Source organism: Ovis aries, chromosome 21 (assembly GCF_016772045.2).
Source record: "Ovis aries strain OAR_USU_Benz2616 breed Rambouillet chromosome 21, ARS-UI_Ramb_v3.0, whole genome shotgun sequence".
Classification (NCBI taxonomy): domain Eukaryota; kingdom Metazoa; phylum Chordata; class Mammalia; order Artiodactyla; family Bovidae; genus Ovis; species Ovis aries.
Window position 1 is genome coordinate 40,947,485 of NC_056074.1, and position 57,015 is coordinate 41,004,499.

A 57,015-nucleotide genomic window follows, 5' to 3' on the forward strand; every position below is an offset into this window, starting at 1 on the left:
ACCGCTGCTCTGGGCCTAGACACAGGTGTGGCAAAAACTGACAAGGAGGGTGTGTGGATTTCAGGGTAGACCCTCTCCTCCACACTTCTCTGCACAGCACTAGGGGGCGTCAACACTGTCAACACTTCCCTCAAGTTAACAACTTCCCTCCAGTAAAGACCGGGATTTTTAGCCGGGTTTTCTGACTGAGGAAGTCAAGACTCACAGAGGTAAAGAGACTCATCGAAGGACACACAGCTACCAGGCAGTGGAGGCCCGCCTCAACCTTAGATGGCCTGGCTCTGCTCCATTTCTGATTTGGGACCCTGAAAATGTTCCCCACTTGGCCCAGGACAAGTGCTAGGCGCTTCCACGTGCCATTCCCCGACCCATCCCATCCTCTGGTGAGTTTCTCCAGACATGCAGGCTCGGCTCTGCCCTGGGCAGCCTTTTGGGGTTGCGGTCGGCTTTCTCATCCATCCGGCACCTGGCAAGAACCCCGAAACTGCCAGGCCCCTCGCCCCTTGTTCAGAAGAAACTGAGACGCGAAGATAAAAATTTAACTGCTGCCCTAGCCAGGCCCATGGCGAATCCGAGAGGGTACAGGCAGCCCTTGCGTTTCTCCACACCCCCCGCCTGCCCCGCCCCGACCCGCACGGTGGGACCATCTCAGCCCCGGCTGGAGCCCGCTCGACTGTGGCCTCCACTCCCTAAACGGAGGGCTTTGCAGGCTCGTCACTATCCATGGTCCTGGGTTCCTATACCCAAAACTGAAGTCGGGGGACTCAGAAAAACTCCAAAGGAGAGCGGGGGTCAGGACTGTGTTGGGGTTGTCGCCGGTGCTCCGTTCGTAACAGCCACGCTGCCCCGCCTGGTTTGGGGTACCTTCTGTGCGCCGTCTGTTCGGACTAGGCCTGGGCCAGGCTGAACATGGAGGTTTCTGACCCCCACGCGTGTACCGCCTGCGGACAAAAGGCCAAGGCCGCAGGGGCCATTCCGCTCGCCACCCTGTAGCGCCTGGGGGCGGGGAGCCGGTTTGCCGGCTCAGAGCTCCTATTGGCTTGAGGCGATGCCCGTCTGGGCCCCGAAGCTCGGCAATTGGCTGGTGGAGGCGGAGTTGGCGGAGCCCCAATGAATGGGGGAGCCGGAAGCAGGAAGTGAGTGTGCGATCGGAGCAGCTGCTGCAGGTGAGGCGCGGCGACCGGGTTTTGGGGTCACCATGTGTCATCCTCGGGTGACAGGGAGCGTCTGGGCCGAGCTCAAGATCACTCCTTTTCTGCCCCCTCTTCCAAATTCATCGCGGCCCCGAAGCCAAGGATCGCTCCGGACAGCAAAGGGTTAACGTCCCTTTCGGAACCCAGGGGCTTGTGCCATTTGGGAGCAGCTTTGGGAGTGGCGGGGGTGGTAGGAAACTCTTTCAGAGTAAGAGAGGGCGTTGTGAATACTCCGGGTTGGGAGACACCCAGGTCCTAACCAGGCAGCAAGACTGTCGATAAGCTGCTTGGCGTCTTTAAGCCTCAGTCTCCCTATCTGTAAAATGAGTTTTCTCTCGGCTCTGAGCTTCTGCAGCTAGGGAGGGTCCCCTGGCTGAGCACAGGGAGAGGCCAGGGGGATAAGAGTGGGACAGATCCTGCCAGCAGTGAGAACTGAAGAGTACAGGGAAAATCTTGTACTGCTGTGGGTACCTTCTGTCAATCATGCTGACCTTGTGACCTCATCTAATTTGCATAGCCACCCAGTGAGGTTGGGGTTATTATCAGAGGCTGTCTTCTAGAGGTAGAAAAGTAAAACTGACTTGATATTTGGAGTCTGGGGCTGAGCCAGTCTTGGAACCTGGGTCTTCCAGCTGGGACTCTGTCCTTGTGAACACAGTGGTGGGCAGAATCGAAGAACATGCAGGATAATTCTTAAGGGGAGGCTAGGAGATCAGAGAGGGAAGAGGGGTGACCACGGAGAGGGGCCTGGGAGCCCAGAGATGCAGAAGCTTGCTTTTGACCCCTCCCTTCTGTTATTAGGCAAAGCACCCCACCTCCCTGGCCCTGGTTTCTCCATCTGTAATACTGCTGCTGCTGCTAAGTCGCTTCAGTCGTGTCCGACTCTGTGCGACCCCAGAGACAGCAGCCCACTGGGCTCCCCCATTGCTGGGATTCTCCAGGCAAGAACACTGGAGTGGGTTGCCATGTCCTTCTCTAATGCATGAAAGTGAAAAGTGAAAGTGAAGTCACTCAGTCGTGTCCGACTCATAGTGACCCTATGGACTGCAGCCCACCAGGCTCCGCTGTCCATGGGATTTTCCAGGCAAGAGTACTGGAGTGGGGTGCCATTGCCCTTTCCAATCTGTAATACTAGGTAGTTGGATTCAGTTTTTAAGTTTGGGAGGCCACAGGCCGAATATTGCCTGCCAGAATATTGTGTAATCTTCTGGGGTGAGTCACCTAACCATCTCTGAGTCTCACTTGGCATATCTGGTGCATGGATGCAATGGTATTCCCTTCCTCATTCAGACCGTGAGTGTGTAGACTCAGATGTACATGCCATTGGTGTGGGATAAATGATGCTTGTGATCACGGTGATGGTTCTCAGCAGGGCCCATGGCGGACACCCAGTACATTCTCCCCAATGACATCGGCGTGTCAAGCCTGGACTGCCGCGAGGCCTTCCGCCTGCTCTCGTCCACAGAGCGTCTCTATGCCCACTACCTGTCACGGGCTGCTTGGTACGGAGGCTTGGCAGTGCTGCTGCAGACCTCCCCTGAGGCCCCCTACATCTATGCCCTGCTCAGCCGCCTCTTCCGTGCCCAGGATCCCGACCAGCTGCGCCAGCATGCCCTGGCAGAAGGCCTTACTGAAGAGGAATATCAGGTTAGTTCTCTCAGGCCAACCTGCATTCTGGGTGTGAGGGGCCAGGAAGCAGGGGTCCAATGGACTCTCTGTCTCTCTCTGGATTAGATCAAAGGTTTTAAACACAGGGACATCCCCTCCTGGAGTCTCAGTCTTCTCATCTACAAAATATGCCTGAGGGTCATCTGTACCTCTTAGGGTGGTGGCCCCCTGATGAGATAACTGATGGCTGTTATGATGATCACAAGAGCTGTGGAGTAGAGGAAACAGCTGTGGAGGTTCGGAGACGGTAGAGGAATGAGTTCAGTGTAGGAATTTGGAGGTCTGAGTTCTGGGCCAGATCTTCCTCCACCATGTTGCATGTCCCTGGGCAGAATGTTCTGCCTGTCCTTTTGTTTTTATCTGGTCTGTGGGTCTATTGGCCAAGGAATACATGAATGCATTCTTAATGCTTTACAGCATTGCAGAAAGGCACAAAATAAAACACAAAGATCATTTTTTCTCAATGCCTAGCCAAAGGTAACCACCAAAGATGGTGGGGTGTATAGCCTTTTCAGTCCTCTGTCTATACTGGATACCTGTACAAGTAGAGATGCACATGTGTTACTTGCTTCTTTTCTCTTTCACGTATGAGATCACATGCTATAGATTCTTATGAGTTCTGCTTTTTTTCACTGAACACTATATCTTGGAGAACTTCCATGGGGTACATAGAAATCCACCTCGTTCTCTTTTATTGACTGTGAAGCATTCCATAGCTTTGTACGCTGTTATCAGTTTAATCCTTTGTATATTGATGGACATTTAGGTTGTTTGTGATTCTTACAAACAAGACAAATAAGCATCCTTAAGCATGTGTGTGACTAGGATCTATTTTTAGAAGCAGAATTGCTGGGTCAAAGGCTCTGTACATTGACAGTTGACTAGTGTTGTTAAATCATTTTCTGAAAAAGCTTCTCCAAGAATGTATGAGGATATAGTTTTTCTATATGTAAAATAAAGGGATTAGATTGCTTATCTTTGTGCTGAGGCCCAGGCTATTTCTTCTACTTTTTGTTTGAACTTTGAGTAATCACATCCCATCTCTAGGCCTTGATTTCCTCATTAAAAGAGAGAATAGCCGGGAGAGTTAATGGAAAAGTGCTACCAAAGTATTCACTATTTGCAGTGGGATTGTTTTGTTTGGAAGTAGCAGAAACCCACCTCAAATTGGCTTAAATGAGAGGGAAAAAAAAATCATGACTCCCAGTTTCTGGTCTGGCATGTTGGGAGCTTAGATGTTGTCCATCTCTTCTAACAAGTAAAAAGCTGAATAAATTGAAAAACCAACAACTCTTCTTAGATCCTTAAGAGAAGTGAGGTTCCAGAGCAAACTGCAGCTCTCAAAATTGGAGAAACAGACAGGCAGGTACAGAGAGTCACAACTTACCAGAGCAAAAACTCATGAACAGAAACCTCCATGGAACCAGTGCTGAGGTAGGAAAATTGGAACTGTAACTGATGAATTGCTAAAGGCTCAGTGTGGACAATTCTGACAGTTGAAAACTCCAGGGGGAACTGGACATAAGGGGGCCCCCACAGTTTGGGGGGTTTTACCTTCAGGAGCTTCACCTGGTTCTCACAGTGAATTTCAGAGAAAAAAAATCCCTCTTGCTTCTGGCAGGGGGAGGTGAGAAGGAGCCATTTAAAAAATATGCTAGAGCATTCTGTTCTTAACATGATCTTCCCTCAGGAGAAACTATTTAACCAGAAGCAAACCTGTTAGGGTTTTATTGGAGCCTAACTGATCTGGAAGAAGGGAAACACACAACTCTAGACAGCTCTGACCATCCGGTCCCATCTAAAAGGAGTGGGAATATGGGGCTGAGAAGAGCATGTCAAGTTCAAAGTCCAGCAGCAAAGGCTCACTAAAATCATGGGACTCTAGAACATTCCCCCTGCCACCATTCCTTACCATCCCACTACTAAAGGCCTGTTTATGACGGTTCCTTTTACCCAGCACATCATGTCTGGCTATCAAGAAAAAAACTACAAAACATTCTTAAAGGCAGAAAACACAGCTTGAAGAGACAGAGCAAGTATCAGAACCAGACTCAGATACGGCAGGGATGTAGGACTCATCAGACCAGGAGTTAAAACAACTCTGACTAATATTCTAAGGGCTCTAATGGATAAAGTAGACAGCATGTAAGAATAGATGGGCAGTTTGGGATTAACATATATACAGTACTATATATAAAGTAAGTAAATAACAAGGACATACTATACAGCACAGGAAACGATACTCAGCATCTTATAATAACCATAATGGAAAAGAGTCTGAGAAAGAGTCTGAAAAAATGCTAGAGGTCAAAAAATACTATCAGAAAGGAAGGGTACTTTTGATGGGCTTATTAGTAGACTTGACACAGCAGAGGAAAGAATCTCTGAGCTTAAGGGTATCTCAATAGAAGCCTCCAAAATTGAAAAGCAAAGTGAAAAAAGACTGAAGAAAATAGAATAGGATATCCAAGAACCATGGGACAACTATAAGGAATATAACATGTATATAGTGATAAAACCAGAAGAAGAAGAAGAAGAAAAAAAACCAGAAGAAATACCTAAAATAGTATTGACTGAGAATTTCCGCAAAGTAATGTCAGATACCAAGCCACAGATCCAGGAATTTCAGAGAACACTGAATAGGATACTAAATGCAAAACAAAAAAGAAACAGACAAAACCTCCATATAGACATATCATGTTTAAACTACAGAAAATCAAAGAGAAAGAAAATCAAAGAGAAAGAAAGAACCTAGATGGAAAACAAAATCTACAGAGGAACAAAGATAAGGATTACATCTAATCTTTCAGAAATCTGGCAAGCAAGAACAGTAGACTGAAATATTTATAGTGTCGAGATAAAAAGCCAACAATCTAGAATTGTATGCCCTGTGAAATTACCCTTTAAAGTGTAGTGGAAATAAAGACTTTCTCAGACAAACAAAAATTGAGGGAATCTGTTGCCAATAGACCTGCTCTGCAGGAAATGTTAAAAGAAGTTCTCTAGGGAGAAGGGAAATGATATAGGTCAGAAACTCAGATGTACATTAAAACAGAAAGGAAAAGCCGTGGTGAAGGAATAAGTGAAGGTAAAAATAAAAACTTTTATTTTTCTTATTCTTAACTGATCTAAGAGATATATTTGTCCAAAATAATAATAGCAGCAATATATCCAACTATGTATGCTTATGTATAAGTGAAATGAATGACAGCAGTGATATGAGGGCGGGAAGGCAAGAATTAGGATTATTTTGTTATTATAAAGTACTCAAACTGCCCATGAAATGGACTGGGATTAGTTATAAATGTATATTGCAAACTCAGCCACTAAAATGTCTATTGCAAAGTCAACCACTAAAACAAGTAAAAAAAGAAGTGCAATTGATATGCTAAGAAAGGAGAGAAAATGAAATTGTATACAAGGCTAAGTTACAACCACCAAGGTAGAAGAAGAATGGACCACAGGTGCCAGCATGGTTGGGTTCTGGTGACACTCCTCTTTTAGACTGCAGATTGCTGCCTTCTCACTGTGTTTTCACATGGTGGATCATAAGAGCTAGCTATCTGGGGTCTACTTTGTAAGTGCATTAATCTCAATGAGGAGGGCTATGCCATCATTCATGATCTAATCTCCTCCCAAAGTCTCCCTCTCTTAATAGCCATCACCTTGGAGGTTAGGTTTCAACATACTGATTTTGGAGGGGCACAAATATTCAGATCATAGCAATCAATAAATCTCTAGCTGCTGCTGCTGCTGCTGCTGCTAAGTCGCTTCAGTCATGTCTGACTCTGTGCGACCCTATAGACGGCAGCCCACCAGGCTCCCCTGTCCCTGGGATTCTCCAGGCAAGAACACTGGAGTGGGTTGCTATTTCCTTGTCCAGTGCATGAAAATGAAAAGTGAAAGTGAAGTCACTCAGTCCTGTCCAACTCCTAGTGATCCCATGGACTGCAGCCTACCAGGCTCCTTCGTCCATGGATTTGCCAGGCAAGAGTACTGGAGTGGGTTGCCATTGCCTTCTCCGAAACCTCTAGCTAGACTAAGATAAAAGGTGAGAGGTCACAAACTACTGATATCAGGAATGAAAGAAGGAAAAAAGAAAAAGAAATTAAAGAAGGGCCATCACTACAAATTCATGGGCAGTGAATATTCATGGGCAATATCCTTCAAATGGTAATCAAAGAATTACCATTTGAAAAAAGTTCATATGCACAAATTTGATAACCTATATGAAATGGACCAATTCCTTGAAAGACAATCTGCTAAAATTCACACAAGAAGAAATAGATAATCTGCAAAGCTTGTATCAAAGAAATAGAATCAATAATTAATAAACAACCTTCCAAAACAGAAAACATCAAGCCAAGATAAATTCACTACTATACATTTAAGGGTGACATTATACCAATTCTCTACAATCTTTCAGAAGAGAAAAGCAGAAGGAATACTTTCTAACTCATCTGTGAGGCCAGTGTTACCTTAACACCAAAATCAGACAAAGATTACAATGAAAGAAAAGAAGACTACAGACTGATATGCCTCAAGACCATAGATGCAAAAGTCCTCAACAAAATAGTAAATTGAATCCAACAATGTATAAAAAGAATTATGTGCCGTGACCAAGTGGGATTTATCCCAGCTATACCAATCTGGTTCAACATTCAAAAATCAATAAATGTAAATCATCACGTCAATAGACTAAAGGAGAAAAATCACACAATCATATCAATAGATGCAGAAGAAACATTTGGCATTTGACAAATTCTAACACCCATTCATGATTAAAAAAAAACAAACAAACTGTAACTAGAAAACTTAGAGTTAATATCATATTTAATGGTGAAAAACTTTCCCACTAACATCAGGACTGAAGCAAGGATCTCCCCTCTCACCACTACTTTTCAATGTTGTACTGGAAATTGTACCTAATGCAATAAGACAAGAAAAAGAAATTACAGGTATACATATTGTAAAGGAAGACATAATACTGTCTTTGTTCACAGATGACATGATTGTTTAAGTGGAAAATCTGAAAAAATCAACAAAAACTCCTAGAACACATAAGTGATTATAGCAAGGTTGCAGGATGCAAAGTTAATACATGAAACTCAATTGCTTTCCTGTATTCCAGCAATGAAAACGTAGGATTTGAAATTAAGACACAATTCCATTTACAATAGCACCCAAAAAAGTTGAAATAATCATAAATCTAACAATATGTACGGCTACGGCTAAGTCACTTTAGTCGTGTCCGACTCTGTGCAACCCCATAGACGGCAGCCCACCAGGCTCCTCTGTCCCTGGGATTCTCCAGGCAAAAACACTGGAGTGGGTTGCCATGTCCTTCTCCAATGCATGAAAGTGAAAAGTGAAAGTAACAATGTGTAGAAGACGTATATGCAGAAAACTATAAAACTCTGATGAAAAATATCAAAGAAGAACTAAATAAATGGGGAGATACTCCATGTTCATGGATAGAAAGACTCAATGTTGTCAAGATACCACTTCTTCCCAACTGTATCTATAAATTCAATGCAATCCCAGTCGAAATCCCAGCAAGTTGTTTTGTGGATACCGACAAACTTATTCTAAAGTTAATACGGAGAGGCAAAAGACTCAGAATAGGCAATACAATAATGAAGGAGAAGAACAAAGTTGAAGGACTGATGCTACTCTAGTTCAAGATTTACTATTAAGCTACAGTAATCAGGACAGTCTTCGGTTGGCAAAATAATAGACAGTAGATCAGTGCAGTAGAATAGAGAGTCTAGAAACAGACCCCCACAAATACAGTAAACAAATCTTTGACAAAGAACAAAGGTGATATAATGAAACAAATATAGCCTTTCCAATAGATGGTGCTAGAACAACTAGACATCCACATGGTAAAAAAAAAAATCTAAACACAGATCTTATATCCTTCACAAAAATTAACTCAAAATGAATCACAGTCTTAAATACAAAACTAAAACTCCCAGAAAATAACATAGGAGAAAATTTAGATGACCTTGGGTATGCAGTTGACTTTTTAGTTATAACACCACAAGCATGATCCATGATAGAAATAATTGATAAGCTGAACTTATTAAAATTTAATTTTTCTTTTTCTTGGCCATGTTATGTGCCATGTGGGATCTTAGTTCCTCAACCAGGGATCAAACCCACGCCCTCTGCATTGGAAGCGCAGAGTTTTAACCACTGGACCTCCAAAGATGTCCCTAAAATTAAAGTTTTCTGCTCTATGTAAGACATTGTCAAGAGAATGAAAAGATAAGTCATGAATGGGAGAAAATGTTTGCAAAAGATATATCTGATAAAGATGCCCTTCGGTAGCTGAATCAATAAACAAACCATGGTATATCAGACAATGGAACATTAATGCTAAAAAGAAGTGAGCAATTAAGCCATGAAAAGACACGGAGAAAGTTAAATGGATATTGCTGGGTGAAAGAAACCATCACAAAAAGGGTGCATACTGTATGATTCCAGCTATGTGGAAAAGGCAAAACTATGCAGCTAGTAAGAAGATGGGTAGTTGCCAGGTGCTGGGAGGGGATATAGAGCACAGAGGATTTTTCAGACACTGAAACTGCCCTGTATACTTCAGAGTACTGTATCATGTATAATGGCAGATATGTGTCTTTATACATCTATCCAAACCCATAGAATATACAATGTCAAGAGTGGTCCCTAATGTAAACTATGATCTTTGGGTGATGAAGTGCCAAGGTACATTCCTCAGTTGTAAGAAATGTACCAGACTCGTGAAGAATATTAACGAGGTGGAGGCTCTGCCTGGCAGTGGGGTGGTGGGGTCGGGCAGGGAGCGCTTTGGGGTAATTTCTACTTTCCACTCAGTTTTGCTGTGAACCTGAAACTACTCTATAGAATAAAGTCTATTTTTAAAAAAGAGAATTATGGGCTCATATAATTGAAAAGTCCAGGGCTAAAGAGGCTTCAGTCATGGCTGGATTCAGAGACTCAGGGATACCATTGCGATGCAGTCTTCATCGCTCAGTTTTGCTTTCTTTTGTCACCTTAGTAGGGGAGCTCTAGGGGCTTTGGACTTGATTCCTGGTGTGAAACAGTAGCTCTTCACCGCTGGGAAACTTCCTGGTCAGGCTCTGGCTGGCCAGCTTGGGCCTGTGCCTACCCCTGGAGTTGGGGAAGGGAGATTTTGGCCCATCCCAAAAGAAAGCTGAGGCCATATTACCAGAGGAAGGGAGAGTAGATTTGGAGCCTGCAAAAGCCATAGAGTCGTCAGCCAAGGCCCCTCCATCCCTAACATTTTGATGCCTCCAGCGCCAGCTGCCTATCAGATGGGGGCTAAGGACAGGCTTCCTACAGGAGGTGAGATGCAGGTGGCTGAGAGGGTGCTGATATGAAGGGAACAAGGTGGATGAGGGCTTGGATGTATCCATATTTGGAAGCTGTTGAGAAGACCCGTTTGGCTGGACCGTGGGTGTCTGAAGGTTGGGCCATGAAAGCAGCCCAGCCTGGCGCCTCCTGGGATGTGGGTCCTGCCCCCTACATCTCCCCACCTCACCCATACTGCTTCCTCTGGGGCGTTAACATCCCAGGAGGGACCCTCCATGGGGTGGGGAGGTTGCGTTTCCTCTGACGCTCCCATCCCCCAGGCGTTCCTGGTCTACGCCGCGGGCGTCTACTCCAACATGGGCAACTACAAGTCCTTTGGCGACACCAAGTTTGTTCCCAACCTGCCCAAGGTAAGCTGAGGAGGGCTGGGGAAGGTGGGCAGTTTGGGGCTGGTGGGGTGGAGTGGGGAAAGAAGCAGATGGAGCCCCCGCGGGAGTCAGGCTTTGGCCTTTGACCAGCATGCCGCACAGCCTTGGGTCAGCCACTCTCCCAGGTGCTGCAGCGACCTCCCAACCATGCTGACCTGAGGGACAAATGAAGGGAGGCTGTGGAAGGGTTCTGAGCACCGTTTGGTGCTGCAGAGTTGGGGCTGTTGGTCACCCCTGGAGACAGTGGAGGAGAGTGGACACAGGGAGTCCTTCTCTGGACCATAGGGCTCGGGCCCTTCTGGGGCAGACCCAGGTCTTACACCAGGGCGCTCAGTCCCTACTCTGCACATGACTGGCCTGACGATCTTATTGACATACAGCCTCTGACCCAGCCAGCTTGAGCAGGCAGGTATGAGGTTCTACTTTTCTCTGGCAAGGTCAATGCTGCCAGTCTGTTGACCACCCTCTGAACCAGAAGGTCTTAAACTATGGGAGAAGAGCTTGGGGATAGCTGGGGAGCTCCAGAAGGCAGGTTGGGTGGTGCGGCCTTGGCCAGGCCAAGGACCTCCCTTCCCCTGCAGGAGAAGCTGGAACGTGTGATCCTGGGGAGTGAGGCCGCTCAGCAGCACCCAGAAGAAGTTAGGGGCCTCTGGCAGACCTGCGGGGAGCTCATGTTCTCGCTGGAATCGAGGCTTCGACACCTCGGGCTGGGGAAAGAGGTGAGGCCCCAGCCATGCTAGGGGGTGGAGGGGATCACTGAGGGCCACCTGGCCTGGAGGAAGGGGCAACCGATGGGGAGACAGCGGGCTGTCCATCACGCCTGAGGCCAAGCTGCTGTCCAAGGCAAGGCTCAGCGTCGTCCTCAGTAAGTGGGTTAGATGGAATGCTTTCTGAATGCCCTCCCAGTTCTGACATCCCGGGATGCTGTGTGCCGGGAGGAGGGAAGGAGAGACGAGCTGAGAGCTGGGGGGAGCTGGAGGCGGGGGGCTGGAAAGGAGGGGATCCAAGCTTCCCACATCTGGAGGCTGCTTAGGAGTCGCGTGGGGTGAGGGACGCAGCGAACCTTAGGGGTGGATCTGTGAGAGGCTGGCGCAGAGCTGTAGGAAGGCTGGGGATGGCCCTGTGTGTTGTTTGTGTTCCAGTTTTCTTCCCCTGGAAAGAGATTGAGAGGGACCTCGGAGGCTGCTAAGAGGAGGTGCAGGAAGTCTGTGGCTGGAGAGGGTGGCCAGGAAGGAATTTACCAGCTGCCCCTGCAGCTCCAACCTCAGCAACAACTCCTATTTCCACTCTGCCCTTTCCCCAACAGGGCATCACCACCTATTTCTCTGGGAACTGTACCATGGAAGATGCCAAACTAGCCCAAGACTTTCTGGACTCACAGGTTTGGGGGATGGGCAAGTCGGGGTAGTGGCTTGTTGGGGTCCCCTTGGCACTGGCGGCCACTCCCGGGTCTCAGCTTGAGCCCAGAGGCACAGGCATCAGGGGTCCTTGAGGTGGAGAAGACTGGGGAATCCTTATCTAAGGGTCAGCATGAGTGCCCTGATGGAGCCGCCCCCACTCCACCCCAGGCTGAAGGGCCTTGTGACAGCCTCAGGGAAGGAGGACACAGAATATCAGAGCTGCTTCAACTGGGCTCTGGTGTCCATGTGTCAGTTTCACCTCCCAGCTCAGACACTCAGTGACATCCCTTATCTGGGGCTTGAGGTCTGCCTCCTATAGCCCAAGTCAGTTGAGGTCATGAAGTGTCTGGCAGGTGTGATCGTATGTGTGTATGTGCATGCTCAGACAGGTCCAGCTCTTTATGACCTCGTGGACTGTAGCCCGCCAGGCTCCTCTGTCCATGGAATTTTCCAGGCGAGAATACTGGAGTGGGTTGCCATTTCCTACTCCAGGGGATCTTCCCAACCTAGAGGTCAAACCTGCATCTCCTGTGTCTCTTGCACTGGCAGATAGATTCTTTACCACCAAGCCACCTGCGAAGCCCACTGTCTGGCGCAACACTTAGTAAAAGTGCTGTGTGCTGAGTACTCAGTGTACTGAGCCGAGCAGGAATCTGCCCTGGCGCGCCCACCCTGCTCCCTTCCCTCCCAGAAGACTCTGGGTGGTCCCCCCAAGGCCTGGCCCGCTTTGCCTCTGTGTCTTCTCCTGCAGGTGTGCCCACTGTCCCTCCCTTCCACCCCACTGCCCACTCTGGATTTACTCTCCCCCAAACCCTGCCCTGTCTTTTCCAGAACCTCAGTGCCTACAACACACGGCTCTTCAAGGAGGTTGGCCAGGACGGGAAGCCGAGCTACGAGGTGCGGTTGGCTTCCGTGCTGGGCACAGGTGAGCTCACACCCCCCTTCTTCTCCCTCTTTAGTGTTCCTGGACCAGCGTGGATGGGGCAGGAACCCAGGACAGGGGTTAGCTGCCTGCAGTAGCCACAGGGAGTAACAACAGTCCTACTAGCTATGGCGGATGGCGATGGAGGCTTACTGGGTGCCGAGCCCTGTGCCATGCTCAGCATATGGTGTTTCTAGGAGGTGAGCACCCCTAGCCCTGGAGCTGGTGGTGATGTAAAGCTAGGGGAGACCTGAGGGCAGAGGAAGGGCCTTGTTTCACTGGTGAACATCACTGCGGCAAGCCTCTAATGGGAGCCGAGTGTTGGCTGTGGTCCCCATCCTCCAGGCAGTGGTGCAGAAGATAACAATTCATGTAAACAATGGAAATAGAGGCTGGACCATATGTCTCATGATGGCCTAGAGGAGAAATCCAAACTGCACATCAATGAAGGCTTAATGGAAAAGGTGTCCTGGAGGTTGGGGAGAATATAGAAAGGTAGTGGTGGGGAACTTACTGAAAGGTTGTTGCTGAGCCATGAAAGATGCCGGGATTCTTGGCCTCCAGAGGAGAAGAGTCCAATCTGGGGCCAGAGACAAGGCTCGATCGCTCAGAGCTTTTGTGTGATCAAATTTTATTAAAGTATAAAAGAGATAGAGAAAGCTTCTACATAGACATCAGAAGCGGGCAGAAAGAGTGCCCCCCGCTGCTAATCTTTAGCCGGATGTTATATAGCTAATAGCAGTCTGCTAATTAAAGAAAGGAAATGCCTCAAAACACAGAGATTGGCACCAGGCCCCTTACCCACAACATGCATTTTGAGATAACATTGGCACAAGGTGAGTTGTCCCGGGCCATAACGTGATTGACATGAATCTCGGAGAAAGGCAGATTTCCAAGCAAATAACATAGTTTCACTAACATAGATTAGGAGAACAACATATGAGTAGAACATACTGGTTTGTCAAGGCAGTTCTGAGCCTTTAGGTGGAACCAACTTGAAGACAGAGTCTAGGGTAAATACATAGTACATTAACATAGCTAAAGACAAACATTTCCATAAGAAAAATATATTGGTTAGCTCTAGGTTTGAGAAAAGTTAAGTTCAGGTGGAACCAGGTGTTCTTATGGTAACACTTTAAGAGAAACCTCTTTTTAAATCTGTATAGAGAAGGGGAAAAAATCTAACCCTTGTGGTTTGTTCCCTCCTGCCGCTTAAGAGAGAGATAAAAAATGTCTGACACTTGCATCTTATTTCCTCCATTTGGAGACCCCTGGCCTTCCTGCCTGTTACCCTCTCATTGCTAATCCCTGCTTCCTAAATATCTCTCAAAGTAGTACCTTCAGGGTAAAGCCGAGATTCACTTCTAAAGGCTCCATCGTTTGGAATTCCTTGGTTATAAGTGAAGAAACCTATTTGCCTCAAGCAAAAGGGGACTTTGTAGGCTTGAGTAATTAAGAAGCCCAGAATAGAAGGGCTTCAGGCACAGCTGGATCCAGTTGCTCAGATAGCGTTCTCAGAAATTTTTCTGTCTCAGCTCAACTCGCTTCACTTCATCCACAGCAGGCTGCTCCCACAGAGCCTGATAGCCACTGGCCTGGCTGTTCCAGTAAAAAGAGGGCCTTTTTCTCCCAGAAGTAGTATCTGAAGATCTGGAAGTGGCTCAAGCTTCTCTGTTTTGGATCTCCCATTTATATGAACCAATCCTTGTGGCTAAGGGACTGGTCTCTGATTGTCTAGATCTGGTTCCAAGCCTACCTGACAGTCAGGTGATAAGATCAGCTCCTCCCACTGCCTGGACTCAGGGTGGTTGGTGGGCGGTAGGTCCCAAAGGAAAACTGGAGTCTGTTACCAGGTGAGGGGGATATAGATGCAGTGTTGAGACAAGCATCCAGGCCTCTATGAAGACCTATGTAATCTGGCCCTCCCTTCCCCAACCACCTCCCACCTCCTAGCCCCCAGATAGACTCTGGGCCACAGCCATGCTCAGCAACTTCCAATTTCCTGAAAACCCCACATTCTTACCTACCCACTCCAGGCCTTTGCACAGTCTGTTCCCTGTTCCCCCCAGAATGTCTCCTTTCCCTCCAGGTGTTCACCTGATGAGCACCCATTCGTCCTGGAGACCAGGCTTGGACCTCACCTTCCCAGGACCCTTCCCTGTCTTCTCATAGCCTCTTTGCCCATCAGCACACCCAGTAATTTCCTGGTTATTTTTCTGTTGACTGCAAGCTCCTTGAGAGGAGGACCTTTGTGTTTCATTCACCGATGTCTCCCCAGCGGCCAGGCCTTGGTAGATCCTCAGATGCCAGGCAAATGAGGCCGGGTCAGGGACTGCACTCCTGGTGGAGGGAACAGCAAGAGCCAAAGCGAGGTGGTGGGAAAGTTTAGGGTTCGGCATGTATGTAGATCGACTTGACCAGGGCTGTCAACCGAAATGCCTCATGCGGCATCTTCATACTGTTCGTGGCAGCCGTGCTCCAGAGTGAACATCCCAAGGGAGCCAGGCAGAAGCTGTGTCGCCTTCTGCGACCTGGCCCTTGGCAGCCACAGTGTCTCTTCTGCTGTAGTCATAAGCCTGCCTGCCCCTCTTCAAGAGGAGGGAATAAAGCCCCCACATTCTCATGAGAGAAGTCACACTGGGAGATAGGAAATACTGTGGCCATATATGGCCAAATATATATATATATATATTTAAAAATATAATCTGGAAGCATATCTCACATCAGGAGATAGGAAATACCATTACCATATATATGTAAATAAATATAAATATTTAAAAATATAATCTAGACACGTGTTATATGGATCAAAGATAACAGGCAAGATACAATGGTATTAATATGCCATTGCTTCTCTAACAAATAGCCACAAATGTAGCAGCATGAAAAACTCAAATTTAGGGACTTCCTTGGTGGTCCAGTGGTTAAGAATCTGCCTTCCAATGCAGGGGACATGGGTTTGATTCCTGCTCGGGGAACTAAGATCCCACATGCTGTAAGGCAACTAAGACTGCGTTCTGCAATGAAGACTGAGTGCAGCCAAAATAAAAATAAAGTAAAAAATTAAAAAAACCCGCAGATTTATTCTCTTATGGTTCCGGAGGTCCAAACTGGAGTCTCTTCTGGGGAAATCTTCCCTGCCTGTTTCAGCTTCTAGAAGCTGCCTGCATCCCTCAGCCCACGGCCCCTTCCTCACGTCTCGCCCCGTCCTTTCTTCTCTCATCACATCTACTTCCCTCCACCCTCTTGTCTCCTTTCTATAAGGACCCTCGTGATTATATCTAGGGTAGGGATAGCTTTTTAAATACAATTTGCCACACTGGGTTTGAATCCAACTCTGCTACTTGCTGCTGTGTGACCTTCAACACCTGACTTAACTTCTTGGTGCCTTAGTTTCCCCATCTGTAGAAAAGAGATGATAATTTCCCTCTCCCCACAGAGTTGATGTGAGGTTTCATTGAGTTAACACATATAAATCACTTAAAACATTTCATGTTACAGAATATATATATATATTTAAAATATTTGTTTGATTGTGCAAGGTCTTATTTGTGGCATTCAGGATCTTTTATCTTCGTTGAGCATGCAAGATCTTTAGTTATAGCAGGCGAACACTTAGTTGCGGCACATGGGGTCTAGTTCCCTGACCAGTAATCAAACCCGGGCCCCCTGCGTTGGGATTGCAGAGTGTTAGCCACTGGACCGTCAGGGAAGTCCTTCATATATATATTTTTTTGAAGATGAAAGTTTATAATTTCTGTGAGCAACGGGGAGCCATCGAGGATGTTAGAGTAAATGAATGTCACAGTGAGAAGCCTGCTGGAATGTCTCACACTCGCCTTTCCCCTGAGCGATGATCCTTCTTCCCTCAGAGCCTAACCTGGACTCCGAAATGACTTCCAAGCTGAAGAGCTACGAATTCCAGGGAAGCCATTTTCGGGTGACCCGCGGGGACTATGCCCCCATCCTCCAGAAGGTGGTGGAGCACCTGGAGAAAGCCAAGGTAGGGGGCGCTCTGGGCTGAGGTGTGCCGCTTGCTGCCCCTCTGGGCAGCAAAGGCGGGTACCAGGATGGGGGAGTGGCCTGAGGCTGACCAGCCCCTGCTCACCCCCAGGCGTATGCAGCCAACAGCCACCAGGAACAGATGCTGGCCCAGTACATAGAAAGCTTCACCCAGGGCTCTATCGAGGCCCACAAGAAGGGCTCTCGCTTCTGGATCCAGGACAAAGGCCCCATCGTGGAGAGGTGAGGCGCCAGCCTCCGTTCCGCCCTGCCCTGCCGCCTCCTGCCCACCCCTCCTCCATCTCAGCCCTTCTCTCCCCTAGTTACATCGGGTTCATCGAGAGCTACCGAGACCCCTTTGGTTCCCGTGGAGAGTTTGAAGGTAACTTCTGGGAGGTGGGAGGTCAAAGTGAAACCCTTCTGCCTTACCCCTGATGATTCTGCCATAGTAGAGAGTCAGCAACAGCCATCGATGACTCGTCGTGGACTGGACACCTACCTATCTTCACTCATTTTGATAATCTTCGTCCTATGAGAATTTCCCTCCTCACTTCACAGATGTGGGAACTGAGGCAGAGTTGTGGGGGGTGACCCACCCCAGGCACCTCGGCTCTGAGTCACTTTGCCGTGCTGCCCTCTGTGTCTGGTCCAGGCCCAGGCTCCAGCTTTGTCGCTTAACCCCACCTCTGAGCCTCCATCACTCCTTTTCAGGTGTCATGGAAAGTGAGGTATTATATGCAGACAGCTCAGCACAATGCCAGGCATGTCAGTGGTGCTGGGTCGATGAGAGCAGAATTAGCGCTGTGACTGAGAACTTGGCTGCTGTCATCCCAGGGCAAGTGAGTGGCAGGCTGCCTCGGCCTTTGTGCCCAAGCCCAAGTCGCAGCAGCCTCAGTCTTGGAGGTTCCCCCTTTGTACATAACTCATCATGATTATTAGAAAAGTAATCCATGTTCATGGTCAAAAATTATGAAAACACACACCAAAAATAATCAACTGTGACTGCACCCACCCCAAAATTAAAGTTTGGAATGTACTTTTTGTCTTTTGCTTTTATAGAGAGCGATGCTTAGAAATGTACGTGTGTAATTTAAAAATCCACACTTGTAAGTAATTGGAAAAGTACAGTCGTGTGTAGGATAAAATATGAAATCCTTCTTTCACTACCTCTCCTATATCGCTCCCCTCCAAAGGTCACCAGAGTTCACAGTTGAGTACAGGTCCTTCTAGACCTTTCTCTAAGCATTCGCACACACACACACACACACACACACACACTCATGTTCCTTTTAAGTCATCTGGGTAAATGAGATTATATTCTGTATATTCTGTCACTTGCTTTTTTCACTTAGTCATGTATCTCGGATATCTTTTCCTATCAGTATATATAGACCTACCACATTCTTTTAAATAGGTGTACAGTATTCATAGTATATCATAAATAATTTCCCATAACATTTGATATTGTACTCCATGTCTGCCAGCTGCGTGGTGTGCCATCACATAGCTGTCCCCTGATTTTTTAATAATCCCCAGTTTGCTTTTTGTGCTTTGCTATTTTAATCATCCTTTCTTCTTGCCCTGGTGTGGTGGTTTCATCAGACAGAGTAAATCCAGATAGGGAGCCTTTGCCAAGCCCATCCCTTGGCCAAGGTTGTCCCCTTCCTTAGTCTAGGTCAGGCTTTTCCAGGGTGTAGTCTATGCAGAGTTAGCAGGAATTATTCAGGGACTTCCCTGACGGTCCAGAACTTCAGACTCCATGCTTCCACTGCAGGGGACATGGATTTGATCCCTTGTCAGGGAACTAAGATCCTGCATACTACAGCCAAAAAACAAAAAGAAGGAAGAAAGATTCAGGGAACTAAGATCCTTCACGCTACAGTCAAAAACAAAAAAAAGAAGATTCAGTATGGAACAGCAAAGAGTCTCTGCTTGCAGGACTCCTCAGTACCTTTAATATGCACATGTGCATTGAGAGCCTTGAAGAAGTTGGAGATAGAGTATATAGTGTTACCCAAACTTCTTTGACTAGGGAGGTCTTTCTTTTTGAAGGCTCTCATAGAAAATGTGTTCTGTAGAGTGCAATTTTGAAAATAGTGCTTTGAGCCAGGAACTCTTAACTGTATTAAATCTGAAAGGATCAGCCCCAGCCCTCCAGTGCAGCAGCCTCACTCACCACCGTGTAAGCCAGGAGCTCTAGCCGTGCAGGACAGCTCACAGTCCCCCCAAAAAGAAGAGCATCCTTTTTTGCTCACATAGTCCCTTCCACTGGGCATCTGATCCTTGATCCTTTCCCCATCACCCACGAGGTACTACTCCCCACATACCCCTTTAAGATCCATCTCAGGACATTCTCTGGTAGTCCAGTGGGTTAGGACTCCATGCTTTCCCTGCTGTGGCCCCTGATCAGGGAACTAAAATCCCGCAAGCCACCTGGCATTGCCAAAAAAAGTTTTAAGAAGTTTAAAAAGATCCACTTCAGTTGTTACTCAGCAACGCCTTTTCTCTGTACCCTGCTCTCCCCAAAACAGGGACCTCCATGAAGGCAAAGTGTAGGCCCAGGTTCTCCCGAGTGGCCAGCACAGGCTCACTGCGCCCAGCAGGCAGTCAATGCCTGCATAATGGCTGAAAGTCTATTAGAGGAGAGGAGGAGGGTGTGGGATCCCCCAACCCTGCCCGCTCACAGCCCCTCTCCCCCACAGGCTTCGTGGCCATGGTGAACAAGGCCATGAGTGCCAAGTTTGAGTGGCTGGTGGCAAGTGCGGAGCAGCTGCTGAAGGAGCTGCCCTGGCCCCCAGCCTTTGAGAAGGACAAGTTCCTCACCCCCGACTTCACCTCCCTGGACGTTCTCACCTTCGCTGGCTCCGGCATTCCTGCCGGCATCAACATCCCCAACTGTGAGCTTCCCTGGAGGGTCCTGCCCGCCCCCCATCCCTGCCTGAACAAGACGGGGGCTCCCCAAACCCCCTAGGAGACGCCACTGAGAGTCACCCCCTCCCCCTCCACGCACTCGCCCTGGCCACACATCACCCTGCTCCACTTACATTCCCAGCCTGTCCCTCTGACTCCTTGCCTGTGACCCTTGACCTTTGCCCTTGCCCTTTTCTCCCTGGTCCCCTTCCCACCTTCTCCAGATGATGACCTGAGGCAGACAGAAGGCTTTAAGAACGTGTCCCTGGGGAACGTGCTGGCCGTGGCCTATGCCACGCAGCGGGAGAAACTCACCTTCCTGGAGGAGGAGGACAAGGTGGGCACTGGCACGGGGCCTGGCCTGACCTCAGCTGATGCAGGAGGGCGGAACAGGCCAGAGCAGGGAAAAGGACGGGGCTTCAGACCCAGCTCTGCTGCTTCCCCGCTGTGTGACCTCGGGTCCTTGGAGCCTGTTTCCCCAGCCGGCAAACAGTGGAGGCAGCCCTTTCCTCGTGGGTTGTTGCCAGGATGAGATGGGCTCTGCAGTGCTCATTGTGGGGCTGGCAGGTGGTAGACCTTTAGCAGATGTGTGCCTCACGATGGGCCCTCAGGCTGGCACGGGGGCCGTGGGCAGGCTGTGTGACCGTGGTGGGGCAGTGGGCAGTGTGGGTCTCTGCTTGTCTTGGCAGGACCTATACATCCGCTGGAAGGGACCCTCCTTTGACGTGCAGGTGGGGCTGCACGAGCTGCTGGGCCACGGCAGCGGCAAGCTCTTCGTGCAGGTAAGAACTCGAGACCAGGGGCTTCCCCAGCAGTCTAGTGGTTAAGACTCTGCGCTCCCAATGCAGGGGCCCGGGTTCAATCCCTGGTCAGGGAACTAGATCACGTGCCACAACTAAAGATCCTTCTTACTGCTAAGGATCCCACAGCTAAATGATCCTGAATGCCAAAGTTAAGACCCAGCACAGCCAAATAAATAAATTAAAAAAAAAAAAGAATAAGGGGCTAGTGCTGGTACCAGTGGGACCCTCCCCAGTTCTAGGCCCAATGGCTCCCCTTCCCCATAATCAGCTCCCTGGAGTGGGGAAGCTGGCCGAGTCTTGGCTCCCAGTGTCTCACCCTCCTTCAAGATGTCCCAGGATTGAGTGAGATCTGTAGGACAGGCCAGCGGAGGCCCCCACCCAGAGTCTCCCACACAGAATGACTTGCCCAGGAAGCCTGCCCTGAGAGTATGACCCAGGCAGCCCCAGGAGCAGAAAAGCCTGGCAGGGGTGGTGTCTGGACGCCCCCAGTCCTGAGGCTGCAGCACTGTCTTTGTACTGCTGTTCCCTGGAGCCTGTACTTTTCCAGGTATTGTAGGGAGCTCCCCCTTCCTGTGGGCCAGCCAGAGTGGCTAGAGCCCCTCAACACCTACTCAGGGAATATGAGAAACAGCCTTATTAGCAGGCCAGGCGGAGCCCACTGTGGACTGCACAGATGAGAGGACTGGAGGCAGGCAGGGTGGGGTCTGCTCCTCTTGGGGGCATGGCTGCCTCTCTGAATGGGGATCAGTTGGGCCTGGAAGTCAGAGGATCCAGAGGGCAGCTGATGGGGGAGCATTGGGCTTTGTTTTGGCTTCGAAGTCTCAGGGAAGTGGCGACAAACATAGCCCCTCTGTGGTCTTATTCAGTCATGTCCTCTCCCTGAGCCTCAGTTGGCCCATCTGTAAAATGGGTTTCCTGACTCCTACCATATGGCTCTTGTGAGGAATAAAGGTGAAGCCCTGGGATTTGCCTGGTACCCAGTAGGCCCTCTGGAAATGGGTGTTGTTGTTGAGACATAGTGCACAGATATTGTGTGCTCTAATTCTGCTCTGGGGTTCTTAGTCTCTGAGCCTTAGGTTCCTCCTTTGTGAAGCGGGATAATAACAGAACCTTCCTAGGAAGATGACTCGGAGAAGGCAATGGCACCCCACTCCAGTACTCTTGCCTGGAAAATCCCATGGACAGAGGAGCCTGGTAGGCTGCAGTCCATGGGGTCGCTAAGAGTCGGACACGACTGAGCGACTTCACTTTCACTTTTCACTGTCATGCATTGGAGAAGGAAATGGCAACCCACTCCAGTGTTCTTGCCTGGAGAATCCCAGGGATGGCAGAGCCTGGTGGGCTGCCATCTATGGGGTCGCACAGAGTCAGACACGACTGAAGCGACTTAGCAGCATCAGCAGCAGCAGGAAGATGACTTAAAGGGTTAAAAGGCTGGTGCACGAATGACACTTGGCACATGGAGAGGATGGTGAGGGTGCTGCTTTCAAGGCAGAGAATCATGTGCTGTGGCTTCTCTGCAGCAGAGGGACCACAAAGGTGAGGAGCCACCAGGCCTCATGGCCCACCCACTGGGACGTCTCCAGCTGGGGTCTGGAGATACTGGGTCTGGGTCTTCACGTGACTTTCTGCACGTCTCTCTCCCTAATCCCCGGCCCATAGTGTTGCTCTCTGTGCAGCGGGGTAGGTGCCTCAGGTTCTTCTACCTCTGGGGGCTCTGAGAGGTGTCACAGAGCAGGTGTGGAGGCCACCGCGTGTCATGGACCTGCCTCTCCTGCTGTCTGCTCGCTGCTCCCTGGCTGCCTTTCTGAGCCCTTGGATCCCCGGCTGAAGGCCTAACCTGGGCCCCAGGGTACCCCACCCTCACCTGCCCAATGTTCATGACCCTTCTCCTGCAGGACGAGAAAGGAGCATTCAACTTCGACCAGGAGACTGTGATCAACCCGGAGACAGGGGAGCAGGTGACGGTGGCCTGGGTGGAGCTTCAGGGTACGGGGAGGGGGGCCCAGGTAGAGTGGCAGCCACCCCTAAAGCCTGCTTCCTGGGCTCCCCCTCCCAGATCCAGAGCTGGTACCGGAGCGGGGAGACCTGGGACAGCAAGTTCAGCACCATCGCCTCCAGCTACGAAGAGTGCCGAGCGGAGAGCGTGGGCCTCTATCTCTGCCTCCACCCCCGAGTGCTGGAGTATGAGCCGCAGCCCCGGGTGGGGGGTGGGAGTGCTTCTCTGTGGATGGGGGGTGCTGGCAGGGAGGGCAAGGCCCAGGCCGCCTCTGACCCTGCTCCGCCACCTCTTCCCTCGCTCCCCCAGGATCTTTGGCTTTGAGGGGGCTGATGCGGAAGATGTGGTCTACGTAAACTGGCTCAACATGGTTCGTGCCGGGCTGCTTGCTCTGGAGTTCTACACCCCTGAGGCCTCCAGCTGGAGACAGGTAGGGGCTGGGGGACCCCTCAGGAGGGAAGGGTCTGTCCTGGGGACCAAGACCAGGATTCTGGGTGTAGGGATGGGACAACTGTATCTACGAGGCACATGAACTGGGTTGATCCCAAACTCTTACCACATGTGAGGGCAAGTCACATCACTGTTGTAAGCCTCAGTGTTCCTGCCTATAAAATGGGAGTAATCGTCTTCTTGCCCACCTTTAAGGAACAATCAGATGAGATGATGTTACTATGACTACTAACAGATGATGCATAGGACTCACTCTGTGCCACTAGGTTCTAACCAGTTTATATGAACTGAGCCATTTGTCCCCAGTGTCAGCCTAGGTGGTAGGTACTGTTATTACCTTCATTTTAGAGATGAGGAAATGGAGGCACAAAGAGATTAAGTAACTTGCTGGCAAGTAACAGAGTCAGAATTTGAATCCAAGCAAACTGCCTCCAGAGCCATTAGACTACGCTGTTTGGCTATGAGATGTACTTTGGAAACAGGGTAGGCAGGGACTTCCTTGGTGTTCCAGTGGCTAAGACTCTGCACTTCCGCTGCAGAGGGCCTGGGTTCAATACCTGGTTGGGGAACTAGATCCCACATGCCACGACTAAAGATTCTGCATGCCACAACGAAGACCTGGTGCAGCCAAATTAATTGATTAATTAGTTTAAAAAAAAAAGAAATTCAAAGCAAAAATTAAAAAAAAAAAGAAAGGAACAGGGTAAGCAATAGAAATCTTTTAAAAAGTCAGCGAAGTCTATTTTGAGGAGGCAATATTGGGTCATCAAAAGAACACACATTTTAGAGTCAGGAAACTTGGGTTAGTCCTTGTTCTCTCTTACCAGCTGTGTGACCCTGAGCAAGTCACTTCACCTCTCTGGGCCTCTGTTTTGTCATCTGTAAACTGGGGATTAAGATGCCCTCTTGATTCCACAGAACTGACAGCAAACAGGATTGTGGAGGAGAAAGTGGCTCGGGGTAGCAAGGAACCCTCTGGGGTAACTCCTGTCATCAGGGCAGGGTGTGGAGCAGAAGAGGGCAGGGTGGGTGACGAGGGGGAGCAAGGCGCTGGGTCCTGCCTGGAAATGGCCTCCCTGTGCCCCAGGGCAGCCTGCCCTTCCCTGTGAGAGGAGAAGGGAAGCATTTGAGGGGAGAGGAATTAAACACCAAAGGACCCACAGGGTGGGAGAGGATAAAATGACAATAATGATTGACAGTTAGCAACACATATGATACATCAGGCCTTGGAATGAACTCTTGATACTGGTTTGGCCAAAGATCGTTCCAGCAACATCTTAAGGAGAAACCTCAACGAGTTTTTTGGCCAACTCAATAGTTCTTATCTTGGGCCTACAAATGATTCCTTTCTCTTTGGTCCTGGCAGGCCCACATGCAGGCCCGGTTTGTGATCCTGAGGGTCTTGCTGGAGGCTGGTGAGGGATTGGTTACCGTCACTCCCACCACAGGCTCCGATGGGCGCCCCGATGCCCGGGTCCGCCTTGACCGCGACAAGATCCGGACGGTGGGCAAACCTGCCCTGGAGAGGTTCCTGCGGAGACTCCAGGTAAGCAGGGGCCTCTTGCCTCAGAGGCTCCCTCCAACTCTGCGCACTCTGTAACAGGGAAGGCTTCTTGGAGTAGGTTGTGTTTAAGCCGGAAATGGGAGTGCCAAGGAGGAAGCATCTGTGAAAAGATCTGAGTGCAGGAGAATCAGAGCGTAAAGGCTGGTCTTGGGACTGGAAGGAGCTTAGAGGGTTGAGGGACAAAAAAGGAGGAAGCCTGGAGCTTGGTGAGTGAAGGAGGGAAAGACAGTGTTCACTGCAGTCCTGGTTTCTCTCCCATGTTGGGATGTTTAGAGTCAGGAGACCTTTTGGGGTTCTGGTGCCAGGACTAACCAGCTGTGTAATTGCCTTGCTGCCCTCCACTTTTCTCATCTGTTAAATATATCACCTGCCTCACCTGGCAGGAATTCAATGAAACAACATACATACGGAACTGAGCAATAAAATGGAGAAGGCAATGGCACCCCACTCCAGTACTCTTGCCTGGCAAATCCCATGGACGGAGGAGCCTGGTAGGCTGCAGTCCATGGGGTCGCTAAGAGTCTGACACGACTGAGCGACTTCACTTTCACTTTTTATTTTCATGCATTGGAGAAGAACATGGCAACCCACTCCAGAGTTTTTGCCTGGAGAATCCCAGGGACGGGGGAGCCTGGTGTGTGCCGTCCATGGGGTCACACAGAGTCAGACACGACTAAAGCGACTTAGCAGCAGCAAAGCAATAAAAATCACGTTATCCAAGCCGGTGTGACACCAAGTGTGGTCCAGGGACTAACAGCAGCAGGAGTACCCAGAACGTGCAGATTCTCAGACCCCACCCCAGACCCCCGATTCAGAAACTCTGAGTGCAAGGCCCCAAAACCTGCATGTTTACTAGCCTTCCAGGTGATCCTGACACTCAGCAAGGCTGGAGAACCCCTGATGGTGACCCACTCCTTACTGGGCAGTGCCTTCCATCAGAACAGGGTCCTGCTGGCTTTGCCAACCTGAAGAAGGCCCAGCCTTCAATTCAGCAAATATCTCTCTACGATTATACTCCCACCTATTTCCAGAAGGGATTTAAGGCATTTTTCCTTAAAAGATATATGTTTGGCCATGAAAGTAAAATAAAGTTAGAAATGAAAAAATATTAGATGCCCAAGGCAGTGCCATGTCCCAGATTTGATTGTGGAATAGAAAGCAGACATTCGTGGGAAATTGAGTGAACTCTCAATAAAGTCTAGAGTTTAGTTAAAAGTAACGTACACATTTTGCCCAATGTTGACAACAGATGAAACTGGGCCAGGAGCCCATGGGAACTCTCTGGGCTATCTTTGTGGCTTTTCTGTAAATCTAAAATTATTCCAAAACAGTTTATTAATAATAATAATGTCACTAGATAAAGGAATCAAATCCACCAAACCCTAGGCCAGTATTGAACTGTGACTTAGTGACTGAACACAGAGCATTCCGTCTTAGAGACTGAAGCAGGTGGATCTTTGTCCAGGATCATTCATTCAGCAGAATGGACAGTGTCCACAGTGGTGGCTTTACAGAACATACAGAACATGGAACAGGAGATACAGAACATGGAAGCATTTTTTGGTGCGGCTGTTTCTTTCACCAGCCCCCTAGGAAAACCCAAGAGCACAGCAAAGAGCTAGCCAGCAGGGAAGATGGAGGCTTTTCCACAGGGAAAGCCTTTAGCCACGGGATTACAAATAGTCATAGCTTTGGCTCACCCATATTGTAAAACCCGATGAGGTGAGATATAAATCTGTATTTCTGGCTTCTTGGAGGGCCTGCCATCAATAGACTTAACTCCCTGGAACTGAGCCGTGGCCACTGCGTTTGGCTATCTACACATGCTCCACTCTCCATTCTGCCAGGTCCACTTCCTGTTTCCTGTACCTGCCTTAGTCACTCACTCATGATACCACCTGGCTCCCGTGGACACCCCTGTCGCCAGCTCTCTGGTTGAAGCTCCTGGTGGCTAACATGTCCACTTCATGAATCTATGTTCACACGCTGGGTGTTAAGTATTATGCAAAAGAGAGAAAGGTGAGACAGTCTCTCTAACCTTCCCCCAGGAGTTCCCAGTCAGTTTTAATTCCTGCAGAGCTAGGGAAAATCATTCTACCCCTGGGCCTAAGAGGAGGAGGCTTACCCAGAGGGTGCCCTAGTCCTACTTTTCCAGCAGCAAATTGGCAGAATAAGTAAGGATCAGAGCCACAAATGTCAGTTATTTGGAAGAGAGCCAACTAGATCTCTTAGTCCTAATCTTTATAATCACTGAAACTAAAAATAGGCAGCTTAAACAGATTTTATATCCAGCTGAAGATAAGAGAAGTTACAGAGCATGCCTCATGTGTGCTAAGTCACTTCAGTTGTGTCCAACTCTGTGCGACCCCATGGACTGGAGCCTGCCAGGCTCCTCTGTCCATGGGATTCTCCAGGCAAGAATACTGGAGTGGGTAGACATGCCCTTCTCTAGGGGATCTTCCCGACCCAGGAATTGAACCTAGGTCTCCTGCATTGCAGGTGTATTCTTCACCGTCTGAGCCACCAGGGATGTCCAGAGCATGTAGCACAGAGACACAAAGATAGAAAATTTAGAAGAAATTAAGAGACATGGAGGAGGGAGACCCCTGGTAGTCCAGTGGCTATGACTCTGCACTCCCAATACTGGGGGCCTGGGTTTAATCCCTGGTTGGGGAACTAGATTTCACATGCTGCAAATAAAGATCCCAAATGCCATAAGAAAGATAAAAAATCACAACTAAGACCCAGTGCATGAAATAAATAAACATTAAAAAAAAAAGACATGAAGGATAGTGTGAAAAGATCTAATGTACATGAACTGAAATTCCAAGAAAGAGAGAGAAAAGAAGGAATTTTACAAGAGATAATGACTGAGCACTTCATAGAACTGATGAAAGACCCAACTCAGAAATCCAGAGAAGCTCAAGAAATTCCAAGAATGGCAAGCAAAACCTGTGTCTAGAAATATAGAATAGAAATTCCCTGGTGGCCCAGTGGATAGGACTCTGCACTTCCACCTCAGGGGCACGGATTCAATCCCTGGTCAGGAAACTAAGATTCACAAGCTGCACCATGTGGACAAGTAATACTGATAATGATAACTTTTATTCATCAAAACTTACCATAAAGAAGGTGAGAAGATGCATCTTAAACTAGGATAGGGTGTTTATCACATATGAGTTAACAAAAGGTTAGCAGCTAAATATATAAAGAACTTTCCCCAAAACCTGAAGAAAAAACAGCCTAACAGAAAAATAGGCAAAACTCATGAACCGAAGAGGAAAATAAATAACCCACCAACTTGTGGGATGTTGTTCCATCTCATTAGTCATCAGGAAAACACAACTGAAACCACATGAGATTTCCACCCACCAGCTCGGCAACATGAAAACCTGTCAACATCACCCTGGTGAGCTGAGCCGGATGGACTGCCACCCCCCTGCCTCTGGGAGTGAAAACAGGTGCAGCAAGTCTGGAGAACAATGCGGGCATCCTCCTTAAGGATGAGCATTATCCAGACCTTGATTCTGCTGGGAAAACCTGCCCCTGATCACCAGGAGACATACAATACGTCCAGATCAGCCTCGGAGGGCAAAAATCACAGGTTATACATCAACAGTGGAAGAGACAGGACTGTGGCGTGTTTGTAAGTATAGCTACGGGACTGTATACTGCACTCACAAACACAGGCGGATCTCAGGCGTAATTCGAGCAGAAAAAGCAAATCACAGGATGTGGGCAAAAATGTAACATGAATTGAGAGTAAAACTCAGGGAAAACAAGAGGCTAATAAGCACAAAGTCAAGTGCTGATGCCTTAGGCGGGGGAGGCCACGGGGTGCAGTCAGGGAGGGATGATGTGAATAGCTCCTAAGCTGGGTGGTGGTGGTGTGGGTGTCATTCTTTATAAGGTAGGTGCTGTATTTTTTTTTAATTCGAAGTGAAATGTTTTATTTTAAAAAGAGGGTGGGGACTTCCATGGTTGACTCTGAGCTCCTACTGCAGGGAGTGAGAGTTAGTTCAATTTCTGGTCAGGGAAATAAAATCCCACATACCATGCAACCAAGAAGAAGTATTTATTGAACACTAAGAATATATTGGGCTTCCCTGGTGGCTCAGGTGGTAAAGAATCTGCTGGCGGTGCAGGAGACCTGGGTTCGATCCCTGGGTCGGGAAGATCCACTGGAGAAGGGAATGGCCACCCACTCCAATATTCTTACCTGGAAGATGCCATGGACAAAGGAGTCTGGCAGGCCATAGTCCACAGAGTTGCAAAGAGTTGGACACAACTGAGCGAATTTCACTCAAGAATGTATTGTCTGAACATTTGTCATGGTAAAAATAAAAAAAGTTTTAAAAAAGAAGATAATGTTACTACCCTCCTTGTGTACAGTTCAAGTGAGACAATCAAAGGGAACCATTAGCCTCACCTTATTATGGACCCTACTCAGTGCTAACACGTGATCTGCATGCCCGCGAGACAATAGATGTGGTCTGGGGCAGGGCGCCGCTGGCCGTGGCTCTTGGCAAAGCCCCATGAATTCATGGAGGGCATCCATCCAAAGGCACTAACTCCTGCCTTCCCACAGGTGCTGAAGTCCACGGGGGATGTGGCCGGAGGCCGGGCCCTGTATGAGGGGTATGCGGCGGTCACCGATGCGCCCCCCGAGTGCTTTCTCTCCCTCAGGGACACAGTGCTGCTCCGCAAGGAAGCCCGGAAGCTCATTGTTCAGCCCAACACTCGGCTCGAAGGTAATGGACTCCTGGGCCCTGTGATAGAGGGCCCTCCAGGAGCACAAAGGAGGCTTGGAACTGACCCCGCAGTTCGGGAAAGGCTGCTCGAAGTGGCTCCTGTCTTGCCCTCTCCCTCCCAGCCCAGTCCTCCCCATGCCATACCTCAGGCCCACACCTTCGCGTCCACCACCACCACAGGCCACCCCCCCGCCACACACACACACACACAGACACACACACACACAGAGACAGACACACACAGACACACAGACACACACACACACACACACACACACACAGGGTCAGGCTGCTTGTGAGATGGCAACAGAAGGTTGAGGGCGGCCAGTAGAGCAGGGGCTAGTGAAACAGAAACACCCCGGGCTTCGGAGGAGGCCAGGCATCGTGCTGGAGCGAGGCCTGGTGGGGCCCAGGAGCGAGGTCAGGTGAGGCAGAGAGGAGGCACCCAGCGGGCTGAGAGCAGTCAAGTCAGAGCAGAGGTCAGCAGCCCTGTGGCCCCTCTCCCCTCCTCAAGTGATGCTGCCATTTCCAAAAGCCCTGACCCTGTGAGCCACGCACTTGTACCTTTTGTATTAAGAGCATTTGCACCTCCATAGTCATGGGTAAGTGTGAGAGTTAAATGCAATAATTACCTCCTCGTGGTGAGAGAGCATTTCAGAGGTTTAGCCTAAACTCTACTCTGGGAAATTCCCTGGCATTTCAGCAGTTAAGGCGCAGCGCTTGCATTCCTGGGGCCTGTGTTCAATCCTGGGGGTGCCAGCACCCTGTTACATTCACTCTCCTCTCATCCCTTGCCTCACGTTTCCTGACACTGGCATGTGAGGCACTTGAGATGAGGCGGTGCCAGGCTGTGGTTAAAACATGAGCTTCAGAACTGCGCTGCAACCTTGGCCTATTCACTTAAACTTTCTGAGCTTGGGTGTCTTCATTCATAAAGCCCGTGTGGATTGTGCGCTGACACTAGAGAACCTCAGTCCTTCCTTCGAGTTCTAAGTGTATTCCAGGGATTAACCCTTTAAATACTCACAATACCCGCTAAGGTATAGGTATTATTACCCCCATTTTACCGGTAAGGAAACCGAGGCACAGAGAATCTGTTACTCAAGGCTTACAGCTTTTTACTGGAGGAACCAAGAGTAAGATTAAGAGCATTTGCTCCTCACTACGATAGTCATGGGAAGCTGTGAGGGTTAAATGAAATACTTACCTCCTCCTGGTGAGGAAAAAGAATGTAAAAGGTTTATTCCAAATTCTAGGGAATTCCCTGGTGGCCCAGTGGTTGGGACTTAGCGCTTCCACTGCCGGGGCTTGGTTTCAATCCCCCATGCAAGCTGCATGGTGCAGCCAAAAAAAAAAAAAGAATAATTAAAATTAAAAAATACTTTAAAATAGTTAAAAAGCAATACAAACTCCATTCTGTGCTCCAGAGGTGTCATGGGTTTGCCAGCCCTCTGCCCTGGCTGCCCACCCTGCAGGCACACCCTCTGAGCTATCACCCAGCTTCCTCCTCTTCATGGCGGCTGCCACTTTGCCATTTTCCTTTCTGCTCCTCTCCATGGCAACAGGAACAGCATGTCCCCGGCACCTAGCACGGGAGCCGCTCAGTGCCTGTCAGTGAGTGAGAGAGTGGATTATACCAGGCTCCCAGCAAGTGCCCATTACATGGACAAGATCATTATCGCTTTGACTCTCCAGCTCTGGGCAGGCCTTGGGGATGGACTCCTCTCTTCAAGTCATTCTCAGCGCATTGGGAATAAGACAGAGAGAGAAATGGTCTTACAAGGGAAGTGTTCATAGGTGCCCAAAAGATACAAACAGTGGTCTGAATACTTAGAGAAGGGAAGATCATACCTACCTTTGAGAGAATTGGGGAAAGGTGGGTTTGGGGAGGAGGTAGGGGGTAAACTTTGAGGCCCAAAGAACAGGTTGAATTTTCAAAGGTGGTGGTGATGGTGGTGGTGATTGTATTAATAGCTCACTTTTGAGGACTTCCATGTGCCAGAGTCTGGGTAAAAACTCTCCACGGATCAACTCCCAACAACTTAAATGAGGAAGTTTCCCCTTTTTCAGCTGGAAACTGAGACACAGAAGGGCTGTGTATTTGAGGTCACAAAGTGAGTGGCTGGCAGGACCAGGATTTGAACTCAGGCCATCCGAGCTCAGAGCCTGTGCTCTTAGCTGCATACATCCCATAAGGCCACAGAGTACAATGAGGTACTGTGAGCAGGTACAGAAGTGGAGGGCTGTTAGAAGGAAGTGCTTCCCATGAGTATTCAGAACACCACATAGGTTCGATGGGTGCCCTTGGAACTGTTGACAGATGATGAAGTAGGTTCAGAGATCAGGATGCTTATGATAGCTAGCACTTGGTGAGTGTGCCCTCTACCCATTATATTATATTTAATCACTGCAGCTTCTTGAGAGATGTACTGTGCTTGCCCCCACTTTCCAGATGAGGAAACTGAGGCTTATGTTAAGAAACTTGCCCAGAGCCCTACAGTAGATGGAGATGAAGCAGTTCCAGGACTGTAAGCTCCTGGAGGCCAAGGACTATGTCTGTTTCACCTAACATGGCACTGTTATAAATCTTTATTAAGTGAATGAATGAATGCAGCAATTCATTGAATACTCCCCCTTTAATGTTTCCTATCTCATAGGATTATGGAGTCAGTTAGATAATGAAATATTGAGCACAGTTTTTGGCACATGGTAAAAACTCAGGAAGACAAGTAGCTGCTTCTATGATTACAATTATGATTCTGTTTCCCTATTAAAACCTTTTCCTGCTGCTTTTTTTTCTCCATCTCCTCCCCAGGCTCAGAAGTGCAACTTCTTGAGTACGAGGCCTCAGCTGCAGGCCTCATCCGATCCTTCTCTGAGCGCTTCCTAGAGGATGGGCCCGAGTTGGAGAAGATCCTCACCCAGCTGGCCACAGCTGATGCCCAGTGCTGGAAGGGGCCCCAGTGAAGCCCCATCTGGCCAGGCTTAAGGCACCTGTGAGGCCCCTCCCCGACTTGATCAAACCAAGGCTGTAAGTGGCCCCCTTTTTGTTGGCCCAGGAGAGGGGCAGGAGCCTGGACCTTGGTGCTACCTCAGCCAGGGGTGGTGACACTAAACCCTTCCATTTGTCAGCACTTTCCAGCTTACCAGTGCGTCCCTTGTGTTATCTCAGTTGATCTACACTGCCTTCTGCAGGGTGGGCAAGGCTCCTTGTCCGGCTTCCCAGATGAGGAAATACAAGTTCTGAGAATGTGACCTGTCTAAATCCTGCAGGATTCAAAACCTCTCCCAATCCAGTGCTCTTCATGTATTACTTTTATAACCAGAAAAATAAATATTGGAAACCACCACCATCTTCGCAATTTGTGTGGTTCTTCGTGGCCTTGGCCTCACGTCTCATTTGCTCCCAGCAGGGTGGTGGGATCAAGTTCTAGGGAGGGGGAAGGAGCGTCATTTTTAGGTTCCCATCAGCAACAGGATTTTGCCATCACCTCTAAATCTGGATATGCAGAGTCATGTGGGTGAACATAACATGATTTTTACCATCCTCACTCATGGCTTTTCTTCTATTTTAAAGAAGAACCTAAAAACTGGAACTAAGATCATGGCTGTAGCCATGAAATTAAAAGACGCTTGCTCCTTGAAAGAAAAGATATGACAAACCTAGATAGCATATTAAAAAGCAGCGACATCACTTTGCCAACAAAAGTCTGTATAGTCAAAGCTATGGTTTTTCCAGTAGTCATGTGTGGATGTGAGAGTTGGACCATAAAGAAGGCTAAGAGCTGAAGAACTGATGCTTTCTGATAGTGGTGTTGGAGAAGACTCTTGAACAGCAAGGAGATCAAACCAGTCATTCCTTAAGGAAATCAATCCCAAATATTCACTGAAAGGACTGGTGGTGAAGCTGAAGCTCCATTACTTTGGCCACCTGATGTGAAATGCCGACTCATTAGAAAAGGCTCTGATGCTGGGGAAGATTGAAAGCAGGAGGAGAAGGGAGCAACAGAGGATGAGAAAGTTGGATGGCATCACTGATTCAATGGACATGAGTTTGAGCAAACTCCAGCAGATAGTGAAGGACAGGGAAGCCTGGCTTACTGTAGTCTGTGGGGTCGCAAAGAGTTGGACAAGACTGAGTGAACAGCAACAACAACAAAAATGGGAACACCTCAATCCTAGAATTTAATCTCTCCGCCTTTTTTCCTTTTAATCTATTTTTGGCTGCTGGAGTACAGGCTCTAGGACTGAGGCTTCAGTACTTGCCACAGCGGGCAGAGTCAGAAGTCGTGGCCGACAGTTGCCCTGTGGCATGTGGGATCTTCCCAAACCAGATCTTTTTCTAAACGGAACAGGTGTTTCCTTCATTGGCAGACAGATGGTTTCTTTACCACTGAGCCACCAGGGAAGCCCAGGAGTTAATCCCTTAACTTTTGTGTTTTGTTTCTCTATCCTAGACCTCGAGAGTAAGCAGGGAAGAAAGGACGTGGCCCCCTTTCCACTCAGTTAACCGTGAGGATGAGCGGACGAGTTAGTTTTGCTGTTGATAAACCGGAGAAGGGCACCTCTCCAGGCCTCAAAGCTCGAGGGGCCCGTGGCTGAGCCAGAGGTGCAGGGCCTAGAAGCTCCTGATAGGAAGAATCAGAGATAAATTATAAGTCGGAACGAGGGATTGCAGCTCAGCTGGTAGAAACCCCGGCAAGGACCAGCGCAACTTGCTCAGCAGCCTCTCTGTCCCGGGCCGGAAAGTTGAGCGCCCGGAACCTTGACACGCGAACTTCCCCCCAACCCGGGCGCTTTTGGGCGCTGCGCGGCGGCTGGCCACAGCCGGTTGCCAGGGTGACGCCTGGGAAGATGGCTGCTACGTCTTCGTCGGATTCAGACAGCGGCAAAGGCGAGAGGTGAAGGCTGGGATCCTTGAGACCCGTTTCCCTACATATGTAAAGAGGGTGCCCCGGTCCCTGGGATCTGGGCTCCTGTGAGTCTCAGCAGCGCTGGCAGTCCTTTAAAGATCACATAGGGAAACTGAGACCCAGGGAGTGAATGGGTGTGTGTGGGTGACTCGAGTGCTGCGGAGGGGAAGCCGGAACTTGGACCCAGACTCTATACCCCTAGTTCAGAGCTCCCTACACACCTCATTCCAGAAACCAGTTCCCGAAAAATGTTCTTCCTTCCCTTCGAATTCATCATCTAGCCCCGCCCTCGCCCCCGTCCCCCAACTCTGTCCCTCTTCTCCCAGCAGTGAGGCCAATTCGAAATGGCTGGACTCACTCAGCGATTCCATGGCGAACATCCACACCTTTTCCGCCTGCCTGGGTGAGTCTCTGGGACCAGGAACCCCGGTTCTGGGGAGACCGGGGTGTCAGATGGTCCTCTAGTTAAGCTTCTAGGATGCTGAGGCCCTGGTTTATGGCCCTTTTTATGTTTTCCAGCGCTGGCCGATTTTCACGGGGACGGGGAGTACAAGGTAAGCCTGTCGCCCCAGAAGTGAGGTTTCCTGATAGTTCCAAAGAAGCTCAACGTAGTCTGGAATTCATGTGCACTTTGAAAAAGCACGTTTAGTGTTACACTTTATTTTTAACGTGAGAGTGGAGAGAACCTGTTGATTTCATATGACAGACTGCAAAAAGTACAGCTAAACAAAATGCTGCTGGAGATTATACTAAGACAAAGCCTCTTCATTATGTTGACGTTAATTCTTCGCTGGAAGGATACATCCCATGGTTGGGGGTGGGGCGTTAGAATCTGGAGGGAATTTAGAAGGGAGGAGACTGAGAGTTTTATGTTTATCAAAAGGGTATACATTTTAAGGTTAGCTATGAGCTGATCATCTTGAAGCTGGATGATGGCTATTTGGGGGTTCGTTATATGAGTCTCTACTTCTGTATATGACTTAAATTTTTCCATAATAAAAAGATTAAATTTAAAATTAAGATAAAAATATAAAGATAAGTAAGAAAGAAAATAAAATTTTAAGGCACAGATTTTTTTTTTAAGGTTGAGAAATTATTGAGCTAAAAGAAAGGAAGTTAACATATATTGAGTACTTATTTCTGGACTAGACCCTCTTTGAGGCATTTTCACATACATAGATATTGTTTATCTCCATTTTGTTAGTGGGAAAATAGATTCCAAAAGGCTGAGTTTACCGAGTTTGTTAAAGGTGGCAGACCTGGGTTTGTCAAATTCCCCATCACACGTTCCATTACAGCTCAGCCCTCACCAAGGGCAGTGAATCTACAATGGATACGTTATGATGGCAGCTAGAAAAGAGTCATATCCTGCTTGGACAGTGCAGAAAGATTCGTAGCTTTGGCCCCCAAATCCCTGTCCATAGAGCATTCAACAATTTAGCAAGCATACAGTGAACCCCTTGGTTAAGGGAATGGCAGTCCACTCCAGTATTCTTGCCTGGAGAATCCCATGGACAGAGGAGCCTGGTGGGGTACAGTCCATGGGGTTGCGAAGAGTCGGACACAGCTGAGTGACTAGAACATGCAGTGAACCTCTACTGCGTGTGAGTTGTTGTACAGACACTAAACTGAGAAATGAATCAGTCCATAGTCAGAAGGAAATACGGATACTGTCCTTGATTCATCCACAATGTTGGCTGAACACCTGGTGTATCCTTGGTGCTGGGTTGACAGCAGTGACGGGTAGAGAAATCACAGACCGCACGTGCTTAGTTGCTCAGTTGTGAATGACTCTTTGCAGCCCCACGGGCTGCAGCCTGCCCGGCTCCTCTGCCCTAAACTGGAGGCAGGAGGAGGCAGGGCTACGTGAACTGTGCTGAAGGATGAATGAAGTGTGTCAAGAAGGCACGGAAGAGGGGAGGGCATCAGGCAGAGGGAACTGCACAGACAGAGGCAGAGCCGCTTGCAAACTCACAGTGTATTTGCCCAGAGGAAATTGCTTTTGAACTGTGGTGTTGGAGAAGACTCTTGAGAGTCCCTTGGACTGCAAGGAGATCCAACCAGTCCATCCTAAAGGAGATCAGTCCTGGGTGTTCATTAGAAGGACTGATGTTGAAGCTGAAACTCCAATACTTTGGCCACCTGATTTGAAGAGCTGACTCATTGGAAAAGGTCCTGATGCTGGGAAAGATTGAGGGCAAGAGGAGAAGGGGACAGCAGAGGATGAGATGGTTGGATGGCATCACCAACTCAGTGGACATGGGTTTGGGTGGACTTTGGGAGTTGGTGATGGACTGGGAGGCCTGACGTGCTGCGGTCCATGGGGTCACAAAGAGTTGGACACGACTGAGTGGCTGAACTGAACTAAAATTGAACATTAGAAAGTTGAGGCCAATATAAAATAGTAGTTAAAACCACTGGCTTTGTTTTTTTAATTTTTGGCTGTACCCTGTGGCATGTGGGACCCTAGTTCCCGAGCCAGGAATCAAACCCGTGCCCCCTGCATTGGAAGGCAGAGTCTTAAATACTGGACTGCCAGGGAAGTCCCAAGACCACTGGCTTTGGATTCAGACAGACGTAGGTTCAAGACCTAGCTGTACCACCTACTAGCTATGTGACTTTTACCTAACATCTCTAAGCCTTATAGTTTCCTCATTTGTGAAATGGGGCTAATAATTGTATCTACCTCACAGGTTGTTGCTCAGATTAAATAAAAGTACATGAAGTTACTGGTGTGGCTTCTGGCACACTGAGCATGCTCAGAATACAGGCTTTCTGTGGCAGCCTGCATCCTGGATGGAGCATAGCATGGATGGGGAAGTGATAGAAAACCTGTTGGGATCCAGATCAGAGGGGCCTTGCAGGCTTCACTCAGGAGAATGGGCTTGCATGGCAGCTGCAGTGGCTTGAAGGGTGGAAATACAAGAGCTTGGTTCTCCCTTGTGGGTTGCTAGAGCACGTCCCACTCTGCACACTTGGTTCTGCTCCTTTCCCGTTTGGAAGCCAGGCCTCAGAGCCAACATAGGAGTTTCAGGCCCCCCAGTGACCTCAGTCATTATCCCAGTGTGTAGAACAGTGTCTGGCATGGAGCAGGCCCTGAAGAAACATTTACTGAACAAATACAGAAAGCATCAGCTGCCCCCTGCTCCTCACTAGGTTCTGTCGTTCATCGTCTCCTTTGACTTTCACTACAAGTGTCCTGCAGTGTGCGTGGGTGCGTGTTAAGTTGCTATAGTTGTGTCCAACTCTGTGAGACCCCGTGGACTAGCCTGTCAGGGTCCTCTGTCCATGGAATTCTCCAAGCATGAATACTGGAGTGGGTTGCCATGCCCTCCTCCAGGGGATCTTCCTGACCCAGCAGGGATTGAGTCTGAGTCTTTTTGGTCTCCTGCATTGGCGGGCAGGTTTTTTTGTTTTTGTTTTTGTTTTTTAACCGCTAGCATCACTTGGGAAGCCCCTGTCATGTGGTAGGTATTCCCATTTTGCAGGTGGGAAAACTGGCTCAGGAAATCATTTTTCCCAAGGTCACACAGCTTGCAAAGCCTTTGCCCTCCTCCCACCCACCTGTGATACACTCTGAGTATATATGGATGTGCACCAGCAAAAAGCTAAGCCCAAGAAGAGGGGCAGTAGGGGTGTCTTTGGACCCGAAGCCTGGACTCAGCCAGCCTCTCTCTGCAGCTGGCCATGGGAGACCTTGGCCCAGATGGGCGGCAGCCTCGCCTGAAGGTACTTAAAGGACACACACTGGTGAGCCAAAAACCGCTACCTGACCTGCCAGCCGCTGCTGTCACCTTCCTCGTGGGGTCCCACGAGCCCCGGACACCAGCCCTAGCAATCGCATCAGGCCCTTGTGTGTATGTGTACAAGAATCTCAAGCCCTACTTCAAGTTCAGCCTGCCCTTGTTGCCTACAAACCCCCTGGAACAAGACCTTTGGAATCAGGCCAAAGAGGTAAGTGACACGGGGGATGAGAGCAAAAAGGCAGAGGTGGCCGCTGCAGGTGGGCCTCATTCCCTGCCTGGCTCTGGAGCTCACAGGCTCTACCTTCTTCCCGTTGTGGCACAGGACCAGATTGACCCCTTGACCCTGAAGGAGATGCTGGAGGGCATCAGGTGAGAGCCCACTTTCCCCTTCATGTGCCTCCCTCACCCCCCAGTTCCTACTCCTTCATCCCAGAGCCCACTGTCTGACACCCCCCTCCCCACCGACCAGCCCTATTTCTCAACTAAACCTACTGGGATGGTCCCTCTCCTTACAGGGAGAAGGCAGAGGTGCCTTTGTCTGTACAGTCACTCAGGTAAGGGCCCTCTGGATGGCCAGGGCTCCAGAAGCTCCCTGGGAGGGTAGGGGGAGAGGCTGTGGAGTGGCCTCGGAGGGCAGGCAGGTCCCGGGCACACAGAGGTCCCTACTCTGTGTGTCCAGGTTTCTCCCACTGGAGCTGAGTGAAATGGAGGCGTTTGTGAACCAGCACAAGTCCAAGTCCATCAGGCGGCAGGTACTGCCCCCTCTCATTTCCCTGTAAAGAATACAGACAGTTTTTTAAACAGACCACAAAAAGCCAAACCCGACTAGTTTTACTTTGCAGTTTCCCTTCCAGCCTGTGCCGCCTATGTCGTCTGCAGGGCTTCTCCATTTCGGTTAGCAGTGACAGCTTTGAGTTGATAGATACAGTTATGTAAGATATATCTTTATGTAACATATATCTTTATCATCTTGGGGGTAAAGGTAAAATATTTTCATTAGGGAAAATTTTGAAAAAAATACAAAGGAGAAATACAAGTGACTATACTTACTACTCAGAGTACTCTTACCATTTTGATACATTTTGTTCATAAATAGGCTTTTGCATCCTGCTTCCCTTGAGCATGTAACATTGTATCTTGAGCATCAGTCTTGAAGAACCCCATTTTTAGCGGCCCCTTGATTATTTCACTGGTGATTTATTATTCATGCATAATTTATTCGGTGCAGATCATTGGTCAAGAAGTGTCTTCTTTGTATTCTCTTCATATTTTTCTTAGGATTTTAATAACTTTATTGATAAACCTACTCATTGATGAGCTCCAGTGGTTCCTGACCTTGGGGGTTGAACCTTGTCCAGGGATGGGCTTTCAGAGTTGTCCCTGCATTTCAGAAAGCCACATAGGAACCACTCACTTGCTATAGAGGACACTCGAGTTGAACGCGTTAACTAATGCATGCCTCCATGTTTGGCTAGCTGCAGATAATTCCCTGAGAAACATTGTTCTCTCCGCTGATCAGCAGCTCAGATCCACAACTGTCACTATCTCTGAGTACTTTTAAAATCAGGAAGTGAGTTAAGTATTGCTTAGAAGATGCAGTGTGGGGGAGGCCATCTTTCCAGGTATGCGTCGTGACTGCATGGTTGGGAGCCACTAGCATCCGCATTTCTGTAACTTTTCTCCTTCCACTAGGCGTTGAGGAGTCCTCTTTTTTTATCTTAAAGATAGTCACCCAGTGAACAGCTTTATCCAAAGAAACATTTTAGTCTCGCTAAATTATTTCCATAGGAGAAATTCCTAAAAAGGGGATCATCGCCTCTTTTGTTTTCGCTCCAATCACAATTAGAAGAAGAACATATGCCCACTGTAGAAACTGCAGAAAAGCACAATGAAGAAATTAAACCCTGCCTGTGATGTCATTGTCCAGAAATAACCAGTGTTTGTATTTAAAAGTTTAGCTTTCCAAGGTTCTTTTTATTCATATATATGTTTTTTAAACTGGGATAATACTAATGTAACTTTTAACCTGTATTTTCTTTTAATACATTAGAAACATTCTTCCTGTCATTGAATCTTTTAAAATCTGATTTTGGTAAATGACCAAAATTGTGGTGTGGTTTTTGATCATACAGACAGTTTATAATTGACTTAGAGAATCCTCTTTTGTTAGGAAATTAGGTTTGCTGCAATCAACACTTTTGTAGATAAATCTTCTGTCACAACTCTAACACTCTTCTTCCTCCTTTGCCCTCTTTCTTTCTGGGGTGTCCTGGGAGGAGCTGGGGTGGGAGATGGTGTGAGGGGATCTCCTGGGTGACCCTGGAGTCCTTCTGCAGACAGTCATCACTACCATGACCACCTTAAAGAAGAACCTGGCTGACGAGGATGCTGTATCCTGTCTGGTGCTGGGCACTGAGAACAAGGAGCTCCTGGTGCTAGACCCGGAGGCCTTCACCATTCTGGCCAAGGTCAGTGTGGGCCTGGCCCTGCGCACACCCAAGGCACAGGCTCCATGCCCTCCCCGTCTTCCCCCAAATCTCCTGCCCCAGTGAGTTAGTTCTTGGTGATACCTGTTCATTGTAGAAAGTTATAAAATGTAGGCAGGCATCTAGAAGACAGATAACCCCAAATCCTACCACTCATGCATACCTTCTGTGAAGGTTTTGGCACAAGTCCTTGTAGACATTTTCATATTTAGACACAGGTATATAACTTTCAATATTTTTTTCTTTTTTTTACAAAAACAGCCCCATGCTGTAGGATCCTGAAACCTGCTGTTTTCAAGCAGCAGTAGCTCATCAGTATCTTTCCATATCTGTATAAAACCATGTCAGCCTTTTCAGAGGCCGCAAAGCATCGATTATATAAATACTCTGTAATTTCTTTACCCTGTCACCAATTGTATGTTTAAGTTATTTTCAGTTTCTTGCTATCATTAACCACCGCCACAGTAGGCTTCCTTGCCAAACGTCTTTGTGTGCTTATCTGAATACCTCCTTACATGCATTCCTAGAAATGGCATAGTTTAGTCAAAGGGTGTGGACTTAACACCCTTTGTTAAGGGTGTTCTCTGTTCCCCTCCAGAGAAACTGCTTATGTTTTAAACTGTGCCCAGGAGGGTGTGAGTGAGGAGAGGGGTACTTAGAGGAGTGGCGTCAGGTCAGGGAGGGGCTGGGGCTCCAGAGAAACTGGGGTGTTTGAGTCTCTCTGCAGATGAGCCTCCCCAGCGTCCCTGTCTTCCTGGAGGTTTCTGGCCAGTTTGATGTGGAGTTCCGCCTTGCCGCCGCCTGCCGCAACGGGAGCATCTATATACTGAGAAGGTAGCTACATCCAAGCTCTCTAGGGTCCGAAGGAACATCTCAGAAACCTAGTGGTTTCGAGGGCTGGCAAGATGAGCAGGGCTTTGGAGCGAGAATGTGGGACTGGAAAGAGCCCAGAACTTCATAGGAGGCAGAGCCCTTGAGCATAAGGGATGTCTGGAGGCTTGTCCCGTGGGGCCTGGCAAAGTGAGGGACGAGGCTGGGTGGCCGTGACACTAGCAGTGAATCAGAAATTAGATGAAAATTAGATTAAAATGGTCTTTCTACTTGTTCTATTGCTTCTGTAGGTACGGGAAATTTCCTCATGCATTAGTTTGATGTTTCTTAACAGTCATTCTTTTAATTCAAGAAATGTTTTTGAGTACCTGCTATGAATTAAGCATTGCATGAGGTATTGGGGATATATTGATGAACAAAACACGTAGTCCCTACCCTTGTGGAAAGACATATTAAGACCAAGATTATATTACAAATTGGATACATGCCTTGGAGGAAAAGTACTGGCTCAGGGAGGAATAAAAGGGGGTCAGGGTGATCAGTGAATGCCTGTCTGAAGAGATTACTTGAAGGTTAAGAAGGATCCAGTTCAAAACAGTGGAGCAAGAGTTATAGGAAGAGAGCATGAAAGCGAACTCTGGGTGGGAAAGACATTGGCACTTGAGCCAATGGTGGCACTTGAGCTTGGTGGCAAGAGATGACATAGAGATCAGGTCGACTCACGCAGGACCTGGTAGGACATGGTGAAGATTTGGGGTTTCATCTGAAGGGCAATGGAAAACCATTATGGGGTTTGACTCAGGAGATATGATGAATGACATGATCCATGTTCATTTTGGAGGGTAGATTGGGATTAGGCCCAGAGACCAATGGGAACCTCTTCAGATGAGTCATCAGATGGGCGATGTGTCTGGCTTAGACTTAAGAAAGGTGGGCCAGAGTCTGGATAAGAGAAATAAGATTCAGATGCCAGGAAACTGAAAACTCTGCATCCACACAGCAACCTTCTCCTGCTTTTCTGATAAATTACTAAACTATTATATTAAATGGAATCTCAGTCCATTACTTCATCTCACCTGAGGTACACTCGCTGTAAACTGCTTAACGATAAGTTATCACACAGATCAAGTGAAGTTGGGAGGAAGACCAGGAGGGAAAACACACATTGTGTTATCCAAGGTCATGCACATACTAAGTCCTAGCTGCTGCTGCTGCTAGGTCACTTCAGTCATGTCCAACTCTGTGCGACCCCATAGACGACAGCTCACCAGGCTCTACCATCCCTGGGATTCTCCAGGCAAGAACACTGGAGTGGGTTGCCATTTCCTTCTCCAATGCATGAAAATGAAAAGGGAAAGTGAGGTCGCTCAGTCGTGTCCGACTGTTAGCGACCCCATGGACTGCAGCCCACCAGGCTCCTCTGTCCATGGGATTCTCCAGGCAAGAGTACTGGAGTGGGTTGCCATTGCCTTCTCCAACTAAGTCCTAGAGGTGGAACTAGTTCCTGGGTCCTCTGCTTGTGGGCCAAGGCTACTCCCAGGATCATCTGTGGGGCCTGGAAAGAGGAGGGTCAGCCAGGGAAGGAGAGGAGGTTTCTGGGCTGAGAGTGAGTGAGTGAGCAAGTGTTAGTCGCTCAGTCACTCTGCGATCCCATGGACTGTAGCCCTCCAGGCTCCTCTGTCCATGGGGATTCTCCAGGCAAGAGTACTGGAGTGGGTTGCAATGCCCTCCTCCTGGGGATCTTCCCAACCTAGGGACAGAACCTGGGTCTCCTGCATTGCAAGCAGATTTTTTACCATATGAGCCACCAGGGAAGCCCTGGGGCTGGGAGTGTGTGTCTTCATTCCACAGAGACTCCAAGTGTCCCAAGTACTGCATTGAGCTGAGCGCCCAGCCTGTGGGGCTTGTCCGTGTACACAAGGTCCTGGTGGTGGGCAGCAACCAAGACAGCCTGCACGGCTTCACCTACAAGGTGTGATCTCACGGCAAGCACCTCCAAAGCCTTCCACCCTTGTCTCCTCAGTCCCCCTCAGCAGGCGGGCCCTTCTGGCATTCCCTTCCCAGCAACTCCAGCCAGCCCTTCTTTCCACTCCTCAGCACTGAGCCCCCAGCAGACACTTAGCTGTTCCCTCCCAGGGTAAGAGGCTGTGGACAGTGCAGATGCCTGCAGCCATCTTGGCCATGAACCGCCTGGAGCAGCGCTCCCGGGGCCTGCAGGCCGTCATGGCCGCACTGGCCAACGGAGAGGTCCGCATCTACCACGACAAGGTCCTGCTCAACGTCATCCGCACGCCGGTGAGCTGCTGACTCCTCCCTGCCCCGCTCCCCGCTTGGGACGGACTCACCGCCTCTCCTGATCCCGCTCCACCTGCCACCCTTAACTTTTGATGTATTTTGAAAATGTTCGTTGAGTATCTCATACGCACAACTCACTGTATTGAAAGGATATAACAATGACCGATCCTTATTGTTGAGGGACTTGCAGTCTAAGGTGCGAGCCAGCCAGAAACAGCTGATTGAAATCCAAGACAGACTAAAGCAGACCAAAGCCCAGAAAAAGCACAGAGACAGACTATAGTGACTCGGGGGGAGGGATGGGGGTGGTGAGAGATACATAGGGATGGAACTCAGGAGCCATTTCACAGAGCAAACGACAATTCAGCTGGTCCTCGAAGCAGTTTGCTTTGAGAAATGGAGTGGATAAATGAAGGTGCGGTATTCCAGACTGGAGATAACGTGAACAGTGGCTGAGAGGCATGAGTTTTCTTGATAAAGGAATCCAGGTAGTTTGATGAATTTGGACCTGAGTTTTTCAAACAGTTTTGAGTCATTAGATCGATTTAATGAACCAGTATCAGAACCAGAAAAAAGTTCAGAGGGTTATCACATGTGAAACTTTAGTGTGTACGTATGTGTAAAGTGTCATATGTCACAATATAAAATTTGAAAGCAGCTGGTTTGGACCACAGGCTCTCGGGAGGGCAGGCGGTGTGGTGTACAGGTTGGGGAAAGGACAGAGAGAAAAGGCAGGTTGGAGTCAGATATGGAAGGCCTTGACTATGTAAACAAGGAGAGCAAAAACCACTAGAGGTTTTTCAGCCAAGAGTAGACATGGTCATATTTGTTTTTTGAAAGGCAACGGAAACAGCTGTTTGAAGGACAGACTGGGGAGAAAGACGGCTGGGAGACGTGTTAGAAAGCTGAACTCAGAAGCCAGAGATTTTCGGTCTGGAAGTATGGCCATGACTGAGCAGGGGGCGGGGTGCGGGGATTAGAAATACAGGAAATATTTCAGAGGCAGCATAGCTCCCGACCTCACCTCACATCTCACCTCGTACATCATATATGGGGTCTCCCAACCTTATCCCCCCTCCTCCCAGTCCTGTTCTCTTCACTGAGATCTTTTCCCAACTAAACTCTGGTGTTTCCACCATAGGAGGCAGTGATCAGCCTTTGCTTTGGCCGCTATGGGCGGGAAGATAACACCCTTATCATGACGACACTAGGTAAGGTGGGTCAGGCCTGGTGCGGGTTTTAGAGGTGGGAGTGTGTGGGGCAGGCCAGACCCTGGGAAAGAAGAGAAGCATGTGGGACATGGGTGGGCCTGGGCTTCGGAAGCAGGGCCTGCCTGCAGACACCATCCCAGCTGGGGCTGGGCCTTCACTGGGGACAGCTCATTAGCAGTTTGATGTCACTACCTGGGGCCAGGCCCTGGCTGTGTCTCCAATTCACCCCAGTATCTGCCACAATGCCAGGAACATCAAAATAGTAAATAACTGCTAGGAACTCTCCTGGCGGTCCAGTGGTTAGAACTCCATGCTTCCACTGCGGATGACCCAGGTTTGATCCCTGGTCAGGGAACTAAGATCCCACAAGCCAAGTGGCTTGCGCAGACAACTAGAGAACTGCTAAATGGATGAATGCATTAGTGGCAGGACACACTTCACTCCTTTCAGAGACCCACAGTCTCAACAAGAAGACAGAAGAGGATCAACGTGAGGCAGGGTGGGGAGAAAGAGTGGGACTATCGGGTGGGCCTAGGGAGGACGCATGCCATCTGTCCTCTTCCCTAGGTGGTGGCCTGATCATCAAGATCCTCAAGCGCACAGCGGTGTTTGCCGAGGGGGGAGGTGAGGCGGGCCCCGCACCAAGCCAGGTCATAAAACTCAACGTGCCCCGGAAGACCCGGCTGTACGTGGACCAGACACTGCGAGAGCGGGAAGCCGGCACCGGTGAGTCTCAGGCTGAGTCCCTCCCCTTCCTCCTCCTCAATTGGTCCAAAGTGGCAGCAACTGGGTGAACACCACCTGGGTGCCCTGAGCAGCGGGAGGAAACCTGGGTGAACCAGGTGGGTCTCATGCCTCTAGAGGCCCAGAGACAGCCTAGGGGTACACCCCGCCAACAGAGAACTAGAGCTCAAGGTAGAAGGTGCTGCGGCTGCCCTTCGAGTTCAGAGGAGGGAGCAGCCACTTCTAGGTGCAGGAATTCTCGTAAAAGAAGTAGAATTTGATCAAGGTTCTTCCTTTTCCTGTTTAATTTTTCATGCTCTTTTGTTCGTTCAGTACCTATGTATGCCAGGCCTTGTGCCAAGTGCCTTGGATTAGGCCAGTCCCTACCTAAGGAGCTCGGTAGACCTTGCTAGCTTTACATTGCATGACAGGTGCCTAAGTCTCTGCCAAGTGGTTTTGAGGCGCACAAGAGAATGTGTTTGCCTGGGAGCCTAGCAAAGGCTTTAGAGAGATGACATTGGATTTAACTCTAAAAGATGATTACAAGTCCACCATCCAGACAGGGACAGAGAAGGGCGATTTTGGCAGAGGCCTGGGTAAAGGCACAGGGCCCTGCCTGGGTTCAGCCAGGAGCCAACAAAGGAGGCCAAGACTGCGCAGGCGGCCAGGTAGTGTTAGAAGCTGGGCAGAGGGGCAGGGAGCGGTCCATAGCATCTAGAGACTGGCTGTGGGACCTCGACCTCCTGTTGCATGCTCCCAGCCTCTGCTCACCATGCCTTCCTCTCATCCTCTCCCCACGGCAGCCTGAGCGGGAGCCTCCTCCCCGCGCTGCCCCCCTCCCACCTCACCGTCAGCCCCTCGTATCCCTCCCCTCAGCCATGCACCGGACCTTCCAGGCGGACCTCTACCTGCTGCGCCTCCGGGCGGCCCGTGCCTACGTGCAGGCCCTTGAGTCCAGCCTGAGCCCCGTGTCTCTAATGGCCCGGGAGCCGCTCAAGCTGCACGCTGTGGTGAGTTCTTGGGGTAGGGGTGGTCAGGCTGCCTCAGGGCCAGAGGGGCAGAGGTCGGGTGGGCGGGAACCCCTCAGGCCAGAGCTGGTTCCAGGGCAACTGGCCCCATGCCCCTTGTCACCTGCCCACAGACTCAGGGACCAAGACCTCCCCCGTGGGCACCCTCGCCTTCTCTCACCTGTGCCGCCTCTTCTCCTCAGCTGGCCGCAGAGCAGGCACACTCTGCAGCCCCCTCGTTCCACATGGGGCCTCAGACGAGCCCCCAGACGTGGGACCTGGCCCCCAGGTCGTCACCTTGGGACGTTTCTTCCCAGGAGCCTGGGAAGAAACAGAGTCCTCTTCAGGAGTCTCTTCACTTCAGTAACTGCCGGCAGCCCGAGGAGATCGGACTGCCTGGTGCAGGGATGGGGCTGTCCCGAGACTTCCACAGGCACGAGGAGGACGAGGAGCCCTTAGACACGCCTGACCTCAAGGTCCTCAGGCCCCCAGCCACTCTCAGTGGCTCCCTGAGGTGTGCCATCTGATCCAGTTGGGGTTCTAGTCTCTCTTTCCTTGAAGACAGTGGAGAGATCCAGAGAGGAAGAGGCTACAGAGCGCAGCTGGGAAGAGGGAGAAAGTGAAATCACCACAGCCCCCAGAGGATGAGCGGTGGAGGCGGGCCGGGCCCTGAGGACAGGGGCAGGGCCGTGCAGCGGCGCAGGCAGGAGCCGGGCCTGCTCGCCCAGGCCAGCTCTGCCTCCCACCCGCCTTCTCCTCCCAGGGCCGCCATTCAACTCTATACCCATGGAGCCAAGCTTCTGAGCTCTGGGCCTTCTGATGGACAATGCTTTAGAGCAGTTGGAGGAGGGTGACTTGAGGACGTGGATGAGGAAGCAGGCGGGCAGGGCCAGGGTCAACCTTCTCAGCACCCAAACCCATGAGGTCCTAAGGGCTTTCTCCCCTCCCCACCCTCTCCACAGGTTCAGGGCCTGGGCCCCACCTTCAAGCTCACCCTTCACCTGCAGAACACATCAACAGCCCGCCCCATCCTGGGGCTGGTGGTCTGCTTCCTGTACAACGAGGTGCTCTATGCTCTGCCCCGGGCCTTCTTCAAGGTAGTGGCATGACAAAGGGTGGGGTGGTGCCTGATCAGATGCCCACAGGTCAGAGGTGAGGGGGCTGGCAAGTGGCTGCAGCTACAGGGCAGGCTAGGGCGCAACAGGGGCCCTGAGGAGAGCCCCCAAGGTTGCCTGCCCCAGCTGCTTTTCTCCCCAACTGCGCGGGTCTGAGGGCAGCACTTGGAAGGTGCCGGGACAACAGTGAGAGTCCGGGCCCCACCTGTGCCTCCCTCGGAAGCCTGTTGGTGCTGGGAGTCCCAGAGCCGCCCTGCTGCCTTAGCCCCTCCCACAACAAGAATGGGGACCCCAAGGAGAACCTTCCAGAGTGAAGGGCCTGGTGTTCCCCCGGTCCGCATTTGAGCCTTAGTTGGAAGGGCCAGAAAATGAGAAGGACTTTGGTATGTGGAAGAAATAGCCCTAGACTTGGTTGGAGGTCAAGAGGTTTAGGGACTTGCCTGGCAGTCCAGTGATTAAGACTCCACCTTCCCTGCAGGGTTTGATCCCTGGCCGGAGAACTAAAATCCAGCGTGCTGTGCAGCGCAGCAAAAAAGAAAGAAAGTTTACCTTTAATTATGGACACACATGCAGCCCTGGGGCATTCACGCCCCCACTGAGCCATGTGCCCCTTGAATGGGCCTGTCACCCCTGCTCGCCCTGCCAGGCTATGACGTTCAGCTGGGACAGCAGGGTGACAGCGCTTTGAAATCTACCAAACACTGCCTGGGCATGAGGGCTGACTTCGTGACCTCTTTGTCCCCAAACTTAGGTCCCATTGCTGGTGCCAGGGCTCAACTACCCCCTGGAGACCTTTGTGAAGAGTCTTAGTGACAAGGGCATCTCAGACATCATCAAGGTAGGTCACCAGTTGGTACTAGTGCAGGGGAGAGTGTGAGTGAGTGTGGACAAGGCCCCGCGTGGCTGCAGAGAAGGGCTGGATATCTGCACAGCAGGGGCTCCCCCTCCCCTTGGACTGAGCCCTGCACTGGGGCCAGTACAGACCAGGCCGTGCTGGCCTTCTCGGGGAGCAGGGGGGGAGCAGAATGCCCCCTACTACCATGACCACCTTCTCCGTAGGTGCTGGTGCTTCGAGAAGGCCAGAGCACACCCCTGCTGAGTGCCCACATCAACATGCCCATGAGTGAGGGGCTGGCAGCTGACTGACCCCATGCTGGGGTTAAAGCCCTAGTGGAACCAGAACCAGGAGGATCCAGCCACCTCCACTGTGCTGGGCAGAGTCCATAGTCCCAGGTTCGCTCCCGTGTGGCACCACGCCAGGCCTCCGCCTCCCTCTCCTCTCCTAGTGTTCCTCCCTCACTACTGGGTGACCCGCAGCACAGGTCAGTGAGCTCCTTCCTCCTCAGGAAAACCCAGGCGCTAACCCTGTGGGCTCCTGCCACTCTGCTCTTGTCCCCACTTTCCCCCAGAAAGCACCCCAGGTCCAAAGGAGGAGTTCTGCAGCAGTTACGCTGAGATGAGGGCATAGGCCCCACCTTCTCCTCGGCCACTCTCCTTGGGCATGTCTCTGCTGCTGCTGCAGAGTTGGCAGGGGCCTGGCCCCAGACAGGCTTTTCTTGGGTGAGACTGAGCCCCCTGTTGCTCCCTGGGGTGCCAGGGGCTTGGTTGTTGCCATCTCAGCTTGCAGGCAAAGCACATGCTCTGATCTCCCCCTCTTTCTATTCAGGGCCCCGGGAATAGCTGCTTTCCCACAGGGGTCCTTCCTGAAGTCTTGGGCTCAGCCAAGGTCTCAGGCCTGTGATGCTCCATGAAGATTGCCAAGGAAGAGGCTGGCGCAAGAGGGCAGAGAGTGCCTGGGCAGGGAGCTAGGGGCCCGAGAAGAGGAAGGCTCAGCTTGACAGAGCAGAGGTGGGGTCAGGGCACACAGGAGGGGCATCTCAGGGGTCCTGGGGAGGGGGCTTGGGAGGCAAGCCTAGAACTGCCAAACAAACTGCTCTTCTATGCTTTGGAGCCCAGATCAGTCAGGTGAGTGGCAAGTTCACTGGGCAGTGGCCATTATGTGTGAGATTTGCTGGAAAAGCATAGGCCTTAGGTTGAATCAGGGATTGAATGAAGGTGCATGTTAAGATCTTAGGGGTCAGAGACACACAGTCTGGGCCGTCGGTGCCTCCTGGAGCCCTCTAGCTAGTCTGCCTGGCTAACCTGCCAGCTGTCTTTTGGGTTAGTGCTACCCACGGCCACCCTGAGCCATTTGTAAGCCAGGAATCCTGTTTGCTGAGGAAGGACCTATGTCTTCTTCTGACCAGGTACAGCCTATCATGTGGCAGACAGCTCAGGCTTGTGGGAAGAAACCAAGTTTCTTATGTTTCCATTTCCACAAGTGTAAAAGGATGCGGTTTGACTAGATTGTGCTCTAATATCCTAGAGTTTGGCAGCCCCTGTAAAGAAACCAGGAGTCAGCTCCAGAAAGGGGATACTTGGCAGGAGTAAGCACAGAACTTTTGCTCTTGAGACCAAGGGCCCTGCATTGATTGATTCTGCTGGACAACAGCCTCTGTGCTGGAAATGGCAAGGGACAGCCCACAGCTACAGTCTCCGCAGGGAATGCATTTGGGGCGAGGTTAAGAGAATTAAGGGGTCTGGACCAAAGCAAGAGCCCATTCCCCTCCTGTCTGCACGGTCCAGCCACTCACAAACATAGACCAGTTAGGTCGGGGTGGCCTGGGGTTCCTCGATCAAGCTGACTGAGGCTCAGGGGAGTGAGGAGGAAGTTCAGTATGGAAATGGAAGGACAGGTAGAGGGAGCGTCACTGTCAGTCAGATTTCAACCAAACCTGAAGCGTTTTCCAAGAGAGCTCATCGGAGATGGAAGGCCCTGCCCCAGAAGGTATCAAGCCCCTTGTCACTGGAGCTGTGTCACTGTGGGAGGCCACATGACCTTACAGTTCCTTTCACCCCCGTGAAGTGATGAACTGTGTGAACTCGGAATGAAGAAGTCTCCTCTGGGTTCTCCTCATAGTAATCCATGATGATGCAAGTGGAGAAACGATCCCGAGGCCCAGCCCCTAATATGAATTTACATGATGCAATACTGTGTTGCTGTTCAGTCACTAAGTCGTGTCTGACTCTGCAGCCCCATAGGCTGCAACACATCAGGCTTCCCTGTCCTTCACCATCTCCCAGAGCTTGCTCAAACTCAGGTCCATTGAGTCGGTGATGCCATCCAACCATCTCATCCTCTGTCGTCCCCTTCTCCTCCTGCCTTCAGTCTTTCCCAGCATCAGGGTCTTTTCCAGCGAGTCAGTTCTTCACATCAGGTGGCCTAAGTATTGGAGCCTCAGCTTCAGCATCAGTCCTTCCAGTGAATAGTCAGGATTGATTTCCTTTAGGATTGACTGGTTGGATCTCCTTGCTCTCCAAGGGACTCTCAGGAGTCTTCTCCAACACCACTGTTCAAAAGCATCAATTCTTTGCTCCTTAGCCTTCTTTATGGTCCAACTCTCACATCCATACATGACCACTGGAAAAACCATAGCTTTGACTAGATGGACCTATTACTTAAAAACACATGAATCGCATGATGCGGACAGTGTAAATAAAGCAATTTGCAGTAGGAAGCAGCGCGTGATGCCCAGTGCCCTCACTAGCTAGAGCTCTGAGAAACTACATTAAGGATGAGGAGAGTGGGGCCTTTTTTTAATGTTAAAAAACATGTACCTACTTAGTACTCTGTTTGTACTAAGAGTTGCTTAGTCGTGTCTCTTTGCAACCCCATGGACTATAGTCTGCCAGGTTCCTCTGTCCATGGAATTCTCCAGGCAAGAATACTGGAGTGGGTTGCCATTTCCTCCAGAGAACCTTCCTGATGCAAGGATCAAACCTGGATCTCGCACACTGCGGGCAGATTCTTTACTGTCTGAGCGACCAGAAAAGCCCCACTTAGTACTATGGAATCGGGCAATTTATAACAAGGAAATGGCCTCTTCCCGTTCTCAGTACTGTGCCCCTGCTACAATCATTTCCGGCTCCATTAGCTATTCTATAAATATGCTTATACAATCTTTGTTGGCTCCCTGTCATAATAGATGAGGCTTTAGCGCTCTTGTGGCAGCACCCTGCCCTCTCCTTTTCTCCCCAATTAGGTAAATCCGTGTTCACTGTTTAGATTACTACGTGACTCTCCACTGCAGAGCCAAGAATGGGGCTGTAATTAAATTACCTTTTCGTGTATTTATTTTCCATGGAGTTAATAGTTGCCCTGTTTTTTCTCCTTTGCTTAGTTTTCTATGTATACCAACTGCTGGTTCTCCGACTGGGTCTGACAGGTCCTCTGGGTGCGTCCCTTCATCCCTGGCTTAAGGGAGTGCCGTTTGTTCACTAGAGCTACAGCAAGCACTTCTGGGAATTCTGTTTGCCATGTTCTGGGCCAGATTCCTTAATTCCTGGACCCTGTGTCCTTCTTCATAGTTCTTTTACCCCTCACCTGGTGAAGCACATCCACGGGTACCTTCTCTAAAAAGTCACTAGAGTCGGGCTTTCTTGGTGGCTCAGTGGTAAAGAATCAGCCTGCAAATGCAGGAGGCCTGGGTTTGACCGCTGATCCGGGAGAATCCCACATGCTGCAGAGCACCTAAGCCCACGCACCACAACTGCTGGGCCTGTGCGCTAGAGCCCAGACTGCAGCTGCTGAGTCCCGCGTGTCCCAGAGCCCATGTCCCGCAAGAGAAGCCGCTACAGTGGAAGCCTGCGCACTGCAAGTCGAGAGCAGCCCCTGCTCGCTCCAACTAGGGAAACGCCGCGCAGCAATGAAGACCCAGCACAGCCAAAAAATAGTTATTTTTAAAAGAATCTTGTAAAAAAAAAAAACTCACTAGAGTTAAAAATTTTAAGACACTATTTGTCTGAAGATTTTATTCAGTTCGTACGTGTATGTGATAGTTTGGGTCGAATTTGAAGGTGAAAGTCATTTTTAGGTAAGGAAATCATTTTTAAGGTGTGCGCCCTCGTATTCTGACTTTTGGTAATGCTGTTGAGAGGCTCCATGCCATTTTTGCTTCTGACTTTTCTCTGAGGTTCTGAAACATCTGACACATTACCGTGTGTCATTAGTTGTTACGCTGCGGGGTGGAGGCTTGCATCCTTCAATTCCAGAAAATTGTTTATTGAGTGATTTCTTCCCATTTCCTCTGTTCTCTCTGGAATCCTGATGAAGCCCAGCATCTGATAAATGATAATTGCAGAGAGAATAGAACTGAATCCTCTGATTTTCTTCTGTCTTCTCTTATATTATCTTTTGGTTCTATTTTCTGAGAAGTTTTTACCTTTCAGCTCTTCTCTGGAACGGTTTTTAAAATTCTGTTTTATTTTTTGGCTGCACCACATGGCATGTAGATCTCAGTTCCCCAGCAGAGGATCGAACCCGCACCCTCTTTAGTGGAAGCACAGAGTCTTAACTGCTGGACCACCAGGGAATTCCCTAAAATTCTGTTATTTTAATTCTCAGCTCTTTTGTTCTGTTCAGTCTTTAATTATGGTACCTTTTCAAGGACATAGTTAAGTTCAACACCATCAATCAACTGGATTTAATTGACATCTACAGACTACTTCAACAACACTAAAATACACATTTTTTTGGAGCTCACATAGAACATTCACCAAGACAGATCATATTCTGGACCATAAAAAACACTTTGACAGATTTAATAGAAATCATGAAGTGTCTGCTCTAACACTAAAATGTAAATCAGTAACAGAAAAATAACTGGAAAATTTAAAAATACTTGCAGATTAAACGGTAGTCTTCTAAATAATACATGGGTCAAAGAAGAAATCTCAAATGTTAAAATATTTTGAACTAAATTAAAATGAAAACAACTTATCAAAATTTGTGGGTGCAGTGAAAGCATTGCTTAGAGGGAAATTTATAGCACTGAATGGATATGTTAGAAAAGACAAAAGACCTAAAATCAATAATTTACATTTCCACCATGGGAAACGAAAAAAAGACGACCAAGAGTAAATCCAAAATAAAAAGAGCAGAAATCAGTGAGATCAAAAATAGGAAATCAACAGAGAAAAAGCAATGAAAACCAAAAGCTGGCTCTTTGAAATCTTAATAGAATCAACAAAAGAAACTGCCTATTTCCAAGTCTAGTACTGGGTAGAAGAGGGGGGGAAAAAAATCTCTCCTGAAAACTTTTAGCCACATGCCTCCCTGAATAAGTCTGCAACCTGAATTGACAATACCTGTGTGATCCATACCACCCCTAGCTGAGAATTTAAAATGCCAGGTTGGTTTGTCATCAGGCAACTGATAAACGTATTTCCTCTGCGGAGGAATTTACTCTTCACTCAATCTCAAAAAATCCCCATTGACAAAATTCCAAAAAGTATGAATTCACAGTCACAACTCATGAACTGCAGGAAAATATGGCACTGTGAGCAAGAGCAAACAATAAACCTGCAATATCAGGCCTCAGAAACTTAAGGTACTGGAATTCCCAAACGATATATGTACTTTCAATATATTTAAAGAAAAAGGAAACTTAAAATGTAAGACAGCAAGAGTATATAAAATAATCTGAAAAGGAACCAAACAATTTCTAGAAATGATAAACTATTTGACAGGTAAAACTCAACAGATAAGTGGGTACAACCACTAAAAACAGAAACAAAAACTTCAATAGGCTGGTTTAGCAGCTGAAGAAAGACTTAACTGGGAGACAGATTCGTAGAAATTGTCCAGAATGCCAGAAACACAAAATACGAGCTATATAAGAGGCAAGGAGGATGGAGTAGGAAGGTCTAATCAGAGTTCCAGTGGGGACAGAGAGATGACTGAGAATTGAAGAGAAGACGGTTTTCTAGAACAGATGAAAGACATCAATTCATAGAATCAGGAAACCCAAGGAATCCCATTAAGATAAGTACAAAGAAAACCACACTGGGACACATTGCAGTAAAGCGGCAGAATACCAAAGAGAAAAAACCTTTAAAACGGCTGGAGACAAAAAGTATCTTCAAAGGAACAGTGAGGACAACCACAAAATGGAGACCATAAAGACAGAACAAAGTTTTCAATATATTGACTGGAAATAACTATTAGCCTGGAATTCTACATCCAGCAAAAAACAACTTTAAATAAAAAAGTAAAAAACTGGAAAAGACAGGCGATGGCACAAAATAAAGGGGTAGAAATTTATCCAATAACTTAATTAAAATAGATAAAAGTGACTACTTCAAATAGAAAACATGTAAAAATCGATATTCAGGCCATTCTTAGGAGGCAGAGAATGAAAGTAAAAGGATAAAAAACATATTTGGAATAGAAGGGAAATTTCTCAGCCTAATGAAAGTTTTTTTTTTTTTTTTTTTACAAAAACCAGCAAATCTATTTTATGATGAAATACTGAAATTATTCCCTCTAATGTCAGAAACAAGTCAAGGGTGCCCACACTTTTCTCCACCCAGACAGAGAGATGCAAGAAAAATAAGAGATATAAAAAGTACCTTTTCACAGAGATGGTTATACATACAGAAAACTCAGAATTTTCAAGTAAATCATAAATTTTAGGTTTCTTGGACATAAAAAATTATTTTTATAAACCATGAATAACAGCAGCACAATATGAAGTACTTAAGTTTAACCAATTTATGAGAAAAAAGTAACTTTATTGAAAACATTAAATGGAGAGAGACACCATGTTCACGACTGGAAACTTCAATCTCATGCTGATGTTGATTTTCCCCAAACTGATATATAGATTCAGTTGGGTTCCATCACAATTTAAAAGGGGTTTTTATTGATGGAATGCAACAAGCTGATTCTAAAATTTATATAGAAGAGCAAGGGCCAACTATAGATCTTAGGAGAACACACAGATAGATAAAATGATCAGTGGGACAGAAGAGAAAAATAAATTGTATATTTGATGGATCACTATACAGCAAGGAAAAGGAATGCCTTACAGCTACACATGTTAATTTGGATAAATCTCAGACACATGGTATTAAAAAGCAAATTGCAGTCAAATAAACATGGTATAGCTTCATTTATATAAAAGTCGGAAACATGCAAAACAGAACATCTATAATAAAATCACAAAGCAAGCAAGGGAGTGACTGAGACAGCACGGTGTGTCCTCTACCAGGGACAGGCACAGCAGGGACCACACAGGGTATCCACCTGCATTGGGAGCCGCGAAGTCTCAACCACTGGGCTGCCGGGGAAGTTGTATCCATTTCTGAAATGGGGGTAGGGAGGGTGTTCTTTGTCTTGAAATATTTCCTTGCATCTCTTCACTATTTAATTCAAAACCAAACAAAACAAGAAAAGATTCTAGAGGATGGGGGTAAAGCAGAGAAGGAAACGGCAAGTTTGCCAGTGCTTATGTACAAAGAGACAGCTACACCAAGTTCCTGCTGCTGCTGCTACTGCTAAGTCGCCTCAGTCATGTCGGACTCTGTGCGACCCCAGAGACGGCAGCCCACCAGGCTCCCCTGTCCCTGGGATTCTCCAGGCAAGAACACGAGTGGGTTGCCATTTCCTTCTCCAGTGCATGAAAGTGAAAAGTGAAGTCGCTCAGTCATGTCTGACTCCTGGCGACCCCATGGACTACAGCCTACCAGGCTCCTCCATCCATGGGATTTTCCAGGCGAGAGTACTGGAGTGGGGTGCTGTTGCCTTCTCCGACACAAAGTTCCTAACAGAGTTAAATAGTAATAGTGCACACTGTTTAGAAAAGCAAAGAAGTCCTAGCAGCTCAAACCTTCGTGGACGTGGGCAGAGCCTTGGACTTCTCTGAGGGCTCTTGGAAGGCAACCTGCCATGTCAGTGGAGGGCTACCCCCTGCCCCAGCAGCATTTGTAGATTTCCACTTAACCCCACTTTTGGTCCAGCCCCTCACCCACACCCTCCCCAGTTTCCCCAAGACACAAAGCTGCTTCAAAAGCCCACACCTCCACCCCAGTGTGGTAGCTCCTTGGCTGCAAGGGGTCAGGTGGGCCCTGGGGGGAGGGAGATCCTAGCTGTTCCTCACAGTCCCTCTTGTCAGCCCCAAACCTCACCTTCCATGGTGCTGGTGGAACCCCAGAGCCTCTCCAGGGCTCAGGGTCGGGGGTGGGGGATTTGGTGGCCTCTCGGCCCCTCCCTCAGGGAACACTTAATTGCAGCGTCTGGTTCTCTAGGAGAGTAAATGAGCCTCTATCCACTTTTCGTCTCTCAAACTGTTGTCAGGTTTTTTGGTCTACTGCTGTCTCCCTATTTTCTCTTTGTAAATTTATATCATTTTTCATTTCTTTATTATCATTTTAGATTTTAAGAGGAAACAAGTAAACTCACA

The 57,015-nt window shown here is 48.9% G+C and overlaps 2 protein-coding genes across 6 annotated transcripts; both read left to right on the top strand.

The window, feature by feature from the left end:
* The first annotated feature begins 1,128 nt into the window (after window positions 1-1,128).
* On the top strand, window positions 1,129-32,757 carry DPP3 (dipeptidyl peptidase 3). 4 transcript variants are annotated; one of them, XM_012102158.4, is made up of 18 exons: window positions 1,129-1,166; window positions 2,563-2,840; window positions 10,499-10,588; window positions 11,188-11,325; window positions 11,913-11,987; window positions 12,838-12,931; window positions 16,801-16,931; window positions 17,043-17,173; window positions 17,254-17,312; window positions 19,633-19,827; window positions 20,065-20,177; window positions 20,530-20,622; window positions 22,542-22,604; window positions 22,703-22,827; window positions 22,952-23,072; window positions 24,459-24,638; window positions 29,245-29,407; window positions 32,223-32,757. In XM_012102158.4, exons 2-18 carry the CDS (start codon window positions 2,571-2,573, stop codon window positions 32,372-32,374), a joined length of 2,193 nt encoding a protein of 730 aa, XP_011957548.2. In that variant the 5' UTR covers window positions 1,129-1,166; window positions 2,563-2,570; the 3' UTR covers window positions 32,375-32,757. The 4 variants fall into 4 exon arrangements, with proteins under 4 accessions (XP_011957548.2, XP_004019748.3, XP_060260082.1 ...); XM_004019699.5 differs by having other exon boundaries at window positions 2,566-2,840; XM_060404099.1 differs by lacking the exon at window positions 32,223-32,757 and having other exon boundaries at window positions 2,566-2,840; window positions 27,985-29,407.
* A 1,475-nt stretch (window positions 32,758-34,232) lies between these two features.
* BBS1 (Bardet-Biedl syndrome 1) lies at window positions 34,233-51,904 on the top strand. 2 transcript variants are annotated; one of them, XM_027959474.3, is made up of 17 exons: window positions 34,233-34,308; window positions 34,647-34,723; window positions 34,840-34,874; window positions 38,002-38,274; window positions 38,389-38,435; window positions 38,582-38,620; window positions 38,746-38,818; window positions 40,403-40,534; window positions 41,280-41,386; window positions 43,235-43,355; window positions 43,520-43,678; window positions 44,820-44,889; window positions 45,457-45,615; window positions 46,489-46,622; window positions 47,582-47,716; window positions 48,486-48,572; window positions 48,794-51,904. In XM_027959474.3, exons 1-17 carry the CDS (start codon window positions 34,262-34,264, stop codon window positions 48,878-48,880), a joined length of 1,782 nt encoding a protein of 593 aa, XP_027815275.1. In that variant the 5' UTR covers window positions 34,233-34,261; the 3' UTR covers window positions 48,881-51,904. The 2 variants fall into 2 exon arrangements, with proteins under 2 accessions (XP_027815275.1, XP_027815276.1); XM_027959475.3 differs by having other exon boundaries at window positions 34,650-34,723.
* Window positions 51,905-57,015: the final 5,111 nt, after the last annotated feature.

Excerpts from the sequence above, each read along its gene's own strand:
- DPP3 (XM_012102158.4), top strand. The coding sequence starts at position 2,571 with ATGGCGGACACCCAGTACATTCTCCCCAATGACATCGGCGTGTCAAGC. Across the intron at positions 11,988-12,837 it reads AAGACTTTCTGGACTCACAG|AACCTCAGTGCCTACAACAC; the intron begins GTTTGGGGGATG and ends TGTCTTTTCCAG. Across the intron at positions 19,828-20,064 it reads CGGCATCAACATCCCCAACT|ATGATGACCTGAGGCAGACA; the intron begins GTGAGCTTCCCT and ends CACCTTCTCCAG.
- BBS1 (XM_027959474.3), top strand. The coding sequence starts at position 34,262 with ATGGCTGCTACGTCTTCGTCGGATTCAGACAGCGGCAAAGGCGAGAG. Across the intron at positions 34,309-34,646 it reads GACAGCGGCAAAGGCGAGAG|CAGTGAGGCCAATTCGAAAT; the intron begins GTGAAGGCTGGG and ends CTCTTCTCCCAG. Across the intron at positions 38,819-40,402 it reads CCAAGTCCATCAGGCGGCAG|ACAGTCATCACTACCATGAC; the intron begins GTACTGCCCCCT and ends GTCCTTCTGCAG.